The sequence below is a fragment of the Nicotiana attenuata genome, chromosome 1 (assembly GCF_001879085.1).
Source record: "Nicotiana attenuata strain UT chromosome 1, NIATTr2, whole genome shotgun sequence".
Classification (NCBI taxonomy): domain Eukaryota; kingdom Viridiplantae; phylum Streptophyta; class Magnoliopsida; order Solanales; family Solanaceae; genus Nicotiana; species Nicotiana attenuata.
The window spans coordinates 27862322-27934410 of NC_031989.1; the positions used below are offsets into that span (position 1 = coordinate 27862322).

General features: G+C 39.1%; 1 protein-coding gene across 2 annotated transcripts; it reads left to right on the top strand.

Annotated features, from left to right (window-relative positions):
• On the top strand, positions 23127-28190 carry LOC109223282 (probable inactive leucine-rich repeat receptor-like protein kinase At3g03770). 2 transcript variants are annotated; one of them, XM_019387534.1, is made up of 8 exons: positions 23127-23390; positions 23793-25223; positions 25635-25768; positions 26206-26446; positions 26572-26777; positions 26890-26927; positions 27373-27484; positions 27658-28190. In XM_019387534.1, the coding sequence occupies exons 2-8, from the start codon at positions 23888-23890 to the stop codon at positions 27922-27924; spliced, it is 2334 nt and encodes a 777-aa protein (XP_019243079.1). In that variant the 5' UTR covers positions 23127-23390; positions 23793-23887; the 3' UTR covers positions 27925-28190. The 2 variants fall into 2 exon arrangements, with proteins under 2 accessions (XP_019243079.1, XP_019243086.1); XM_019387541.1 differs by having other exon boundaries at positions 23834-25223.

The following is a 72089-nucleotide window of genomic DNA, read 5'->3' on the forward strand; positions in this document are numbered from 1 at the left end:
TAACCTTTAAAGGTTATCCTTCTGATATCCATTCTACTATCACCAGAATGCAATCTCTGAAATTCTCATGATGCCGACTATTATCAAATCACTCAGTCCTTAATTCATGCTTAGTTTATCTTGTTCATCAGCCCATACTGGTTCCTATTACTCTGGGGTTTAACTTTTCCTTCTGGTAGTCTCGTTGGAGTCACAAACTTATTTATTGAAATGAGGATATGACTTTATGGCCTATACTCTTTTGTTGTCTCAAGGCCTATCACCTCTTGTCTTTTCCTTTACTTGAATATAGATTCTGTAATACTGTCATCTTTTTGATCTACCGTTGTCATCCATGTATCACATCTTACTCATAATGCTTCATTAACTCTCTTCTTATTTCCCGCTAACATTTATATCTATTACTTTATTCCAAAAACTTGAATAAGACATTCTTTTGCTTTTAGCTCCCCTTGCTCCACCTACTGGCTCTTCGGGTTGCCTAATATTCTTTGTCTACTAGAGTGCACCATATGGGTGTCTCACAAGGAGATCTATTAGCACATTCACAATATCCTTCGGAATGTCAGCTAATGCTAACAATCCATCTACCATTTTGGGTTACTTTAACCCCAGCTGGATCCTGATATCCCGTCCTTCTCTTAAACTATATCTGTTGGCTCCCATGGAGCATAACTAAGATGGGTGTGACTAATTGTACATACCTCTGTTACTGTCGAAGGTAACTCAAAATGCTTATATCTCTTTTCCTGAATTGTAGATAATGATCATCTTCACAAACTGGGTACCTCGTTTCCTTCTTCACCTTGCTTCTTTTACTTGTTGAAACTTGTATTTATCTTCTGAATCTCTTATTGCGTTTCACCATATTGATCGATAGATATTCTTGCCTTAAGGCTCCTTATCAAAAAGTTTACACATCTTAGTATGCACATGGTCTACTGAAGAACTTACATTTACACACCATAAGCATGATGCAAAATCGAGTTCCCCTGCCTCAACTCTTTCACAGCTACATGAAAACTCTTACCAATCGTCTTTCTATATGTAGGCATCGTCGTATTATGAATAAGATAGAGTTTAGGAAATTAAGTTCTTACAACTGAGCTCTACCACACGATCTAGAGTAAGAAGAAAGAGTGACAGTCCTAAATGCCCTGTAACATCCTGCTTATAAGTGTGGTGCACCACACACCCATAAAAAAGACTCTACTAGACACGTCTTGTAGACTCCCTAGGACAGAACTGCACTGATACCACTTTTGCCACGACCCAAACTGATCGGCCGTGACGGGTACCCGGTTCCCTTACTCAACCGAGTACCAACGTAACATATCTTCCTTATTACATCAACATGGGTAAATTAAGGGCCAGAAGGGTCGCATGAGGCAACAAGAATAAAACATGAGAGAACACTCGACATAAGACGACTCAACCTGATATACTAACCTATACATATGACGTACGGGCCTATAAGGCCAAAATAATCACTCGTACACTGAACATAGGCCGACAAGGCTATACAATCTTTAATATAGATGACATATGTCTACAAGCCTCTAAGAGTACATAAACGTCATAAAGCCGGGACAGGGCCCCGACATACCAATCAATACATGTCTAAATCATACTAACCAAATAAGCAACTCTGGAGCAAATAGAGCGCACCAACATCTTCCGCTAAGATGATATCCTACTTGGAGGACTCTCAACCTGTCAATCAGGACCTGCGGGCATGAAACACAGTGTCCCCAAGAAAAAAGTGACGTCAGTACAAATAATGTACCAAGCATGTGAAGAATGAAAATCAGTAAACAATAAACATGAGAGAAACATGTAGCTCTGTAAATTATTTAATATTATGATGTCATGCATGTGCGTATAAATGTCATACCATGCATAGGTATATGCGTTCATAACATCACCAAGCCTCTGAGGGCATCACATGATATCATCTCGGCCACTGTGGGCAAATCATCAACGTATACCAGCTGATCAGGTGGTGGTGTGTATATAACGTCGTAACCTTTTCCCATATCCCATATACATATATATACATATATATACGCGTATATAATGCCATCTGGTCTTGGGTCAATGTACATGTATAAATGAATGCAATGCATGAGAAGTACATCAATAAATCTCTCGGAACGTCATAAGACCATTATGCCTTTGATTAATATCATGAAATAAACTTTATCAACTTACGTATTTTTTGAAACCCATGAACAGATGATAGAACAATTTGACACATTTGGAATCAAGAACATAAGCATCTCTAGCATTTCTATGAATAGAGTCATGCTCGTTTCGTTTGTATCGTATGGATCATGCCAAAAGGAAAGAAGGGATAGCCTTAACATACCTGAGCCGATTCTCTTGACAATCCTTCTAACATACGTCTTTTGTGATAAAACATGTAACGGCGGATCGAAGTAGGGAAAATCCGTACGATATTCTTGAGAAAGATTGCACCGTACTCCTTAAAATTACAAAATCTCACACTACATAGTATAAAATGGACTTCGTATGAAGTGTTTTGAAACCACTACGTTGCTATTGCAACCAAGAACCTTGCTGAAGCTTTCCTTCTTAATTTAGTATATGAGAGCAAAGTATTTTGGGTGAATTAGAAGGGTTATCTCAATCCTTTAGGTGTGTGTCCCACTAGGATGACTAAGCTTTGGCCTAAAGGCTCCTAACATGACACCTTGTTTTGTGATCTAAGAGTCACTTATTTGAGTAAATCTTGCTGCCATGTTGGTTCATCAAACTTTATCCACAAATTTCCAATTACATGTTAATTTTTCATTAAAAATTAATAATTAACCAATTATCCACATAATTAAGAATTATCTCAAATTACTTAAAATACTACTCACTTTTAATACTCTTTATACACCTTACTATCATGGCCATGTGGTACCTTATATGTCACTAGTCCATAAATACCGGGTATTTTAGCTCGGGCCGTATTTTATCCAAAAATATCAAACTTCGATGAAATTCATTTTCTTCGATGTGCTTACCCTCTCAGCTTCACGAATTTACTCATCACTTGTTTGAAATAGCATAATGCTTATAATCTCAAAATAATCTCATTCCCGAACTTACGTCGATTAACTTACGACAAAACTTTAACGTACGAAAATGCAGGACGTAATATCTCATTTCCGAGCTTTCATCAATTTACTTATGACGTACTTTTACGTACGAAAATATGGGGTGTAACAATAAGTAGCAAGCCTAACCACAGAGAAAGTAGTGGCAAGGTTAGCAAAGTACGATGCTCACTTTCCACATCCAATAACAACAATAATAATATACAGGGGAAAAGCAACTCAAATAATAACAGGTTCAACTCTAATACAATAGGAGGAGAAGTAGGCATGCTTTTCACGAATATTAGTCAAGGAATCACCTTTTTACAGAAATAACTTAGATGGAGATTTGTCAAGGTAAAATGTGATTGCAAGCTCTAAACATGAAGTAGAAACACCAAATACCAAATAGCGTGAGGAAAATACAACTCTATGTCTGTATGTCAAATCAACAATTTCATAGTCATATCATCATGTATGAACAAATTTCAGCACATTCATACTGCTTGGAGCAAGTACCCCTCAGTCATACTCTCAGCACTCTCACGGTGTCTGGCACGATGCTCCTGAATCATACTCTCAGCACCCTTGGTGCCTGGAGAATGCCCATGGATTATCACACACACACACACACACACACACACTCAGCATTATACGGATGTCTGATGTAAGTCACCAACCACATCTCATGTGTCTGCACCCACAGGTTAATACCTGACTCCGGAGAGATGGATCCTAGCCCAAGTCCTGATCGGATCTATCTCAATGATCAATATCACTCAGCCCAATATAAGGCCTGGCGCACGCGCCATCTCACTATCAATACCACTCAGCCAAACATAGGGCCTGGTGCATGCATCACTTCACTATCAATACTAACACAGCTCTATGGCCCAAGATCAGTCAACAATTAGCTCAAGTCTCCATATGCCAACATCTCACAAAAATATAATTTCATATACCACACGAAATATACCAACATGCCACAATTCATCTAAAACACGTGTCACACACAAAGACACCAAGAACATGTGAGATAACATATAAAAAGTGTACAGAGACGGAGATATCATGCAGATATAATATCATGACCGAAAAGTATGACTACGGTTAAGGCAAATAGCTCAACATAGAAAAAACAACCCTATGATGCCTCAACAAATAAGCAAATAGTCTAGATTTCTAGCATGAATAATAGCTCACGTAGTCATACAAATGGATAAAAAAATGATATCAAAGAAGCATGATAGCAAAACAAGGCATATAATAGCCTAAGGTCTACCCGGATCATGAATAACCATGGTGCATTTATATACGCTCATCACCTCGCATATACACCACCCCCAACATATAACAAATATCATAGCCAAGGGGAAAATACTCTCAATCCATGCCTAGGCAAAGATACTTACCTCATACGGGCTAGCTTCAACCTCGAATCGCGTCAATACCTCGCTCTAACTCTTCTATTGCGCAAATCTAAGCCAAATATCATCCAAAGAAGTCAACAATGTCATAGGAAGCGATCCAAATTCATAAAGCTTTGATCTTTAAAAAAATTCAAATTCTAACAAAAGTCAACACGCGCCTACATACCCAAAATCCAAAATCAATGCCAAAATTCGATAACCATAACCTACCGAATTCAAATATATAATTAATTTTCCAAAGCGAGTTGAAATCGGTACTCAAATTCCCAAAATACACTCTCTTAAAGTGTAGGCAAAACCTCCAAATTTTCTTCTTTTGATTCACCAATCAAATGCCAAAATCGAAGATAGAATCATGAATTATAATCAAATCCGAGTTAAGAACACTTACCAAATCCATGTGGGTACAACTTTCCTAAAAAATCGCTCCAATCTCAGAATATGATAAAATAAAGCTAACCCTCGAATATATCATTCTGACAGTGATACCGCATCTGCGGCTAAAATCGTAGCTCCTACAACATCGCATCTGCGAGCGCATGCTCGCATTTGCGAACCGCTCTGAGATTGCCCGACCACGCTTCAATGGGATAACATATGCAACTGCGATAGCGCAGGTGTGCAAGAAAACTCGCAGGAGCGCTACTACATATGTGCAACAAGCTCTGCACATGCGGACCAATCCTGGAAAAAAAAATCTTGCAACTATGAAAACTATAACAACCTCAGTGGAAAGACTTTTTGTCAGTTCAATTTTATATTACTTCAGTTTAATAATTAAGAAAAAACGTTTAAAAGGTTGAAGAGGCTCCTCGCATCTGCGACCAAATACTCTGCAGGTACGGCCTCACACCTGCGCTCCCTCTAATGTAGAAGCGACAACCCTTAGAATACTCAAGCCTCGCATAAGTGACTCTAACCTTGCAAAAGCAGATTTACAACCGCGATCAAAACGTTGCGGAGGTTCGAGACACCAGAATTGCTCAAAGACATCAAGATGCTCCAAATCCTCCCGAAACACACTCGAGCCCCACGTGACCCATCCAATCATACCAACAAGTCCAAATACATCATCCAAACTTATTGAAAGGCTCAAAACACTACAAATAACATCAAAAGGTTAAGATCATTTTCTTAACTTTCCAACCTTCAAACTTCATCGAGCTCGCCCGAATCACACTTGACATTCTGGATCACAACCAAACTTTTCACACAAGTTCTAATCAACTAAACGAACATATATAAGGCCTCAAAATTACAATAGGACTCTGATAATACCGAAGTCAACTCTCGGTCAAACCTATGAACTCCCCAATTCTTCAAAGTGCCAACTTTCGACAAATAGAGCTAAAACCTTCTTCGAACATCCGGATTCAAATCCCGAACATATGCCCCAGTCCAAAATTACCAGACGAACCTATTGAAATCATTAAATCCCGATCCAAGCTTGTTTACTCAAAAGTTAAACCTTGGTCAGCCCTTCCAACTTAAAGCTTCCGAATTGAGAATTATCCTTCCAAATCAACTCCGAACCTCCCGAAAATCAAAATCAACCACACATGCATGTTATAATGCATAATAGGGAGCTACTCAAACTGCCAAACAAAATGGTAAAGCTCGAAATGACCAGACGAATCAATATATTATGATTCATATAGCCGACCCCAATTTTGTACTTCGGCATAGTTGTTGTAGGGTGTGGCTTCCCTGTGCCTACGATTAATACTTCTATGGTCCCGACCAATTATCATCAATGTTGACCATAGGAGTGTATGATTTTCACACACTGTCATATCAAGATTTTCAGCTGAAATTGGAAGTAATGGTTCCAGCTTTCAAAAGAATAAGATTAACGTATCCTTGCAAGGTTATAAGCAAAATACAAGCCGATATTACTTTTAGAAATTAGATAATCCGTCGAAAGGGAAGAGAGAGAGAGAGAGTATATACATGGGCGAGAATTTGCCATGTAATTAAACCAAACTCAAGAAACAAAACAATTTTAATTGCTCCACGCGAACTTGCACACTCCACGAAAATATTATTTGGTAAATTGAATATTTATGTCTAATAAATTCTGGCCACCATTATAGTACCTTTTCATCTAATTTATTTCCTAACACCAATCCCATGGTTATATATGGTATGGTTCTCACTTCTCCCTAATGACCTTCTTAAGATTACATGGTCCAATGTCCTTGTTGTAAATGAGCACAAAAGTTTTGAGTACATGTCTTCCTTCAATACACATACTTCCTCTTGTCCACAATAAGTAATCAATTTGCTTTTGACACGTCCATTAAAAAATTACTAAATTCTATACAAAAATACCCAGTATGACTAAACTACCCTTAATTAAATATTTAATGTGAGGAGTAAGAAACTTTTTAGGGATATGTACACAAGGGTAATTTTGTAAAAATAAATTGATTTCTTTCTTGATTAGATGAATGGATACTTATTTTTGACCAAAATAAAAAAAAAATTGGTCACTTATTGTGAACCGGAGGAAGTATTGCATTAGAACAACACCTAAATAAATGCTAGAAGGAAAGGGAAAAAGGGAAAGTACCAAAGGCAAACTAACTATCTATAGAGGGCCACAAGCTAAGCTAAGAGGAGATGCTAAAGGCTTAAAGCTCAAAAAGCCAAAGCTGGCCTGAGCTAAGAAAGCGAAAGCTCACAGTGCATGGTACAACCTTCTGATTTACACTTTTTCTTTTTGTTAAAAAAATGAAATAAAAAATATAGGAAAAATTTCACATAAGAACAAGTGAGCTTCCTACTTTTTAATTTTATAGTCCATATTTCTATATACAACCAACTAGCCAAAAAATAATAGGCTAATACTCAACATTCAACTCCAATAGATTCTCGAAACTACTATTTAATTTTTAAAAAAGATTGCTCAAGCTTTTAAGTTAATTTTTGAATAAGTAACTGTGACTCAAATATTAGTTCAACAAACCAGTTCCATTTGGGTGGTGAATATTAGATTTTTAACAAGTTTAAATATGTGGGTTTAAATTTCGAATTTGATTTTGTGAGAACTTTAGAGTGGGTGTTATTTAGACTTGTTAGAAATAGTATAAGGAGGTTGTATATAAAATTTGAAGTCATTTAATGGAGATTTGGACTAGTTTTGAACAAGAATTGTAACTGAAAATCGTGGAAGAAGTTCGTCTACAGACGCTTGTATAAAGGTGTATAAAAGTGTATAATAGTGTATAAAATGTGTTTATACACTCATATACACTATTATACAAGATTATACATAATTATACAAAAAACTGACTTCGTCTTCAACCTTGCGTTTTTTCTGAAATTTAACTCAAATCTTGCTCAAATCTACTCCAAATCACTTCAAATTTAAATTTTGAACTCCTTTTGATATTTTCAATCAATTGGAACAACACCCAATCCAAACAACTAACAAACTCAAAAAATCATATTTTCGAAAGCAAAGCTTTGAATGGCCTTCTAGTGGACTTCTACTCTTCAATTTTCTAACATTGCAAACAGGGGGAGAATCAGAAAAAACCCGGCCCTTGAAGCATATGTAGAAGATGTGAGAAGAAGAGAGAGTGAAAGCAATGGTTGTGAGAACACAGATTTAACTCCATAGCTTTTAGAAGCAATGGTTGTAAGAACACAGATTTTGAATTTGCTAATGCTTTCAAAATATGTACAATATGGGCTAGGTAGGATAAAACTTAAAAACATAGGCCATTTTTTGTTATGGTGTGAAGTTATGTGTATTTTCTTGTAATTCTTTCAAAAATAAAAGAAAGGACCATGGTTAATCCATGTGTTTTATCTCTTTTCGTTTTCCAGTAGTGAAAGGAAGTTATCGTAGACCAAAATTTGAAAGCACATAATCATATTGAAATCTATTTTTTAATTGTTTTTTTATTACAAGGAAGGAGAAGGGAAAGGTGGACAAACCACAAATATCGTTGACCAAAATTTGGAAGCATGTATAGCAGCTATTGTGTTAAAATCTATTTTGTTTTCCAAAGTTTGAGATTATTTTTCTTCCAACTTAAGTTTCAAAGAGTATGTAAAAGTGAACAAAATAAATTAGAGTGAAATCTGTATAAATATTTTTTTTTCCTTTTGGTTCGTCATTTTTCTTTAAGTTAAGGACCATTTGTTCGTTAGCAAAAGGGATCATTTTTTTCATCCCAAAGCCAAATAATTCTGAACAAATGTTTTACGTTAAAGTTAAGGAAAATGCTTACTTGCCCTTAGAAAAGTGGAGTCACGGGGTTCATCTAATCTAATATTAAAACTAGTAAATGTTACATCTTATGGTCACTTGATAAAGTTGAGGGACCTCAAATTTAACCTTAGTTTTATTTTACTCCCTCATTTATTCCAATTTTAACCCTTCATATTATTGTTCTGTGGAAATTGGTAACCTTTTGACAAATCAATTTTTGGATCATTTTCGAGAGTTTAATTTGATGTAGAGAAACTATTTTGCTGAGACAAGATTGATTGAATAAGTGTAAGGATATTAGTAGAAGATGATGACTTCCAAGGAAATGACAGAAAACACTTTCTCCATTTCCATAGAAAACAATTCCGGGTTCAAGTTAACCAAATGTTGGAATTTCTTTTTCCTTAACCAAAGCATTCTTTAGGAAATTATTTTCTATCGTACCAGACACACGGTCCCAATTTGACTTTAAAAAGTTTTAAATTATATATGAAAATAATTGCGTTTGAATTTAATAATATATACTAAGTATGTTTTTTGGGTACACAAGAGTGAATTCTGATCAAATTACACAATCAAAAATAAATTTACTCCTTTGTACTTCGTTGGCTCCTCTATGCAAACCACAAATGAAAAAAAAGGAAAAACGATTAAATGAATAAATAAGTGAATTTAAAGTCTAAAGCAGGTTATGGTTCCTATGGGCACACAGTGGCAAGCACTAAAAGAGAATAAAGGGTTACCTTCTGCATCTTTCTTTTTGTCTATTGCTTTAACTTCAAAATCTTTTTATTTTCTTTTTCTTTTGGAGAAAACTTGGAAATTATTTAGTCTACAAGAGCCAAAAGTATGATTTTAGAAAATAATATCACATGTCTTTGTACATATGTTTTAACTATCTCGTATATATCCAAAACTTACTGACCCGACTAATCCAGATTAAGGGTGTTAAACGGGACGAGTTGACCCGGTTCCGGACCGGCCCAGACCGCTAAAACCCGGAACCGGCCCGGACCGGTAAGAGGGGGCTGGGCTGGGCTGGGCTGGGGGGTTGGTCCGGTTTAGTTCTTTGAAACGGATAACCGGCCCGGTTGAACCCGGAAGAGTGAACAGTAACTCTTACCGGGTTAATCGGCCCGGACCGGCCCGATTTAAACGGCTACTTTTTTTTTGTTTTTTTTTTTTTAATTTTCGAATTCTGTGGGCAAGAAATTGAAAAGAAAAAAAGAAGGGAAAAAATGGCAAGTAGCAGTACTTGTACATGTTCTTGTAGATTCATAGTTAATGCAAAATCAAATGTTATTAATCGATTTCCAACACCAAGAGGATTACAATTGATTTTTCCTAGAAACCCTAGATTAAAGCAAATACCCAGAATTTTTGTGGTAAGAGCATCAGCAGTTGATAGTTCATCCAACTTTGTTGAACGCATGGAAAAAGCCTGGTTGATTTCCAAGGTATTTTTTTTTTACCTATTTGTATTATGTGTTTTGTTTATCTGTTCATATTGTCAATTCAATTATGTGATCAGTCAACTATGTAAACAAGGGCATGGGCGAAGCTATATAGTCCTGATGGTGGTTCGTCGAAAATTACACTATGTATATAGGTGAAATATTGCATTTTAGAGGTATATATTTAAAACCCTTGGTGAATTTACTTGCTAAAAATGTAAACCTTTCAATTTGTAAGTTTGAATTATGAAATAAAAGTAGCACTTGCAAATTGCAATAAGTGCAATTTTTTTCCATCTTCCTTGTATTCTTTATGATAGTACTTTGTATTAATATAACTTACAATATTTATAAAAAATTCCAAAAAAAAAATTAAAAATACACTAAACCCGGTCCGGCCGGCCCCCTCAACCCGTAACCCTTACGGTTCAATTTTTACCCGGATGAACCCGAACCCGTTAAACCCGTTAAGAACCAACCCGAAACCGGCCCGGACCGTAACCCGTACGGGTCCAAAAAATAGAGGCCCGGCCTGGCCCGACCCACCTGTTAAACACCCATAATCCAGATTCATATTGTACAGGGTCTTTTTTTTTTTTTTTTTACAAAACACGAGTCCTAGACGTGAATAAATATATCTCTTGTGTCACCACGTCCCGCGGCGGTCTCATATCTCATAAATAGTATGGAAACAATAAAAAAAGAAGATACACGTTTAGGTCCCCATTTCATTCTTGTGTGTTATTTTCTTGTTATATTTTATTAAGCTGTGAGAGCGAGACTGGGGACATCTCTGATAAGACACAGAAATAACACCTAGAGATGTATAAAATCATAAGAAAACAACAGGATGGTGAACTCTACACAGTGAAATATTACTAAATTAATGAAATTATCCGTGTTAAAGTTATTGAGATAAATTAATATGATAATCATTTAGTGAGAAACATTACTTTCTTTTTCCGGGAGTGGCAATATTGTCCCTAATCGCATTTCGTTGTGATATTATGCTTTCCGTAATCATTTAACTAGTTCTTAGTGTAGTGTTGTAATAACCCGACCAGTCGTTTGTGTATTTGAGTTCTATTTGCCTTTTTAAAGCTTCTCATATGTGTATTTGTGGTCATGTGACTTACGGGGATGGTTGGTGCGGTTTCGGAGAGGCTTTGTATTGATTTAGAACATTTAGTTCCTAGCTTGGAGGCCTAGGTTGGAAGAGTTGACCAAAGTTTGACTTTTGTGAAAATAACACTGGAATGGTATTTTGATAGTCCCAATAGGTTCATATGGTGATTTTGGACTTAGGCATATACTCTGAATTGAATTCGGGGGTTCCTAGGTTGAATCGGCTCTCTTTGCCGAAAGTTGGCAATTGGGAGGTTTACAAATTTCCTAAGTTTGACTGTAGATTGACTTTGTGGCTATCGGGTTCGATTTTTAGTTTTTGGACTTGGAATAGGTCTATTTTTTCATTTGAAACTTGTGTACAAAGCTTGGTGTCATTCCGAGTTAGTTTGGTAGAAATCGGACGCTTGGTAGTGATTTTACCGATTCTTGAGTTTCATTGTGATTCTATGTATTTGGTATTTGATTCATGGTTCCAAATATTATTTTGATATTTTGAGCTCGCAAGCGAGTTCATATGATATACTTGTGTGGAAATTGTGTGTGGAGCCCGGGTGCTCAGAAGAGTTTCAGACCATTTTGGTTGATGTTCAAATTGCTGGCTTTGGGCAGGTGATGAAGGTTTCACAAATGCGAGCACCAATTTTTATTTGCGGTCACCATATTTTCGATGGATTGGTTGCAATTGCGATAGTGTGCTGGGAGTGGCAGGTTTCGCATTTGCAATGCCAGCCCCGCAATTGCAAAGAAGGGACCTGGGAAGGGGGGGTCGCATTTGTGGTCTTTTGATCGCATTTCCGATGAAGGAAGACATCGCATTTTTGATGTGCTAGTCGCATTTGCGACAATGCATAGGTTAGTCGCAAATGTGACATCTGCAGTTGGGCTAAAAATGGAATTTATGGACTTAGTCTCACTTTATCACATTTAGACCCCTAGACACGGTGGTAGGCAATTTTAGGAGAAGATTTTCATACAAAGCTATGGGTAAGTAATTTTGACTCAATTTTGATATTATAACATGATTATTTATGAATTTTAACATTAAAATAATGAGATATGAATGGAAATTTTTGGGATTTTTGACTATATTTGAAAAATAAAAATTTGAGATTTGAGAGTCGATTTGAACTCGGATTTGAAAATTAAACACATATTTGGACTCGTGGGATTATGAGTATTCGAGATCTACCCCTCATCTCGGGTTTTGACCGTACAGGCTGGGATTGACTTTTGTTGACTTTTTGAAAAATGTATAAGGATCTCAACTTCATTAATTGAAATTGAACTCTCTTGCATTATTTGATATTATTAAATAATGTTTGGCTAGACTTGAGCCGTGCAAAGGAGAATTTTAAACGAAATATATTTTTAGAGTATTGATTGGGGCTATTTCATGTAAGTATCTTGCCAAACTTTGTGTAGGGGAGTTACCCCTTAGGATTTGGCTTAAATTGCCTTTTTAGCTATGTGAAACGACGTGTACATGAGGTGACAAATGTGTACACGGGTGTATGTGTAGTTTGAGACCGGATTAAACCTTCGGCTATTAATATGTCTTGAATTGGGGTTGTTTTCTATATGAACATGCCATATTGTTGAATATTCCCCGCACCTTTATACTTTTGTCATGTCATTATATCTTATTGTGAGTCGTAGGCTATATCTTGATGTGACTTTGAGATATTGTTGCTTTAGTGATGTTGTGGCACACGTGGGCTTGTTGTGCGGTTTGATTGTTGTTGTGTGGAGTATAAGGGTAGCGAGATACGCATGCAGCAACATATGTGCATGCGGCAAGATAAGGGTGGATTATGCGTTTGTAGTTATATAAAGGGAAATATTTCATTGTGATGCTCACGCGTCGACAAAAGGGTGTCTTGTTGATGATGTTATGTGGTATTTTTGGGGTGATCCTTGATGTTACTCATGTGCTGGAACGAGTTGATATTTTGAACATATCTTTGTTTTACTTAAATGATTTCACTTTGTGTTTTGTGAGTTGTTGGTTGATTTTCCATGTTATCACACGCCCCACTCTCGGTTTATATTTGTTTTGTATATTCTCCATTGTCAGTTTTATATTGATATGTTGCACGGGTTGTTTGACTAGTGAGTGTTGTGACTTGAACCTCATCACACTTTCAGCGAGGTTAGTATTGATACTTACTGGGTACCGACTGGGGTTGTCACGATCGAAACTGGAGGGCCATGACTAGCACCCAGGCCATACCTGTCGAGCACCAACGTATATTTTATCTAACCTTTCTTATTATCTTTAAGGGCCGACCAGATCAACATAAATGGTAGACATGAATCATGAACAACCAACAATGACCGATAATGGCATGAACATACATAACATGAGCCAACAAGGCTGTCATGAAGCTATATATAAGGCGCGAGCGGACAAGCTGCCATGAGAGACTATACAACAAAAGTCAGACGACAAGGCAATCCAAACTATACATGAGTCGACACCTGCCTATGAGCGTCTAAAGGAACATAAGTGCTGCAATATTTCCGGAACTAGGCCTCGACATACCCATAATGTCTATAACAAAAGTGCATACCAAGACCACGGCAAGTTCGGAGAAGGGATCTCTCCAATAACCGCTGAACTGGGTAGCCTACTGTGGTGGGGGAGCTGCGTCTACTACCTTCAGCATGACATGTAGTGTCCACAAATAAAAGGGACGTCAGTATGAATAAAGTATCGAGCATGTAAGGCAGGAAAGCATAAATAAGAACAGTAATGTAAGAAGGGATAGAAAATATACAACCGCCTATGTGGGTCCCATAGAGAGCTGCTTGCGCAGTCTCCCGAAAACGCGAATATCTCTCTACTCCGGCATTGTATTGACCAAAATTTTAATGCGTTAGAAATCAGACTCATAGATCTTCAATTTGTGGGTATATCACCCCATAAATCCTAGTAAATCCGGAAAAAAGCTTAGTAACATTTGACCTAAAGTTTAAGTAAAATTATGAACGTAAGTTGCGACATCTTTTGTCGACCTTTGTTTCATAACTCGTTTGACTTCAAGACTTGTGATACGGATATTATATGATTCAAATACCTTAAAATACGAACTCCTGAGAATATTAAGTATCTCTAGTTTTACCCGAAAATACGGGTTACAACATCCCTGATTCGTTTAACTTCTAATACTTGTTAACCTCTCAGATACACCCTTGTATCATTTAAGAACAATAGGATTAAATTCTTATCATCTCAAAGATAATCTCTGCTTGAATTTATGTCAAATAACTTACGTCATAATCTAACTTACGCCAATATGGGTTGTAACACCCTCCTCCCCTTCGAAACATTCGTCCTCAAATGTAAGGGTTTGTGGGGAGTCTAACTTATCGTGGATTCCGACGGAGATTTTCGGCCGAGTTTAACCTATAAAATGGACACTAGCCAAACTTACAAGTATTTAAACCCAACTTATGGCCTCACAAGGCTATACAAAGCATTATGTATATGTACATTATATCACCATTTTTTAATAAGGAAGAGTATTCTCAAGCTATTCCTTACCTCATAGAGTCGTTTCAGCTTCCATTGCGTCCTGCGTTCCCCCGGCATCTTCGTTATCTTCAATATGGAATAGTTAAGGGTATTTAGACTTCATCTCCTCTTCTGCTTCCTATGTGATTTCTTCCGTATTCTTGTTCCTCCATAATACTTTGACGGAAGCTACATCCTTTGTTCTCAGCTTGTGGACTTGTCGATCTAATATAGCCACTACCACTTCTTCATATGATAGATCCTTCTTAACTTGTACATCTTTGATAGGGATGACCCGAGAAGGGTCTCCAATACATTTCCTCAACATAGATACATGGAATACCGGATAGACAACTTCCAATTCGGATGGCAATTCTAACTCATAGGCAACCTGTCCAATTCGTCGACGAATCTTGTACGGCCCGATATACCACGGACTTAGCTTACCCTTCTTCCAAAAACGCATAACACCCTTCATCGTTGAGATCCTCAGGAAAACCCAATCACCAACCTCAAACTCCAAATCACAACGTCGGACATCGAAATAAGACTTTTGCCTGCTTTGCGCCGTCCTCAGTCGTTCTTGTATCACTTTCACCTTCTCAATGGCTTGGTGAATCAAGTTTGGACCGTATAATTCGGTTTCACCGACTTCGAACCAACCAACTAGTGATCTACATCTCATCCTATACAGTGCCTCATACGGGGACATTTTAATAATAGAATGGTAGCTATTATTATAGGCGAATTCTATGAGGGGCAGATGGTCATCTCAATTCCCCTTGATATCTATAACACATGCTCGTAGCATATCTTTGAGTGTTTGAACGCTACATCCAGCCTATCCGTCAGTTTGCGGATGGAAAGCAGTGTTGAGATCCACTTTTGTGCCTAAACCCTTCTGAAAAGACCTCCAAAAGTTAGCCGTAAATTGCCTCGGTCTAATGTAATAGATACCAGCACACCATGAAGCCTAACAATCTCCTTGATATACAACCTCGCATAATCTTCAGCTGTGAGTTGTCTTAACTGGCAGAAAATGGGTAGATTTTGTAAGTCGATCAACGATAACCCAGATGGATTCAAACTTATGATAAGAGCGAGGTAATACAATAATGAAGTCCATATTGATCACCTCCCATTTCCAGGTCGGAATCTCTATATTCTGAATTAATCCATCAGGTTTCTGATGCTCGATCTTTACTTATTGACAATTAGGACACTGGGCAACAAATTCTGCAATAGACTTCTTCATGTTTATCCCACCAATACAGCTCTTTAACGTCATGATACATCTTTGTCGAGCCGAGATGGATAGAATATCGGGACTGATGAATCTCAATCATAATCTTCTCACGCAACCCTGCCAGATTAGGCACACATAATCGGCCCTGCAATCTCAGTGCCCCATCTCCTCCGATCTCGAAAGCCGTAATCTTACGCTGCTGAATGCCCTCTCTCAATCATACTAAGGTAGGATCTTCGTATTGTCGTGCTTTTATCTCGGCTACCAAAGATGATTCTGCTATATTCTGTACAGTAACACCTCCGTCATTAGAGTCTAACAATCTGATTCTCATAATGGCCAGGTGATGAAGCTCTTTAGTCAACCCTTGTCTACCTGCCTCAATGTGTACTAAGCTTCCCATTGACTTATGGCTGAGAGCGTCTGCCACAACATTGGCTTTACCGGGATGGTACAATTTCTCGACATTGTAGTCTTTCAGTAATTCAAGCCGCCTACACTGCCTCAAATTCAACTCCTACTGCTTGAATATGTATTGTAAACTCTTGTGATCTGTGTAGAAGTCAACATGGATGCCATATAAGTAGTCTCGTCATATCTTCAAAGCATATATTACTACAACCAATTCCAAATCATGAGTCGGGTCATTCTTTTCATGTTCCTTCAGTTGTCTCGATGCATAAGCAATCGCATTCCCACGTTGTATCAATACGCACCCCAAACCTATACCTGAGGCATCACAATATACCACATAACCTTTTGTTCCTTGGGAGAGTGAGCACTGGCACAGATGTCAATCGATTCTTTAGCTCTTGAAACTTACATTCACAAGCGTCAGACCACTGGAACTTGGTAGCTTTCTGTGTTAACTTAGTAATGGTTCTAATATAGAGGGAAACCCTTCTTCAAACAGCCTATAATATCCTGCTAGCCCCAGGAAGCTGCAAACTTCTGACGGTGTTGTAGGTCTCGGCCAATTCTTCACCGCATCGATCTTCTGAGTGTCGACGCTAATACCATTGTCTGATATCACATGGCCAAGGAATGCTACAGAGTTCAGCCAGAATTCCCATTTGGAGAGCTTAGCATGTAACTTACGATCCTGAAAGGTCTGTAATACTATCCGCAGGTGTCCCGCATGTTCCGCCTCTGAACGAGAATATACCAAAATGTCATCAATGAATATGATCACAAAAATGTCAAGGTAGGGTCTGAATACACTATTCATGAGATCCATACAAGCTGTTGGAACATTTTTTAGCCCGAACGATATCACCAGAACTCAAAGTGCCCATATCTTATTTGGAAGGCCGTCTTCGGAATATCCTTCTCCTTAACCCTCACCTGATGATACCTTGAACGTAAGTCAATCTTGGAGAAATACTTGGCACCCTGAAGTTAGTCAAACAGGTCGTCAACTCTTGGAAGTGGATACTTTTTCATTATAGTAACCTTATTCAAATGTCGATAATCGATACACATCCTTAACGACCTATTTTTCTTCCACACGAACAAGACTGGCGCACCCCACGGTGAAGTGCCAGGCCTAATGAAGCCCTTATCCAATAAGTCCTCCAACTGCGCCTTAACCTCTCACCACTCTGCCGGGGCCATCTTGTATGGAGGGATAGAGATTAGTTGAGTGTCAAGAAACACATCAATGCTAAAATCAATCTCCCTTTCAAGAGAAAGGCCTAGGAGTTCATATGGGAAAATGTCTAGAAATTCATTGACCACGGGGATTGATTGTAGAGTAGGCGGCTTCGCCTCCGCATACCTAACGTGAACGAGATGATAAATGTAACCTGTTGAGATCATCTTCCTTGCCTTAAGATAGGAAATAAACCTACCTTTTAGTGTAGCAATGTTCCCCTTCCATTCAATGACGGGTTCATCGGGAAACTAAAACCTAACCATCTTCGTACGACAATCAATGTTTGCATAGCATGAAGCCAACCAGTCCATTCCCATTATCTTATCGAAATCAACCATTTCTAACTCAAATATATTCGCCGAGGTTTGATGACTACAAATCATCACTGTGCAACCTCTATATACCCTTCTAGCAATCATAGAATCTCCTATTGAAGTGGATACCAGAAGTGGTTTACTTATCAATTCAAGTTCAACGCCAAACTTATTAGCCACAAAGGGTGTAACATATGATAATATAGATCCCGCATCAATCAGCGCATATACATCATAAGAAAATATAGACAATATACTGTAACAACATACAGAGATGACTCGAGATCCTGTCGACCTACTAGAGCATAGGTTCAATTTTGAGTATCGCTCGAACTCGGCACTGCACCTCTACCTCTACCACGACCTGTAGATTGCCGAAAACCCCGTGCTGGAGGTCGAATTGATGAGGAAGAATTAGACATAGATCCAGTTGGCTGAGCCATACCACCACCTCCTCTGTTAGGACAACCCTGCATCATATGGCCAGGCTGTCTGCAAGAATAGAACGTATCGGAACCTCGACGGCACAGTTCAAAGTGGGCCATGCCGTACTGATCATAATGGGGTGTTGGGGGTCTTGTCTGACTAGTATCCCTATGATATTGTGAGCCTGATGCCCGCGAACTCTGACCTCGACCAGAATAGATAGATCGATCATGCCGAGGCCTCTGAAACTGTGGAGGAGCACTAGCTACAGGTGGCGCCGAACTACTCGAAGACTGTGGGCTGATACTACCTCTGAAGTCACCATAATACCCTGCGAATCTTGCCCTTTTATGCTGGCCCATATCTTGCTCCCTATCTGCCCTTTGTTGGCGCTTAAGGTCCTCTAGTGTCTGGGCATAAGCCCGAATACGAGAAATATACATGCCTTCCACCAAGGAGGTTGTCGTGCAGTTATTCATCAGATGTGGTCCCAACCCATTCACGAACAGGTGCACCCTATCGCTCATCTCGGCCACCATACGGGGAGCATACCTTGCTAAAGAGTCAAACTGCATACTATACTCTCACACACTAATATTACCTTGTCGAAGGTTCAAGAACTTATCAGCTCTAGCTCGTCGTATCTCAATTGGCAAGTAGTGACGAAGAAAGGCCTCAGAAAATTCCTTCCACACAGTTGGAGAAGCATTCCGACCCCTGGATCTCTCCCAATTATAACACCAGAAAACCGCTAAATCTCATAACCGATAAGAAACCAACTCTACTTCCTCAATATCACTAGTGTGCATAACCCGGAGTATACGATTAACTCGATCAATAAAAGTCTGCGGTTCCTTTTGGGGTCTGATTCGGTAAACACTAGAGGGTATAGTTTAATAAAATCACGAACTTTCGCACTAATAGATTTATCAGCAGCACTAATATTCTGCCTCTGAGCGTGAGAACCTAACAATCTAGTCAACAACTGCACCACACTGCGCATATCATGGTTTGTAGTGCCAGAGGGAGGAATTGGAGGTGTTGGGTCCCGCCTAATACCCTCTAGAGGAGACGGAGTAGATGAGGTATGAGACGACATCTCGCTATGAGCCTCACTTTGGCCTGCTCTGGCTGGAGGCACCTGACTGGTACCCTCTCCCGCAGCTGTATCAAGCCTTCTACTAATCGTTTGCTTCCTAGTCGAAGGCATCGCTGAAAGAAAACAAGGTGAATATTAGAGATGAACACTTACAACTCAACTCTACGTACGATCTAGATTCTGGAAGAAGGTAATAACCCTATATGTCATGTAGCCTCCTAATTATAAATATGGCATGCTACACATCCATAATTAAGACTCTACTAGACATGGCTCATCGACAACACCTAGGACAAACTTGCTCTGATACCAAGTTTGTCATGACCCAAACTGGAGGGCCATGACTGGCACCCGAGCCATACCTGCCGAGCACCAACATATATTTTATCTAACTTTTCTTATTATCTATAAGGGCCGATGAGCTCAACATAAATGGTAGACATGAATCATGAACAACCAACAATAATAGATAATGGCATGAATATACATAACATGGGCCGACAAGGCTGTCATGAAGCTATATATATGGTTCGAGATGACAAGTTGCCATGAGAGACTATACAACAAAAATCAGCCAACAAGGCAATCCAAACTATACATGAGTCAACACCTATCTATGAGCCTCAAAAGGAACATAAGTGCTGCAATATTGTCAGAAAAGGGCCTCGACATACCCATAATGTCTATAAAACAAGTGCATACCAAGACCACGGCAAGTTCGGAGAAGGGATCTCGCCAATAACCGTTGAACTGGGTAGCTTACTGTGGTGGGGGAGCTGTGTCTACCTGTCTATCAAGACCTGCAGCATGACATGTAGCATCTACAAATAAAAGGGATGTCAGTACGAATAAAATACTGAGCATGTAAGGCAGGAAAACATAAATAAGAACAGTAATGTAAGCAGGGATGGAGAATATACAACCTATAATATTTGAGTGCCTCTAAGAGCGACTGACATGAAATGCATGATACATTATATATATATATATATATATATATATATACACACACACACACACACACACACACACACATATATACTTTTAAAAACATACGCCTCTATGGGTATCATCATCATCATATCGTACCCGGCCATAATAGGCTCGGTAAAAACATACTCGGCCATCATAAGCCTCGGTAGAATCGTACCCGGCCACGTGGATCTCGGTATACCCAACTGATCTGTTGTTGCAAAATACGTGTCGTACCCAGCTGACTATAGCATGGCTCGGTAAAGTAAAATAGATACATATATATAATGCATGTTGGACTCATAGGAATCACATTCTGAACCTTTCGGAGTGATGTAAGGTCGGTATCCTTCATACACGTTATTAGGACTAACTCTTCATCATGAATCTTATAAGAATCAGGAAGTACCAACAACATTGATAACATAAGAATAAGAGAAGCAACATCAACATCAATCGTTCCATGAGAAGGGAAACAATATAAGTACTGCTAGCTTCTAAGAGTGGAGTATCTTTGGAAGCTCGTTCATTACATTATGTACAATCGGATTCGTGCAAAAGAAGAAAAGGGATAGACTCACATACCTTGTATATACTGCTCAACATCAAGCTATGCAAATGTCATGACTCCATAGTCTACAATAAGAGAAATGATACTATCGTTATCGTTTAAGTGTCCTAACTATTAAATATCGACCGCAACCTATTATACGATGAAACATACAGCATCTCCCCTATTTATATGACTTTCCACAAGTTAAAACTATCACCAAACAGCCCAAAGAAATCAATACTAATCATATTAAGCCTCCTAAGAAAGTCCACCAACCAACAATATTACTAACAAGCCTTTCGATAGATATCTCACAAGTTCTAGCTTCAACGACTTTATCGCAATATGGATAATCATAAATACATGTAGAGTAAGAGGTTCCTTACCTTTAAGCAAATAGAAAAAAATCCAATTTGACCTTACTTCACCACGAAATATCCTTCCAATGTTGCCAGAAGAACAAGGAAGCGAAACTAGCAATCAATTCGGATTTTTCGGCACTAGAATCACTTTGGAAGACTTAAAATCACCTAGAGTTGATATTAAAAACTTGAGAGAGTATTTTACAGAACTTAAACCAGTTAAAACAACCTCCCACACGATCTAGAATCACACAAAGATTAGCAACAACAAGAAACTTACTAGCGCCACGGGATTCCCGACACTTGCTTTGTGTTGTTTGCCCTTTGTTTGGGTCTTGGACCATGAGAGAACCTTGAGAGAGAGTTTTTAGGTATCTAAGGTCTGAAGAGAGTGAAAAAGAATGAGTTAAAATGGGCTTAAGGCGTCTCATATATATTTCAACCACCTATGTGGGTCCTATAGAGAGCTGCTTGCGCAGTCTCACGTAACGCGAATATCTCTCTACTCCGACGTTGTATCGACAAACAGTTTAATGTGTTGGAAACCAGACTCATCGATTTTCATATTGGTGGGTATACCACCCCGTTAATCCAAATAAATTAGAACAAAAGCTTAGTAACATTTGACCTAAAGTTTAAGTAAAATTATGAACGTAAGTTGCGACAACTTTTGTCGACTTTTGTTTCATAACTCGTTTGACTTCAAGACTTATGATATAGATATTATATGATTCAAATATCTTAAAACATGACCTCCTGAGAATATTAAGCACCTCTAGTTTTACACGAAAATACGGGTTACAACATCCTTGATTCGTTTAACTTCTAATACTTGTTAACCACTCTGGTAGACCCTTGTATCATTTAAGACCAATAGGATTAACTTCTTATCATCTCAAAGATTATCTCTTCTCAGATTTACGTCTACTAACTTACGGCTACGCGAATATGGGTCGTAACAGTTGTCTCCTCATACTAAGCTTCTGCATATTTTTTTGTGCAGATCTAGGTACCTCGGATCGTTCTGGTCATTAGAGAGTTGAGCCAGAGTTGTTGGAGACTTCAAGGTATACATATTGTTCCGCTCGTAGGCCTCGAAGTCAGCCTCCTTTATTTCTTTTTCTACTATTTATGTGTACCAAATAGTGATGTAGACTTATTATGTATTCCTTGTAAAGGTTATGACTCGGTATTACCCGGTTTTGGGATTGACTATTGTATTCTCGTTTTGGCTATGTTATGGCATCTCTCAGCTTTTATTTAATATTTGAGTTGTTATATTCGGTTGATCTCGTCATGTGATAGGCTTACCTAGTCTTAGGTATTATGTGTCATCACGACCCTTACGGTGAAATTTTGGATCGTGACAAGTGTCCATTGTTTTGTTTTATCAAGTAAAAGACTTACTTTAAAATCGTATGGAACAATAGAAAATTAATTTCTATGTTATGGAACTTGCAATACGTATAATTACAAAGAATCAGAATTGAAAAACTACTTCCTTGTAGATTTGCCCCAATATTTATAAGATAATCATTTTTAAAAACATTGCTACGCCCTTAACCAAAAGAAGTTAAGTGTGGGCAAGAGGATGGCTTTTAACGAACTTTCTTGGTCTTTGAGCTCTGATTTTATTGGTAATTATAATACAACTGACATTTCTTTTCTGCTTTCATATCTTTAGTCAAGATTCAGGGTGTTTCCCTTCCATAAAGCTATCAATATTCTATTTTGCAATACTTTATTCTCGATAAAAATGAAAAGAACTAACTACATAAATATATTGGTCATTGTTTGAAGAAGATTAGTCGGTGTAAGCCTATGAATTTTTCTGTGATGAAAAGTTGGTGTTTACTTCATTTGAAGGTTACCATGGATCCTTGAAGTTCCTCAAAGTTCTTCTGTAAAACAGGTAAAGCCTCCATTACTATACGCTAAACGCAGAGATGGTTGTATTTATACTTTATGCAGTTATGTGTCTGATTATACAAGTAAATGCAAAATCATTGCAACATTCATTCATTATTTTCTTTTTCAATTTGGGATGATTATCTCACTATTTTCATGTCATATGTTGCACCTTATTCCTTAATGTTGCACTTTGGATCAATAGCTGAAGAAATATCTCTAAGTTTTCCCTCTTTATGCAGGGGGGGTTTGGGGGGGGGGGGGAATCTTTTCTTTTTTTGCCACTTACATTTTCATTCTACTTTCTGAAGTGACTTTGCAGGATTTGAGTTATTGTTACTATTAAGTTGCTTAATCTTAACATTGTAACCTCCTCCCTTTTTCTTTTCAAATTCTATGGATGCAGAGTTTGATTTGTTGGATTACTGAGTTGTGATGCAATTGCAGTGTTCTCCAGAAAATTCTCAGTGTTAAAAGAGTTGTTGAGCCAGTTTTGTGCTGATGGAAAAAGATTTGGGACTTGAAAAGCTTCTGGTTTTGTTTTTGGTAGTAATCTCGATCAGCTATTCAGAGCAATTACAATCTTCTCAAGTGAAAAGCCTTCTCAGAATTCGGCGTCTTTTGAACTATCCAACAGCTTTGAATAGTTGGAACAATGACACTGATTTCTGTAAGATTGAGCCAACTTCAGCTGTCACTGTTGTGTGCTATGAAGAAAGCATAACTCAGTTGCACATAATAGGGATAAAGGGAGCTTCCCCTTTACCCGGAAACTTCTCCGTTGGTTCATTTTTCACTGCCCTTGTCAAGCTTCCTAGCTTGAAGGTCCTTAGATTAGTTTCTCTTGGTTTATGGGGGCGCTTGCCTGGAAAACTTTCAAGACTGTCAGCACTAGAGATACTTGATTTAAGCTCAAATTACTTTCACAGTGGCATACCCAAAACAATTTCATCGTTAACGGACCTCCAAACCTTACTGCTCAATGGAAATAGGTTGACTGGCAGAATTCCGGATGGAATTGGTTTGCTTTCGGTTTTGGCAGTTTTGAGTCTGAAGAACAATTCATTAGATGGACCTTTGCCAGATACACTGCGAGATATGAAAAATCTTCGGATACTTTCACTTTCAAGGAATAATTTTAGTGGGGATATGCCTGATCTTAGCAGTTTAGGAAACCTTCAAGTTTTAGAATTAGAGGACAACTCTTTTGGACCGAGATTTCCTCAAGTTGGAAGCAAAATAGAAAGCATTGCACTGAGGAATAATAAGTTCACTGCAAGCATTCCAGAGAAAGTTCAGTCCTATCATCAGCTTGAACATTTTGATATTTCTTCAAACAGATTTGTGGGGCCATTTCCTCCATTCTTGCTATCTTTACCATCCATAACTTACCTGGATGTTGCAGGAAACAAGTTGACAGGAATGCTTTTTGAAGATAATCCATGCAACGCTGCATTAGACTTTGTTGATCTGTCTGCTAATCTGTTGACTGGAACATTACCTAGTTGCCTTCTCTCTAGTTCGAGGAATAGGATTGTGCATTTCTCTAATAACTGTTTGGCACCCGGAGACAAAACTCAACATCCATTTTCTTTTTGTCGAAACGAGGCTTTGGCTGTTGGCGTCTTACCTCATCATCAAAGACAAAAACCTGCTTCTAATGTGGTTCTTGCCTTGATAATTTGTGGTAGCATCATCGGCGGAGTCATACTAGTATGCCTGACCATCTTGATTGTCAAATCTTTTCTTGCAAAGAAGGCTGCCCAGAAAACCCAATCCAGATTCATTTCAGAAGATGCATCATCTTCATATACCTCAAAGTTGTATACAGATGCAAGTAAGGTTCCTCTCTTCTGTTTCTACCCATATTCTTTGTATTTCATATACTTTGAAACAAATTACACCTTCTTTCAACTTCCTGTATCGATCGGTGGGAGGTGTTAGTCCTTTACATTCTTTGTTACCAACACAGATAGAGAAGTTGGAAGCTAAAATATTCTCATTTTTAGCTAATTAGGAAATTATGAACGTTTTGGTCGAATCTTCTTAAGTTTATAGTCTTGAGAGATTCTGAATTACAGACCCTTTGCCCCAATAACCAAGTTCCTGTTCAAGCTTGAAGCTTAGGTATATTTGCACCCTGTCTCCTATATACATAAAGGAAGAAAAGAAAAATTCCCTCGCTCTCTTTGATTTCCTTTAATTCCTGAGTATAGCTAACTTGATTCCTCGGTATTTCTTGTATAAGGATACATTACTCAAGCAATGAAGCTAGGAGCACTCAGTCTTCCATCTTATCGGACCTTCTCGTTAGAAGAGCTTGAGGTGGCTACGAACAACTTTGATACAGCAACTTTTATGGGTGAAATGTCTAATGGCCAGGTATATATATATATATGTAGTGACTGATTACTTCCATCCTTCTTTCGTGCTGTAGCATTGAGGTCTTTGAGTGTTATACTAGAGAGTTGGTGCTGACTTGTAGTAGTTTCATCCATTCGTCCTTTGTCGTTTTGGCACAAAAGAATGAGTTTAACTCTTGATGTTTTTGACCCCGCCTCTTATTGCTTTAGAATTTTCAATAGATTCTGTTAATATCTTTATCCTAGTAAAATATTATTCCACACTTAGCTGCTGAGCTAGTTGCTGACCATGCAAAATGGTTTAGTAATTTGTATAGACATAAGCGTGTCAAATGGTAATGGCATATGGATATAAGTACTCTGTATGGATCATTCAAAATAAACCAAAAACCAACTAGAATTCCATGTATTCATACCCCTATCAGGGTTCACAAACTTACTCTGCTTTGGATTCAGATGTACAGAGGCCAGATGAGAGATGGTTCAAATGTTACGATTAGATGCCTGAAAATGAAAAGAAGCAACACTACTCAAAATTTTATGCATCACTTAGAGTTGATATCCAAGCTCAGATATTGTCATTTGGTCAGTGCTCTTGGACACTGCTTTGAGTGTTACTTGGATGATTCAAGTGTTAGCAGGATATTTCTCGTCTTTGAGTACGTACCTAATGGGACCCTAAGGAGCTGGATTTCTGGTAATTACTTAACAACCATCTACACTTCTATACTGTTGGATGTAATGTGATTAATGTAAATGCTTAGCTGGATTATATAGATTTGGAAATTTGATGCTCTTTGTTCCTCACTGTCCTATTTGCAGATAGACATGGAAGACGGAAACTAACTTGGACACAACGTATAGCAGCTGCAACTGGGGTAGCAAAGGGCCTACAGTTCTTGCATAATGGAATTGTCCCTGGTATCTTTTCAAATAACTTGAAAATAACAGATATCATGTTGGATCAGAACCTTGTTGCCAAAATCAGCAGCTACAATTTGCCTATTCTGTCGGAGAACGCAGGAAAGGTGTGATGACCAACTTCCCAAAGTTCTATGTTAATTCTTCCACTCACACTTACAAAAGAAGTTTATATATTGCCGCAATATTAACTTATGCCACTACTGTGCATATTTGCAGGAATACTGTCACACTTTTCCAGCTGGTTATAAGGAGAGGTGTGTACAAATTACTGTCAAATTGGAGCAGCATAGTTTAAACAACAAAATCACCTAAGTTTTGTGGTTTTCATGTCTATTATACAGTGGAACTGATTTCAGCTCTGGTTCAATTTTTCACATGAACCTCTTAGAAAGAATAACTTATGCACACAAAGTCGTAAACCAAGGAAGAAATATGGTATTCAAATAGCTAAAGCAGTTAATTTTGAAATCCTAGTGTTTCGGCATAGCCTTTAGACACTTAATTTGATTATAAAGCTTACCGCTTTGAAATCAATCTTTGACATTTCAAAACTTATTAATTTAGTTGCTTAGCTTAGTAATATAAATATTGACAGGCATTTCCACTTTGTTCAGAATATATTGTATTATTGAATGTAAATAAGCTGTAAGCACGGACATACTTACACTTTGTTTTACTCTTACCTATATTGATTTATAGGGAAAAATATGAAGAGAAGTTGGATGTGTATGACTTTGGAGTTATACTGCTGGAAATCATAACAGGAAGGCAGATAAATACCAGAAATGATATTCTAGTTCTACATAATAAGGTATGACTAACACTTGATCATCTGGCTCTTTTTCATTTCAGATTTTCATTTTGAACTACCAATGAGGGAATGAGGGACATTTCTCTGTTACTCATTGAAGATGATATGGCTTCATAAATAAAAAATGTAAGCCTTTTGGTGGTGCACTCATTTTGTCTTGTTATATTGTATAGTTGCAAGTAAGCATAATGGGCAATGAAGCATCAAGAAGGAATGTGGTTGATCCAGCAATAAGAAGTTCATGCTCGGATGAATCATTGAAGACGATGATAGAGATCTGCTGCAGGTGTTTGTACGAAGATCCAGTGGGCAGGCCTTCGATGGAGGATGTTCTCTGGAATTTGCAGTTTGCAGCTCAAGTTCAGGATGAATGGAGAGATGATTCTGACGCCTCTCCAATTTCGCCTCTACAACCTTCAGGCCAACTCGTCATTCAATAGGGATCATGTTAAATTTGTTTCGGAAACAGGGTGAAAAAGATTTTGGCAATAAAATTCTTCAACAAGTTGTATTTGTTAGATTTAACAATTATAAAACAAACACAACTTCAAAACTTGAAGAAATTTTTCGCCAACTTTTTTCCCCTCTGTTTTCACCCGTTCTTAGATTTTTCCTGACGTGCTTGTAACTATGATCTTTTACTAATTTCTTCTATCTGAATATACTCAACATTATCATTTGCAAATATTATAATTATTTATGGCCACGCGAGGTCTAAAATTGCTCTACCTTGAACTAGAAGGATCTACAATATAATTCGCAAATTCAACAGAACTCAGTAGCTTAAGCTCATACCTTATATATATGTGTTAAAAACGCACTACACAGAGAAATAATATGCTCTAAACACAGAATTTTTTTTTTGGTTGAAAAGATAAGCATATTATAGATAGTTAAACACGTACATAAGAGTTTGTAGGATGCATACATTGCATCAATTGAGGAGAACTAGAACTAGCTACTATGTCCCCCTTATGGAAAAGATGGACATATAGAGAACTTAGATTAGCTACTACATCACTATTACTGCTACTGTGAACTAGAACTAGCTACTATGTCCCCCTTATGGAAACGATGGACATATAGAGAACTTAGATTAGCTACTACATTACTATTACTACTAGATACATTACTACTACTGTCACTACTATTAATCAACATAGTGCTTGATTTAAGTAGTCTTCTTCTTAGCATTCCTTCCTGATCATGCTGGTAAAAAGGGGTAACAAAAGTAGGAGGACTTGCAAAAAGTACACAACTAGCCTCCACATGCACTGCTCCATATTTAGCTAGACAGTCTGCAACATAGTTTTGTTCTCTGAAGATACTTTGTATTTTTGGATCATCCAGCTGATAGAGTAATAACCTGCAATCATTGATTAAATTAGTATATTGTATAATAGGCGTAGTAATCATACCAAGTATTGCAGTTGCATCTGTTTCGATGATCAGTGGTGTGAGTTGGTGCTGAATAGCTATTCTTAGCCCTATGATAAGCGCCAGCAATTCTGTCTGAACACTGGAGCCATGTTGTGCTCTTCCTGCAAAACCTATAATCCATTTGCACTGTTGATTTCGAAAACACCCACCAATACCACATTTGTTTTGAGTGGTAGATGTCGAACCGTCAATGTTTAACTTAAAAAACTGGCCATCTGGTGGATGCCATTTTATATAGAGAGACAATAAAGAAGTATTTCTTTTTGTATGATTTGTGAGGTAATAAAATTCAGCAGCCTGTTTGTATAGCAGAGAAATACTGGATTTAAGATGTTGATGATCAAAGTAGTTTGTATTTCTTATAGACCATAACTGCCATAATGCAAAAGGCAAGATTATGGAAAATGGAATGTGGTTAAATGACGGCAAATGTTGCTTATGTATAAAATTGTGCCACCAAGATGTACGATTAGTAGGTGTTGGACCAACTATATGTGTAGTAGTTATATTAAGAGCAGCCCAAAGTGCAGTAGCATTATGACATTCCAGGAAAATATGGTTTATAGTCTCAGGGACCAAGTGACATTGTGAACACAAAGATGAATTTATAATTTGTAACTTATGTAAATATGCAGCTGTAGGAAGTCTTTTATGGCATATTAACCATAAAAAGAAAGAAAACTTGGGTGGTATTCTAAGTTTCCGAATCCATTTGTAGTTTATGAACTCATTTGTTATTGGTTGATTGAGTTCATTTGCTAGAGTATAATACATAGATTTAACAGAGAACAACCCATCCGGTGTAATTGCCCAATAAAGTTGGTCACAAGTGAAGGGCACCATTGGCATATAAATATCAGTGATTGTAAGTTGTAAAGAAGGAGGTAATACGAATGGAAATTGATGTAGGTGCCACTTGTGATGAAAATAGCAAGCAGACACTAGTTTGTTGTCCTCACCTTGGGGTAGGGGTCCATATATATAATTACGAAACAGAGAATTATGAGCTATCCATGGTTCAGTCCAGAAATGTACGTGTTGTCCATTAGTCAGGTTCCATTTATAACCTAAACGACAATTGGACCAACCCTTAAGAATGTTTAACCAAGTTTTTGAAACATTCTTTTTGATTAATTTAGATGGCCTTAGATAACTATGCAGTAATACTTGTGCCTACAGCTGAGTAGGGTTTTGAAAAAGCCTCCATGCAAGACTAGCATGCAAAGCTTGATTTTTGATACTAAGATTTTGGATGCCTAATCCCCCTTGCTCTAAAGGTTGTGTAACCATGGACCATTTAATCAGATGTAATTTTTTTCTTTGAGGAGTAGTACCCCATAGAAAATTCCGTCGGTATCTATTAAGGGAGGAACCTATCAACCTCATCAAACTCAGTCTTGAAATGCTAAGCTCTATGATCCAGTAAAACTTGATACAGAACAGAAATTGTCACAGAATTTATCCATAAGTAAATGACTTAATCATGAGGAATTTATTAGTGGGAGAAACTTGCTTAAATTCCCATACTAATGGAGGTCATTCATTCAAATGATCATTCCAAAAGGAGAAATCAATACAGAAGTTCAAGAAATGGATAGAAGAAAGTGATAAAATAAAACATGAAACTAATTGCTTTAAAAGGCATTCTGTTTCTGATTATACTCAGGAATTAATGCTTTCTGCTAGAAAGTCATGTTCTAGTGCTTAATTATGTGTATTTGTAATTCCTTCATGATTTGTCTGCTTGCAATATTGGACTTTAAATTAACTTATGTAGCTTCTAACTAATGAAAATGATACAAAACTTGGTTCTCTTTAAATGCATTGTGAGATCTCGAGGGCAGGGCAGGATATAAGCTATGGATTCGGTCGAACCTAGTGACTTTGGCCCGAACCTTGTATATATATTAAAATATCTCTTATATATATATATATATATATATATATATATATATATATATATATATTATCCACCAAGTTAAGTTTTGTCATCGCACATAGGTTACTCAAATCAAAAGGAGCAGCCTCTTCTCCTCCCAAGCGGAGCAAGAAATTAAATTGAAAGAAAAATGGTAAACGTTTAGTAAAAACTCTGACTGACTCAAGAATTTCCTCAGTAAGAGCAAACACAGCTCGACAATTAAACTTCCTGTGTAGCAAAGGCCTAGCATCCCATGATGGCGGAGAGAAACACAAGATAAGAAAATCCAAACGATAAATTCACCAAAGGGTAAAGCTAACAACAAGAAGAGCAAGGAGAGAAAGGGTTGCAGTCGCAGAGGAGTTTGAAGATTGCGAACTTTTTATATGTTCCTAGATTGGCAAAAAAGAATTAAAATAGGATGTGTCTCTGTCCTGACCTCTTAACCATATTCTTCTATGAAAAAACAATTTACTTCCAAGGCTGTAGAATTGAATTTTTAATAGCAAAAATCCAGTATATCATAAAACAAAAAATTAAACAGAAAAAAGGAGGAAAAGGCAAGGTGAATCGAATACCACACGGAAAGTGTTCTCCTGCGCTTACACGTGCGCTGAACTTTGATGAGTAAGCTGCATATGAGATGAGAATGCATCTACAGATACTTCTCCTTCTTTTCCATGGAATTTCATCTGGCTTTACTCTGCTCCATCATCTGTTCCCCTGACCTTCTTCTATCTCAGATACCTGTCGACTTCGTGGGTTTTTGTTTTGTCAATATCAGTATTTTTACCGAGGTCTGTATTCTCCTTCAGTTGTCGATTATCTTCGCAAGTTATTTTTTTCTCAATAACAATACTTCTGCTGAGATTTTCACTGTACTTCCTTTTCTTTTTCTTTGCTTTGCTTCTTCCTTTATCAGTGCTATTTAGTTAAAATTTTAATTACAAAGGGGGTAACCTTTCGTGAATGGGTATGGGTCTCTTTATTTGTGTCCATCTGACTAATTTCTGATGCTAATAATTTCATGTTTTCTTCATTAATGGTATCTTGAGTTTATATTGGTAGCAGTGGAAATTTTTTTAAAAATTGTTCGAACTTTATCTAAGTTGTTCCACCGATAAGAAGCTAAATTTTTTTACATTCTCGAGGAAATAGCACACCAGGAGAAAATTCATTAGAACAACTCTCAAATCAGGTTTTCCATTGTTTGGTTACCTTCTGGTAAAGTTAATAGTTTGCCCAGAATGATGAGTAAATTGATTGATGGTGTTAGCTATGGATTGACATGATGTAGGTGTAATTTTTGAGATCAAAATAATATCATCTGCGAAGAATAGATGTGATAATTGAGGTCCTCTTCTACCTATTGAAATTGGATGCCAAATGTTATAATCAACTTCAGAATTTATTTTTCTTGACAGCATCCCCAGACATAAAATAAAAATATAAGGTGATAGAGGATCCCCTTGTCTAATACCCCGTGTAGGTGTAAAATAATCAGTAGGTTACCATTAATTAGAATAGCTGTAGTAGTAGTTGTAATGCAAGACATTATTACTTGAACAAAAGTTGGAGGAAAATTTAGATTGTGTAATTTATTGTAAATGAAAGACCATTCCAGCTTATCAAAAGACTTTTCAAGATCCAACTTAAGAAGCATATTAGAAGTTTTACCCTTCATTCGATGGAACCTAGAGATAATTTCTTGTACGATAATAGCATTGTCAGCTGCTCGTCTAATTTTCTGGAAACTGGATTGAGTTGGATGGATAAGATGTTCCAGAACTGGTTTTAATCTATTAACAATAATTTTTGTTATAATCTTATAGATTGTATTGCAAAGGCTAATAGGTCAGAATTGCGGTATAGTGGATGCATTCTTATTTTTTTGGAATTAAGCAAATAAAGGTTGTATTTATAGTGGGATCAATTTGATGGTCCAAGAAAACCTTATGACAAAAATATTTGACAGAATTTCCTATGATATGCCAATATTTTTGTTAAAATAAAGGATGTAGACTATCTGGTCCAGGTGCCTTAAGAGGTTGAAAGGAATATATGGCAGTTAGAATTTCATAATCTTGTAATGGAGCTATTAAACAAGATTGCTCATTTGATGTTAATATATTAAAAGGATGTACAAAAGAGGAATTAGTAGATTTTGTTTTTTGAGTAGTAAAGAGATGATGGTAGTATTGAGTAATATCATCTCTAATTATTTGAGGGTCAGTAAGCCAATTTCCTCCTAAGACTTGAAGAGCAGTTATACGATTATGTCTTCGTCGATTTAAAGTTGTTAGGTGGAAAAATTTGGTGTTAGCATCACCATTATTTAACCAATTGATTCTTGATTTTAACTTCCAGAAGTCCTCCTCAAGCTGGAGAATGTGATTATTCTAAAGTTAAAGATTTTTCCAAATTTTGTAAAAATAGACTAGTTGGATAGTGAATAGATGCTTGAATCCCACCTAGTCTTGCCAATAATTTATTTTTACGCTTAAAAATGTTACCAAAAGTATTTTTATTCCATACTTGTATTGATTCCACAAATTGATTAATAGCAGGAATTAAGTGAAGCTTATCTAACCAAACTTGTTCAATTACTGCTGAGAAGGTAGGGTGGGCAGTCCATATTGTTTCTAGCCTAATTTTTTTTCCTAGGCATAGAACAGTGTTGTAACTCAATCTTAATGGGGCAATGATCAGAGTGAGTTCGTGGAAGGTGTGTTACCAAAGCATCAGGATAATTAGTTATCCAATCATAATTAGCTAACACACGATCAATACGTTCTAAAATATTAGCACTATTATGTCTACCATCTGTCCAAGTGTAACGACTACCCTTATATCCTAAGTCTGTTAAGTGGCAGTAATTAAAACAGTCTAATAATTTATTTGCTCGAGCATTATTTATAGGCAAACCACCAAATTTATCTACTGCATGTAATATTTCATTATAACCCCCCCCCCCCCAACAACCAAGGCCCCTTATAATTATCAGAGATACACCTAATGTTATCCCATAATGCTAGTCTAGTTGCTAGGTCATTACTTGCATAAATAGCACTAAATAAAAAAGTAAAAGGTAATGGAAGAACCTGAACATGGCAATGGATCTCTTGGGTAGATGTGGCCACCTGCTCCACATTTAGAATAGCTGCATTCCATAGAATAACAATCCCTCATGAGTGCCCCACAGCAGATACTTCAATCATACCTGTGAACTCAAAATTATCCTTCAGAATTTGGTGAGATTGGCAGTGTGTCTCCAGTAGAACCACCAATGTAGGTCTATTATAATCTAATAAGGACCTAAAATTCCTTCGAAACTCGACTGATTGAGCACCCCTACAGTTCCAAATGATGAAATTCATATGACTCAAATTGGATTCATTTTGACCATTACTGGACTCTCCTGGACGAAGCCTCAACGCGGGGAGAAATAACATTGCATATTTCCCCACCGCTGGATTTGTTGTTGGCCTAAGCGGAATGAGGTTGCAAGCAGATTTGGGGGGCACCTTATGAAGATTTTTCTTTCGAACTCTTCCTTCTGGACAAAGACCTTGATGCCATCCAGACATGTATGGATTGGGCGTGTTTCTCTGTTGTATACGATTGCTGCGTCTAATTCTGCCTGAAAATTCACCGCTTGAACCTCTTGTTCGAGTGGATTGGGATGCTGTGGAGATGGAGGGGGTGGTGGTGGTGGTGGTGATGGAGGGGTTACTGGTTCCAAGAGAGGTATGTTGGGTTGTGGATCCCAGTAAGGTTGTATCCAAGGGGTGTTTGGAGTGGGTGTTGGATAAAACTGCATTTGTAGGAGGTTTGGGTGGAGATGTGTTGGATCCCAAAATGGGGTTGGTAGAGGGAGAGGATGGTAAGGTGCAAGATGGGGTGCCTGCATCATGGACCAATGGTAACGAGCATATAGGTCCGTTCCTAGTTGCATTCCTTCAGCTACTATTTGCGCTAAATCCCATGGATGATTGATTAATATTGTCACCTCTTGGTGATTGACTTCCATGGTGAATGTTAATGCATGGTTGTGTAACCCCGCCTCTAGCCAAGATGAGAGGAGTTTTGGTGCATGTGGGGTTTGAGTCGTGTATATTATTGTATTGGGCTCCATTATCAAGTGTGGTGGAGGGTGGGAGGGAGAATTTGGGTTGTGTTGAAGATGCTGAGTATTCTGCCTTGTTTGGGAACGTGGTCGTCGTAGGTGACTGAGGAAGTTGAATAGAAACATTTTCTAAAATGGAAGAAGCTGGGAGTGGATTAGTCAAAGTGTTAGGAATTAAATTTGATTGAGGAAGTATAGACGGAGCTATATCTATGGTAGTAATGGACGGTTGAATAGATTGACATGAAGATGGTGTATTGGACTGGGTTTGAGTAGTGGAGGTCTCATCATTACCTATTTGCATGGAAACAGTAGAGGTAGTTGATGGTGGTATTCCGATAATTGAAGGAGGAGGTGTATTATTTGCTAGGTTTAGTAGATGGTTTTCGTGTGTCCGTGAAGATGGTGTGTTTGGGTGTTGGGGCAAGCTTTGCATGTGGGGTGGGATATCGTGTCCAGTTGCATGGATATTGATAGGATTTGGTAATGTAGGAATAATAGGGTTTGAATAAGTTTTTGATTGGACCGAGTTGGTTTGCACTTGAGTGGTCTTTGAGTATGGTATTTTATTATATAATATTGGAAGTGGTAATGGAATATCATAATCCGCTTTTTCATCTAGTAAAGTAACATATTTATTATTAATTAAGACGGGGTTATGGGAGGTGGTTAACTTAGAAGCAGTATTCTTAGTATTATTGAAATGTTCTAAGGTTAAATTAGTGAAAGGAAGGGTATTAGGATTAGTAACCCCAGGGTTACCTGATTGGCTTACTGCATTTGTCTCCACTGACTGTGTTGAGGGCAAGTAATTTGCTGTGGAAGGAGGCCTTTTGAGGATTGATTTTTTAGGAAATTGAACAACTTTCCATGCTTCAGTAGCTGATGTAGAGGTATTTGAAATGGGAGCAGCGTTATTCATGAAATGATCCTCTTGTGAATTTACTACGGAAGGATCAACTTGTATAAGATAATTACAAGTCTTTTGATTATGACCCATGCGACCACACTTAATACAAAGTAAATTTAAACCTTCATATAGGATAATTTGTTTGTGATTGCCAATGTATAAGTGTGTCTTTAATGGCTGATCCAGTAAAACTTCCACACATAATCTAGCATATTGTCCCCTAGTTATGGAAGAGGTGCATGTGTCCACTGATAGTAGCTTACCAATTTTTTGGCCTAGTTTTTGAAGGATTTGATAATCATAGAATTCTGTAGGTAATTCTGGTAATCGTAACCAAACAGCAGAGGTTGTTAATTTTGTCTTAGAAGCCTTAAATTTAGGTTCCCATTGACGAACGGATAGAAAATGATTTAGAACAAATCAAGGACCGCCTTGTAAGGCATGATTTTTGTTCTCCTCCTTTTGGAATTTTATAAGGAAAAAATCTGACCCTAAGTCAATTAGAGGGAGATTTTCAGTTGGTTTCCATAACGCATATATTTTTTGTCTAAGTATTTGATGTTCAATTTTCCGACCAAAAACCATAATAATCACTGCGTGTTGCCATGGTTGGTAAATCCTTTGTTTTTCTTCCAAAGATAATGGTATAAAAATGGCAGGGTCATTGGGTGCCTCAATCTCATCAATATTTTCCAAAGGAAAATTTGTTGATTGGTGAAGGATAGACGGTGGAGAAGAAATTTGATTGGAGTTTAAGGTTTGTAGGTATGATTTTTGTAGAGGAGTGGGAGAAGAGATATGTTCCTGCATATCAATATTCATACTGCTAGGTATGGTAGTATGTTGATTTGAAGAACTAGGTGATAATGATGTCGGAAAGGATTTTAGAATATCCGGTGATTTTGGTGAAATTGAGGTGGAAGAATTATATTGCTGGGAGGAGTTTGTGGAGAGCATAGTTTTTTTCAACAAACACAGAAAGTTAAATGAATAGTGTTCTTGACTTACTATTTACTTGTGTCTTTGTTTCCACTACTAGCTAAGGTGGAGAAAAGGCTGAACAAGTTGAGGAGGGACCTTTTATGGCAAAGGAACAGGGAGGAAAAAATACTGTAAAAATAGCACGGTATAGCCAGTTTTTGGACTGCCCATTCAAAAATAGCCAGCGTTTACCAAGTCAATGAAAAATAGCCACTATTTTGCTGCAATAGAGACCGGTCCAGCATAATATACTGGAGTTCAGTGCACCTGTGTATGAACTCCAGCATATTAAGCTGGATTGGTATACTTTGCTGGCTCCAGTATAATATACTGGAGACTGGAGCACCGGTGCTCCAAACTCCAGTATATTATACTGGACCAGTATACTTGCTGGAACTCCAGTATATTATGCTGGAGTTCTAGTGTATTTATGCTGGAACTCCATCATATTATGCTGGAGTTCCAGCATACTTATCCTGGAACTCCAGTATAATATGCTGGAGTTCAAGTAAACTTATGCTGGAACTCCAGCATAATATACTGGAGTATTTTTCGGGTTTTGAACAGTGTTTTCGGTCAGATTTATCTTTACATGAAAAGTGGCTAAATTTCGATTACTTTTGAAATTGGGCTATTTTTGAACGACCAGTTGTAAATCTGGCTATTTTTGAATTTCTCCCAAAAACACTTCACTTAGTGAAGTGGTCCACAGCTACAATTAACATAAAAAGGAAGTAGGCCCAGGAATTAGACCAGAAGAAACACAAGAATAGTTTGATGATGAAATGTGATAAGTCATGCGAGTATGGTTTTGATGATTTGTCAAACTTCATGAAAGAACCATATAGGAACCTGGTACAATCACTTCCCTTATGCTTATTATAACAGACGCAGTTATCTGGTTTAATTCTCAAGGAAATCAGATAAGGGAAGTGCAAAGGGAGCATATAGGATCAGATCCTCAGTAATCGCGCAAGTCAACTCTACACATGTTAAAGCTGTTGCACAGTACTTGCACAGCTGCAGTTTGCTAGAAACCGGAAATGCCCTTGTGTCTTCTTTCATGATCTCACATATATAAACAACATGATACAAGGTTTTGACCTAAAACTTGCAAACCCAAAAACACATCTTCTCCCAAGTGTGCAGCCGCCACTGTTTTCCTCGGGGGCATTGAAGAACAAAGCTGCTATAAACCAAGGACCGGATCCCATTGAATATGTCTTGAGTCATATAGTTTGTTGTATCTTTGTCTTTTATTATTACTTATTCCGACACGGCTTTTTAGAAGCATTTAGTAGGACATCATTTAACCATTATTTCTTTGGTTGTTTGACTAGAGTTAGTCGAGAATGTGGCTTTGTAATAGAGATATTACAAAGAGCTTAGAATAGAGTTATTGTAAGAGGTGGGGGATTAAGAGTTTAATTCCTGGATTGCAATAGGTTCCAATATGAAGTTTGCTCAGTTGGTGGAGTTAAAATCCTACTAGAGTAGGTCGTGGTTTTTAATCCCCTAAGAAAGGAGTCTTCTACGTAACTATTGTTTGTTCCTTACTTTCTGTCTATTTACTGTGGAAAAAAATAGAGAACCTGGTTCTCCATATTGTTTGGTGGACTCCTAGTTTCTATCAATTATTATCGGAGCGGGTTCTTTCTAAAAGGTTAACACCTAGAAATGATCTTTATCATGACTGCTCCACCAAGCTTCGAGGAAGGAAAATAACTTTATAGACCCCCAAGATTCAACAGTCAATACTATGGTTGGTGGAAAACAAGAATGCATGACTTCATCATGGCCGAGGACTCAGATTTATGGGACGTGATTTGTGATGGTCCTTTTGTTCCCATGAAAATTGTTGGTGAGGGAACAATTATGGTCCCAAAGACAAGAAAAGAATTCAAATATTCTGATAGAAAGGTTATTGAAAAGAACTTCAGGGAAAAGAAGATTCTTATTTGTGGCATTGGACCGGATGAATACAATCGCATCTCATCTTGTCAACCTACTAAGGAGATCTGAGAAGCTCTCCAAACTGCACATGAGGGAGGTAATCAATCCAAAATTGATATGCTTATTACCGAGTACGAGCTTTTCAAGATGAAGGAGGATGAGTTCATTAAAGATATGCACACACGTTTCACCTCTATTATCAATGAGCTTCTCTACCTTGGAAAAGTCATCCCAAGAAACAAGCTGGTCTGGAAAATACTCAGTGTTCTACCAGGTTCTCGGGAAAGTAAAGTGAATGTTATCACTGAAGCCAAGGATCTGCAGAAGCTGCCCATTGATGAACTCATTGGAAATCTCAAAATCTATTAGATGAAGAGAAAGAAATATCTAGAAAGAAGAGAGCCCAAGAAGGAGAAGAGTCTGGCTCTCAAGGCTGATCACAGTGAATCAAGTGGCGATGAGTCAGACATGGCCTACCTTACTCGAAGATTCCAAAAGATGTCAGAAGAAATGGAGGAATTCCCAAGAGAGGAAGTTCTAGCAGAAACTCCAAAGGAAATCATTGTTGTCATAAGTGCAGAAAGCCAGGACACTTCATTAAAGCCTTCACTCTTCATAAGCATGACAACTACAAACACAACGTTGACAAGAGGAGCCCAGTCCCTGATAGGAGGTTCGAGAGAAGAGACTCCATTGACAACATTGTGAAGCAAGCTTTGGCTGTATGGGGAGTTTACTCCGGTGAGTCTGAAGTTGAGGGTGAACAAGCAGACACATCCATGATGGCTAACGAAAGTGGATCTATAGAGTATTATTCTATATTTGCACTCATAACCAAAATACCTTGTTAAAATCAAAAAGAAAAATGGATGAACACCCATAAGGAAAAAGAAATGGCTAGTAAAGCTCAACTTAATCTTGAAACTGAGCTCAAAAAGGTCAAAATAAGCCTTGCTGCTGAGCTTGAAAAGAATAGACAACTTCAGTAGAACTTAAAAAGTGTTAAAAATTGATCTAGATAAGTCTCTTAAATAGACTTGGTCCTTTGATACAATCACATCTATGTATAAGAGTAATGTTGGAAACAGAAAAGGAATCGGGTTCCATAAGGCTAAAGCTCCCTATAATCCCCATAGCAAGTATGTTACCGTAACTGATAATTGGCTTTGCACTCATTGTGGTCAAACTGGTCAGTATAAGGACTTTTGTGAAGTTAAAATTCAATCTCAGCAGAAAAACAAAGTTTTGTTGAAAAGAAACCTATTGCTAAGAAACGCAGTTCTCTAAAAAGGAAATATGTGATGCCTGCATAGACAAAAATATGTTTGATTCACCCATTCTATCATTACAAGGGAACCAAAATTGGTTGGGGTTCCTAAGTCTAATCAATGATTTTATATGCAGGCTGAAGTGAGGGGAAGCAGTAAAAAATGGTACATGAACAGTGGACGCTCTAAACATATGACCGAAAAATGGATGATTTCCTCTCACTCAAGGCCTTGCAAGGTGGGAGTGTATCCTTTGGAAACGGCAAGAAAGGCTATATTCTTACTATTGGAAAGATTGAAAAAACACTCTCTCACTTAATTGAAAATGTGTATTATATGAATGGCTTGAAATACAACTTATTGAGTGTGTCCAAATCTGTGATAAAGGGAACAAAGTGAAATTCTTGTCAAAATTATTTACTGTCACCAATATTATAGCTAGTGAAATTGTGTTACTCGCAAAAACGTTCAAGAACATCTATGTTGCAGACTTCAACTCTTTGAATGGTGGTGATCCTATGTGTCTAAGTGTTGTTGATGATGATGCTGAGCTATGGAACAGACGAATAGGGCATGCACGTTTTTCTTCGCTGAACAAGCTGATCAAGAAGGACCTGGTTCGTGGGTTGCCTAAGTCAAAATTCAAGGATCATAAAGTGTGTGGTGCGTGTGTAAAAAGGAAGCATGTCAGGTCCTCGTTCAAACCAAAGAAGGAAGTCAGTACCTCAAGGCCACTGGATCTTCTTCATATGGATCTTTGTGGACCTATGAGGATACCTAGTAGAGGAGGAAATAAGTACATCTTTGTAATTATTGATGACTATTCTAGATTTACATGGACATTGCTTCCAAGGACCAGGGATTAAACCTTTCCAATGTTTGTTGCATTTATGAAGCAGATTCAAGTGAAGATGGGATTCAATGTTGTGAGAATGAGATCTAATCATGGCATTGAGTTTGACAATGCCAAGTTTGATGAATTTTGTGCTGAAAATGATATAAGTCACAATTTTTCTACTCCTAAAACACCTCAACAAAATGGTGTTGTGGAGAGAAAAAATAGGACTCTCGAGGATATGGGTAGAACAATGTTGATTGATAGTGATGTGTCAAAGAGTTTTTGGGCTGAAGCAGTCAACACTGTCTATTATTTGATTAACAGGTGCATGATCAAGTCCTTGCTTGATAAGAATCCCTACGAACTGCTTAATGGGAGAAAACCAAAGCTGACTTACCTAAGGGCATTTGGATGCAAATGTTTTATTCTCAACAACGGTAAGGAAGCATCAAGAAAATTTGATGCAAAAAGTGATGAGGGTATTTTTCTTAGTTACTCCTCTCAAATCAAGTCCTACAAAGTCTACAACAAAAGGACACAATGTGTAGAGAAAAGTGTGCATGTGATCTTTGATGAATCTCACGAATCAAGCAGGAAAGGGTCGCATGACAAGGATGATCAAGATGGAGATTTCTCAAAGGTTCCTGGAGAAGCCATAGATATGGCAAATGGAAAGGCTGATCTGAGCAGTCAAGTCAAGGAGAGTGATCAATAAGATGTAGCTGAACCTCCAGCCAAAACAGAAAACATGGTCCCTCTATCACCGCGACTGAAGCTGAGCATAGGTTGGATGATGCTGCATAAGGTACTCCTGATGGAGGACAAAGAAGTGGAATTCATACTTCTGTTGATGCCAATGATGGGCCAAGTACGGAGGAACCTGGTCCCTCGCATTTTGAAGTTCAAGTATCTAACTAAAAGCACAGAAGTTCACATACTCTTCAAAATATGATCACAACCTTGGACTCTATTATTCAAATTAGATCTAGGGCAAGAAATATTTTGCTGCTCAGCTTTCTTGTCCCAAAATTGAGCCTAAAACATCAAGTAAGCATCGAAAGATGCTGACTGGATTGCTGCTATGCAAGAAGATCTTCATCAATTTGAGAGAAACAAAGTGTGGCACCTGGTTCCCCGGTCCTCAGATAGAACTGTGATTGGAACCAAATGGGTGTTCAGAAATAAGCTTGATGAGTTTGGAAATATTACAAGAACCAAAGCTAGGCTAGTGGTCCAAGGTTACAATAAAGAAGAAGGGATTGACTATGATGAGACATTTTCTCTTGTTGCTCGAATGGAAGCCATTAGAATTCTGATAGATTTTACATCTCATATGGAATTCAAATTGCTCCAAATGGATGTTCAAAGTGCATTTCCGAATGGATATTTGAATAAGGGAGTATTTTTCAAGAAACCACCTTGGTTTGAATGACATGAACATCCTGAACATGTCTTTAAGCTTGACAAAGGTTTATATGGTTTGAAGCCAGCCCCTCGTGTATAGTATGAAAAATTGTCCAAGTTCCTTCGTGAGAATGGGTTCACTAGAGGGAAAATTGACAATACTATGTTTCTGAAGAAAAGGGGGAGAAATTTGTTGATTATACAAGTCTACGTTGATGATATCATATTTGGTGCATGATTCCTTTTGTGAGGAGTTTGCAAAACACATGGGAAGTGAATTTGAGATGAGTATGATGGGGGGATAAGCTTCTTCCTTAGGTTGCAAGTAAAGAAAACCTCAAAAGGGACCATGATAAGTCAATAGAAGTACATCAAGGAGCTGCTAAAAAGATTTGAGATGGAAAATTCAAAGACTATTGATATTCCCATTGCTACTTCTCACTTGGACATTGACGAACCTGACTCTCCTGTCAATGGAACTATGTATAGGGATATTATTGGATCTCTTCGGTATTTGACGGCTAGCAGATCTGACATTATTTTCAGTGTTGGGCTTTGTGCTAGATTTCAACCAAGCCCAAGAGAATCTCATTTGAAGGCTGCCAAGAGAATCTTGAGGTATCTCAAGGGAACACAGGACCTGGTCCTCTTCTCTCCCTCAGGAGATAATTTTGACCTAGTTGGATATGCTGATGCTGATTATGCTGGATATCTGGTGGATAGAAAGAGTACATCTAGAATGGCACATTTTCTGGGGTCATGCTTGATCTCATGGGGAACAAAGAAACATAACATTGTGGCTCTTTGTACTGCTAAAGCTGAGTATGTGGTTGTTGCCTCTTGTTGTGATCAACTACTATGGATCAAGCAACAACTAGAAGATTTTGGTGTGTTTACAGATTGTGTGTCATTGTTGTGTGATAACACAAGTGCTATAAACATGGCAAAGAACCCGATGCAACATAAGAGGACAAAGCACATTGATGTGCGACATTACTTCTTTAGGGACAATGTTGATAAGGGCTTATTTGTATGAAGTTCTGCAAAACAAAGGACCAGGTAAAAGATATCTTCACCAAAGCACTGAGCAGAGAACACTTTGAAAGAGATCGTCTGGAGCAGGGTTGATGAAGCTTAACTAAGAACCTGGTCCCTCGATGATTGGCTATGAATGGATGGAAAGGTACAATGCTAAAAAGTGTTTTATGGCGATATCTAACTCAACCCTATACTATTACAGGTAGACACGCATGTCAGATTCAGGACAAATAAGTGACAAATGATAATGCACATATCTAGAAGTTATTGCTTACATTTTCAAAAATGTCGAGGAACCTGGTTCCTATGACTCAAGCTAGTAGTTCCTTTTACACATATGAATTTTGAACTGCTAGGGTGACACATTATTATTTTGTTCACGCCTCTTCTGATTCCCTTAAAGACCAAACGATACAACCCTTCCAAATTGACCCCATAGCTCGTTTCCCCTCTCGCACCTATTTGTAATCGGTCCCCCATTTACTTATATATACCTAAAAGTCAGTCTCTTTCCTCACTTCAAACATCAAGCATAACCTCTTTTCTCTATCAAACGCTCTTCTTCTTGTCTTCTTGCTTCAAAATTGACCATCTATCAAAAAGAAACTCCATCTCCTAAAATGAATGAAGCGAACCCTACATCATCTCCATCTAAAGCCGCACCTTCATCTGGATCTGAGCCGAGCTCTTCACAGCCGCAATTTTTAACGAACCAAACCCCACAGTCATTTCTCCTAAACCATCTGATTCTGGTCCCTAGCAAAGCCGTAAAAATCAAACTCCCAAAATTTCTTCCCTATCTCCATCTTTATCTACTCCTACTGAAAGAGTGGATTCCGAACAAACAATGTCCACGTCTAAATTTCTTCAAACCACATAGGAAATTGTAGAAGGCAATGAAGGTGATGAGGTCTCGAGTCAGCGTATTGTGACAGAGGATGTGAGATTGAACAAAGAGTCAGGTTCCCATGTTGTTAAGGGCTCACATGCATCTGAAACTTCTGACTCAAGGTGTTGAAGTGATTGTTTAGAGTATCCCGTCTGTATCAGGTAATCTTCCATCTTTTCTACGGATACAGAGGTTTTGGGTGCGGAGGTTGAGAAAACTGTGAGTGATATAGATAAAAAGGGCTTTATTCCTCTTGAAAAGGAGCCTGATGTTGTGGAGAACGTGATTGAGGATTCATGACTGGTAGTGTTGGTAAAGAGACTCTAGGGGGAACTACTAAGTCAGGGGGAAATACAAGGTGTGAGGGGGAACTGATGAGTGCAGAGGAACAGGTACATGTCAGCACTACGGGGGAACATATAGAGGGACCCCGTCCCTCTGCCCAAGGGGAGTTTTCTGCTCCTATTTGGGATGAAACACAAGGTTCCACAAGATAGCCCCTGGATAGTGCTGGCTCACCCCCTTTTGATTTCCCTATTACTATTGCTTTGCAAATTGAGTATCCTGAAATGAGGCTTGTATCTGTGCAAAATTCTGCTAGGAGTGAGGAGACTGACTCTGATGATCAAGTAGTGTTAAGCTTGGCTTCTAGGGGGTAAAGGAAAAGCCAAAAAGAATATTGTTCTCAAATTCCCTTTCCACTAGACAGTAGCGCAAGGCTGAGCTTGATAATGCTCTGAAAATGAGTAACGAGAAAAAGAAGAAAAGAAAACTAGTGAAGAGCAGGTTTGATTAACGAGGAGGATGTGCCTCCTGCAAAGGTCGTTGAGGTAGATGATGAGGAGCCTACTGCAGAAACAACTCCCCTTATTAGGAAAAACTTAAAGAAAACCATTGGTGCTAAACGGCAGAAGCCAGTTTCTGAAAAAGAACTTGTGAGTGACAGGGATGATGAAGTAGAGCAGGAAGAAGCAGTGGAGAAAGAGATAGTGGAGAAGAAGAAGCCTTTAAGGAAGAGGCAGAGCACTAGCGAGGAACCTGGTTCCTCCCATAGGCCAAGGGTGGAATTATCTGAGTTGGAAAGACTAGCAAATCTCAAGAAACAATAGGTTCTGTGGGGTTGAGCCTTTGACCCTGAGATCACAGAACAACTAGGAATGCGCCAGCTTGTGGAAATTGTTGAATTCCAGAAGTAGACCGCCTCTTTGAAATCAAAAGTCCGAAGGTCCATGAAGAAGAGGTGAGAAGTTTCTATGTTGGACTATTTGTGGTGGATGGGAATACACTTTGCCTGAAATTTAATGGAAAAGATTTTGTTCTGGATGAGGAAATACTGGGAGAGATCCTTAACGTGCCAACAGCTAGGCTGAAAATAGTGGAGGGAACAGGTTCCCTTGATTTTAAGACGTTGACCATCATGAAACAAGCAGTTCTGTAGGGAGAAAGAGTATTCAAGAATCTCTTCTGCTAGAATACCAGCTGTTGTTTGAGATGGTAAACAAGGTACTGCTGCCTAGGGCTGAGAGAAGATCCATCACCTCCATTGCGGACCTGGTTCTCCTAGAAGCATTGGCATCCTTCTCATCTATTAGTCTATCTGGCATTATGATTGAACACATGCTGAAGGTAGCAGACTTCGAGGATGGTAATCATGGTCTCCGCTATGGGTTTCTCCTTACAAGAGTCCTTGAACACTTTGAGGTTCCATTAGGAAAAGCATTTGTGGGGACTAGAAAGAAGATGTTCACCATGAGGTAGCCAATGAAGAGATCAAGTGTCTGAAAGCTCAAAATGTCATTTTGGAGTCCAAGCGTACTTAGTCCAGCAAGGAACCTGGTTCCAGCAACTCTCGGGGAGAAGACATTTCCGTTTGCAGGCTGAGAATGGTGAGTTAAGGAAACAAGTTGAGAACCTGGAGGAGCAGCTAATCAATGATCAAAGGGCTTCTAATGAAAGAGTGGATTGTGTCATCAAGGATCTTCCTCCCTAATCCTTTCTATCCCCTATCTAGTGTCCTCTGCATTTGAACTCCTTCCTTCCTAATCTACTCATGTCCTCCCTTTTGTTATGACTAAATAATGAATGTGGTACTTTAGTTGTTTTAATAGTTAATATTTGTGTGTCTGGTACTGCTATTCCTTTGTTTTTCTACTTACAATTAATGGTAATGATTATCTATTTTGCGCAATGTTAATCTCTTGTGTTCTGGTTTTAGCCATGTTGTGTGCACACAAGTGGCATGAGTTAATGTTACTGGAGTTTTTTTGCGTATACCTATTTTATCTTCTATTCAATGATGCCACAAGGTGAATAAAATTGAAGGGAGGTAACAGGAAACAACTGGTTCTCAGGGGGGAAGGCGTTAGATTCGTAAGGGGAACATGTGGGAATCTGGTACTAAAAGGGAATATCAATTATGAGTTTGTCATCATCAAAAACCGGAAAATTGATAAGTTATGCGAGTATGGTTTTGATGATTTGTCAAACTTCATGGAAGAACCATATAGGAACCTGATACGATCAGTTCCCTTGTGCTTATTGTAACATACTCAGTTATCTAGTTTAATTCTCAAGAAAACCAGATAAGGGAACTGGAAAGGGAACATATATGATCAGGTCCTCAGGTCGTCAAGCGAGGCAACTCTACAGTTTTTAATGTTCTTGCATTGTACTTGCAACAGTACAACAACACAATTGTAGTTTGATAGAAATCGAAAATGCCCTTGTATCTTCTCTCATGATCTCACATATATAAACAACATGATACAAGGTTTTGGCCTAAGACTTGCAAACCCAAAAAACACATATTCTCCCAAGTGTGCAACCGCCTCTGTTTTCCTCAGGTGATTTGAAGAACAAAGATGCTACAAACCAAGGACGAGATCCCAACATTGAGTATGTCTTGAGTCCTTTAGTGTGTTGTGTCTTTATCTTTTGTTGTTTACTTGTAATCCTACAGGACTTTTTAGAAGCATTTAGTAGGACATCATTTAACCATTATTGCTTTGGTTGTTTGACTAGAGTTAGTCAAGAGTGCGGATTTGTAATAGAGTTACTAGAAAGAGCTTGTAATAGAGCTATTGTTAGAGGTGAGTGATTAAGAGTTTAATTCCTATATTTCAATAGGTTGTAAATTGAAGTTTGCTCAATTAGTGGAGTTGAAATCCAACTATGGTAGGTCGTAATTTTTAATTCTGTGATCAGGGTGTTTTTCGCCTAAATATAGTGTGTTCCTTACTTTCTATTTACTGTGGAAATAGACAGAGAACCTGATTCTCTATATTATTTAGTGGATTCCTACATTCAATCAAAATAGTTTTGGGGAAAGTTATATTGAATTAGGTGATTAGTGAGAAGTATGGTTTGGAGGGGTCGTGGATTACTAAACTGACCTCCTCGTATGAGGTTAGTGTACTGATAAGTGAGGATTTTAATCACTTATTAATACCTTCTTGCTTTAGTTTTTAGTCCAAAAGTAGTGATTTTTGTTCCCTAATCTAATAAAGTTCTGTAAAATGCAGGCATGTTGGAGTATTCGAGCTCAATGGATAAATCTAACTCAAAAAAGAGTGTTCCAGCTCAACAAGGCTAAGAGGAGTAATGCAAAGGAAAGTGTGGTGCCTCAAAACTCCGCAGATGGAGATGCAGTCCGCATAGATGTTGTTTGTGCAGCCACAAATGTAGCCTTGAAGCCATAGAGGAGTTCAGCAGGAGTGCAGTCCGCGCACCAGATTGTGCGACCGCAAAATCTGATCACACTGACAAAGCTTGAAAAGTTCAGAGAAGTTGCAGAAGACCAAGTATGAAGCGTCTTTAGAATGCGGTTCGCATCCAAAATGTGCTGCCATAGAAGCTGAAGTGCAGCCATAGAGATTATTATGTGGCCACAGAATCCCTCCTATTGCAAGAGCAAAAGAAGAAAGTGTGGTCCACATACCAAATTTTGCGGCCGCAGAACCTCTCGGAGGGCATTTTTGTCAGCAAATTTCTTGACACTTTAAATAGATGAGAAACACTTTTTGAGGGAAACATTTATATTTTGAGCAAATAAGCGGTTAGAGTTTACTATTTTGAGAAAGTTGTCATCAAAATTAGAGGAGACCCACTACTTTAATCTTTTAATTGTAGATTTATGTCTTTGATTACTTCTTCTATTTTATTTTCTATGTCTTCATGGATGAGTATCTACAGTTGTGACCCAACCTAGTGTGTAAAACTTATGGGTTGTTACTATTAATGCTTGTTTATGATTGAGTGTTTGTTATTTAGCCTTGTTTATACATTATATCTAGAATTAATGGTTGCAAATATTGATTCATGCCTATTTGACTTAGTTCTTACTTGAGAAAAAGGAACCTAGTCTAGAAAAACTTGGCTTACAAGAAATTGAGCTGGTTAAGTTTTGACTAGTTTGATTAAAGGATTTGAACTAGAGATAAAGATAATTCCACTTGGACACATATCAATTGCTTAGATTGCTACCCATTTGGTCTTGAGAAAGCCAATTTAGGCATAGCCACTCTATGACCGAGAGGTATTGAGAGGGTACTTGAGAGTTGAGGGTCATAACACACCCTGATCCACCAAGAAAGCATTAATTTACGACATCTATTAGGTTTACACCTAGGTGAAGGTTACATCCCTAGGTTTTTCCCTTAGTTGATTAAAACACCAAAAAAATTTTATTCTATATTTGCTACTATTTAGTTTAATTTCTTAGCTGTAAAATTAGATAGAAATTACCCACTATGTTTGAAAATTTAATTTAGCTATTTCACATTATCTTCTTGAGAATTTACTTTAGTCCGTTGTAAACAGCCTATGGAATTCGACCCCGATACGCGTTGGGTTTTATTAATGCAACGAGTGTTTCATACTTGTTATTTGAGTGTGAATTGGATGTGATCAATTTTTTGGCACCGTTGCTAGGGAGTCCTCTTAGGGGAATTCTGTATATTTACCGTAGGATCACACTAAAGAACAATCTAGGCCACCGAGGCAGTCTGATCTTCTAGATGTACCTTCTACATCCCACAACACTTCCTGGGGTTCAGAGAGTGATATTCATGAGTCCAATGCAACTGCTCCGGGCTCTGATTCTGATGATATTCTGGATGATGAGAGAGGGGGATCAGGTGCACAGGAAGGCATGGCACGATCAAAGAACAAAGTTGTCTGAGAAGATAGATTCATGAATTTACGAACATTTTCTGATTTCGAAATATGGTGGACAGAGAGGTCCTTGACTCATGAGTAGCAGTTCCTCCTTAAAGACTAAGAAAAATACAATGCCGCAGTCCTAGAGCAGTTTACCAAGAGAAAGGGGAGGATGCAGTTTACTGAGAAACTGGTGGATATAAAGGAGCATCTTGTCCGGGAATTCTATGCCATCACAGCTCATATTCTCAAAGGGACAAAGATCACCAAGGTGCGCAACTTAAAAGTGAAGTTTTATCAGCATACTCCGAATGCGTACTTGGGGTTTGATGATGTGAACCGAAGGAGTATCTGGAAAAGTTGGCTCCGAGAGAAGAGGCTAGGTTGTGGCTTGCGGAGATTCTTGCACCTGGACCTACTCCCCCTTGGATAGTTGCCGAGGTTCCAATCCTCTGAAACACTTTGAGGTTCGAGGCAAAAGGGTGGCAGACCTTTGTGTGCAGCAGACTTCACCCATGCCTGAATGAAAACAATTTGTCGTTGGCTAGAGTAGTGTTAATGGCTTCTATTATAGCTGGGTACCCGATCAATATGGGTGCCTTGATGTCGGCCAACATCTACCTTGTGGAACAGTAAGGTAACACCTGTTACCCTTACCCCAACACTATTACTGAGCATCTGACGAATGCCAAGGTGGAGTCCAGGCCATTTGACACCAAGGTCAAGCCGACAGGGCCATTTGAGTGGTACAAGCTGCAAGATCCGAGGGACCCAAAGAAGAGCATTCAGCCTTCTACTATAACTGGACAGTTTGATGAGCCAATAGTTGTAGCCCATGGTCCGTCTGATATTCCATCTACCTCAGTTGAGCCTTCTACTAGTGTCGCAGCTGCTAGCTCTGAGCCACCATCCTCGGCTCCTATTACAGCTCCTACTACAATGCCTACCGTAACTCCGAGTCCGGTGCCCATACCTACAGTCCCATTGTCTGCCTTGCGGGTCTCCCAGACACTTGCTAGCCTCACTAACTGGATGCAGGCAGCTATTTCAAAGTTGTCTGAGATCTCCAGTACAGTTGCGGGGTAGTCATCTTCAGTGGCACCCCTGGATTCCTCTAAGTTAGATAAGAAGCTCAATAAAGTACTACCAGAAGGTCATCATGGATCAATGGTACAACATGGTGCATTGATTGATCGGTTGACCAAGCAGGTGAAGAAAATGAGGAAGTCATAGGCCAGGAAGAAGTCAGTTGATGAGCTTCGAGCTGAGGTGACCCGGATGTTGAGGCCGGAGATTTTCCTTTTGACATGATATTAGACCCCGCCCAGCCTCACCCAGATCCATCTTCTCATGATACTCCCGTTGCTCAAACTGAGGAGTTGTGCCATGCCTCCGACATTGCTGAGGGGGTGCGTGATATGTTCACCTCTGAGGTTGTTCCCACACTTGATAATGATATTCAGTTTGGTGAGCCGACTGGGACTAATGATATTTGTGAGACAGTGATGACTGAGGACACCTAGGGAGTCTCTTTGCCCTCTTTTATCTTATCTTGTTAAGCATTAGGCGGAAATGCCTCATTTTATTCAGGGGGTGGAGAATATTTGATGATTTGATACTATTGACAACATTGGAATGTAATAATTAGATGATTCTACTTTTTGTTTATCTTTATTAGTCGTTACTTTTATTAGCTTGTTTAGTTGTTTATCTTTAATTGTGTTTGTCTTTGTAGCTTTTATTTTTTTTCTTATTAGTGTTGATAATAAACCTTTGGTTTTCGTCATGCCACGGTTCTTTCCAAAGCTGGTCTTTTGTATGAACTGGGTGACTCTTTTCGAGGATGGATAGTGTGACAACTTTCTTATGGGAATAATTCAGTTTCATGTTTAGGTAATAGTAGTAGTAAACAGTAATACATAAAAGCCCTAACTAAGTCATTCTCTAAAAAGAGTTCTTGATGCTTCATTTTTGCACCAACATCCTTAACTGCTTGCTTATGGTTGGAAATAAGGTTTTTGGAAGAAAATAGCTCTAGCTTAGTGACTTTGAGGTTCTTGAGTTGTCTTTGATAATCATTAGGTGGTTGAATGGACCACAGTGATCTTTAACTTGACTGTGATCGTTGTGGGCTTTAGACTCTATCTTCTTTTACGGTCTAGTTGCATGAGAGGTGAGGTGAATTTTTGTGGCTAGTCCAAGTACTTGAGTGAATAGTCTAGAACTTTCCCCAAATGTGTTTCAAGGCGAAATTCTAAGTTTGTTTGATTTGAAAGATGATTGTAGGCTTTCTTTGGGCCGTTTGAGCTTTCTAGTGCCACCCTATGATTGTCATCCGTACTCAATCCCTTTGAGCCTTTAGCCTTTCACTGTTGGTAACCATGCTATAAGCCTTTACCCGTTTTTATCATAATCTTCTCTTGGAACCCGAACCTTCCTTAAAACTCATATGTAATATGTAGCTCAAAGCCTAAGTTTGGGGGGAAGTTGAGGAATCTAAAAGAGGTATCAAGGCACTGAAAAGAGAGAAAAGAAATGATCACCATGAAAAAAGAAAGCAAGGAAAGAAAGAACAAAAAGAAAATCCAAAAATAAAAATAAAAAGGGAGATTGATGAAATTGAAGAAGAGGAAATTATCTCAAGTATGAGCATCAAGGGATAAAAAGAATGCAATGAACAATAAAGAGTAATGGCAAGTCTCTCTAGCCCCCAAGAAAAGAAATGCCTCACAAGGGTTTGGAAAATGTGAACCAAGAAATAAAAAGTGGAGTGCTTAAGGATGGATGTAACCACTTATCCCATATGGTATCCTATCCCAAACCAAATACCTTAATTACAACCGAAAGAAGTCCTACTTGATTTTGAACCAAGTGAGCTTACATTAGTGGATCTACATGAGGGGCAAGCCTATGGTACTTGATGCCTTACTTGTGTCCCTTTTTGAGAGAAGAGTGAATCCTTTATTGCTCAAGAACTTGAGTGTTAAATCTTGAAGTAAGCATAGCAAATGGAAGGCAAAGGAGGAAGAGTTTGGATTCCACCATGATATACATGATACAACAAGAGTCCTTGATGAGCAAAGCTAATTCTTGAAGCTCAAATGTCACACTAGAGTTATATGCAAGTCACATATATTTTGTCACCTTGTTGAAAATGCATAAGTCTTGTGGGTAATTATTGGTCCTAGATGAGTAAGAATGACTTAAAGTTGACTCTTTGAAATGACCTTTCACTTAGGGGAGGTGGGAACTAATCTATTTGCTTGAGGACGAGCAAAGACTTAAGTTTGGGGGAGTTGATAAGTGTGAATTTTAACCACTTATTAGTACCTTCTTTCTTTAGTTTTTAGTCCAAAATTAGTGATTTTTATTCCTGAATCTAATGAAGTTGCGTGAAATACAGGCATGTTGGAGGATTCGAGCTCAATAGAGAAATCTAATTCAAAAAGGAGTGTTCTAGTTCAACAAGTCAAAGAAGAGTAATGAAGGGAAAGTGCAGTCTGCATAACTTATTGTGCGGCCGTAGATGGAGATGTGGTCCACAGAAATGCAAGTGCGGCCACATATGTACCCTTGAAGCCTCATAGGAGTTCAGTAGAAGGGCGGTCCGCACACCAGATTGTACGGCTGCAAAAGCTGATCGCACTGACAAAGTTTGAAAAGTTTAGAGAAGCTTCAAAAGACCAAGTATGAAACCTCTTTAGAATGCGGTTCGCATCCAAAATGTGCGACCGCAGAAGCCGAAGTGCGGCCGCAGATATTATTATGCGGCCACAGAATCCCTCCCATTGTAAGAGCAAAAGAATAAAGTGCGGTCTGCACACCAAATTGTGCGCCCGTAGAACCTCCCGAATGGCATTTTTGTTAGCAAATTGCTGGACACTATAAATAGACGAGAAACACTTTTTGGGCGCAACTTTATATTTTGAGCAACTGTAGTGGTTAGAGTTTACTATTTTGAGAAAGTTGTGATCAAAATTAGAGAAGACCCACTACTTTAATCTTTTAATTGTAGTTTTATGTCTTGAATTACTTCTTCTATTTTATTTTCTATGTCTTCAAGCATGAGTAGATAGATTTTATCTAGGATTGTGACCCAACCCTTGTATGTAAAACTTATGGGTTGTTAATATTACTCCTTGTTTATGATTGGGTGTTTGTTATTTAGCCTTGTTTACACTTTATATCTAGAATTAATGGTTGCAAATATTGATTCATGCCCATTTTACTTAGTTCCCACTTGAGAAAGAGGAACCTAGTCTAGGAAAACATGGCTAACAAGAAATAGAGCTAGTTAAGTTTTTGACTAGTTTAATTTAAGGATTTGAACTAGAGATAGGGATATTCCCACTTGGACACATATGAATTGCTTAGATTGCTACCTACTTGGTCTTGAGAAAGCCAATTTAGGCATAGCCACTCCATGACCGATAGGTATTGAGTGGGTACTTGAGAATTGAGATTCATAACACACCTCGATCCACCAAGCAAGCATTAATTTACTACACCCATTAGGTTTACACCTAGGTGAAGGTTACATCCCTAGGATTTTCCCTTAATTGATAAAAACACCAAAAATATTTCATTCTCTACTTGCTACTATTTAGTTTAAATTCTTAGGTGTCAACTTAGATAAAAATTACCCACCGTGTTTGAAAGTCCAATTTATTTATTTCATGTTCCTTGAGTATTTACTTTAGCACCGATCTAATCTCCATGTGGAATTTGACTACGACTCGCGTTAGGTTTTATAATTACAACAACCATTTCATACTTGTTATTTGAGTGTGAATTGGACGCAATCAATTTTTGGCGATGTTCCCAGGGAGGCCTCCGAGGGGAATTCTGTATATCTACCGGAGGATCACACTAAAGAACAATCTAGGCCACCGAGAGAGTTTGATCCTCTAGATGTGCCTTCTACATCCCACAACACTTCCAGGGTTCGGAGAGTGATAGTCATGAGTCCAATACAGCTGCTCCGGGATCTGATTCTGATAATGCCCTGGATGATGGGAGAGGGGGATCATGTGCACATGAAGGCATGGCACAATCAAAGAAGTAAGTTGTCTGGGAAGATAGATTTTTGAATCTGCGAGCATTTTCTGATTTCTGAATGTGGTGGACGGAGAGGTCCTTGATTAATGAGCGGTAGTTCCTCCTTAATGACTTAGACAAATACAATCCCGTAGTCCTAGAGAAGTTTACCAAGAGAAAGCGGTGGATGCAGTAGACTGAGAAACTAGTGGATATAACGGAGCATCTTGTCAAGTATTTTTTTGCCAACATAATGCATATTCTCAAAGGGACAAAGATCACCAAGGTGCGCAACTTGAAAGTGAGTTTTATCAGCATACTCTGAATGCGTACTAAGGGTTAGATGATGTGGAACCAAAGGAGTATATGGAGAAGTTGGCTCTAAAAGAAGAGGCTCGGTCGTGGCTTGCAGAGATTCTTGCACCTGGACCTACTCCCCCTTGGATAGGTGCCGGGGTGCCAATCCTCCGGAACACTCTTAGGTTCGAGGCAAAAGGGTGGAAGACCTTTGTATGTAGCAGACTTGACCCATGCCTGAATGAAAATAATTTGTCGTTGGCAAGAGCAATGTTAGTGGTTTCTATTATAGCTGGTACCTGATCAATATGGGTGCCTTGATGTCGTCCAACATCTCCCTTATGGAACAACAGGGTAACACCTCTTTTTCTTACCCCAACACTATTACTGAGTATCTGACAGATGCCAAGGTGGAGTCCAAGCCATTTGACACCAAGGTCAAGCCGACAAGGCCATTTGAGTGGTACAAGCTGCAAGATCCGAGGAATCCAAAGAACTGCATCCAACTTTCTACTACTGCTGGACAGTCTGATGAGCCAGTAGTGGTAGCCCATGGTCTGTCTGACATTTCATTTACCTCAGCTGAGCCTTCTACTAGTACTGTAGTTGTTATCCCTGAGCCACCATACTCAGCTCCTATTACAACTCCTACTACAGTGCCTACCCTAGCTCTAAGTCCGGTACCCATACCTACAGGCCCGTTGTCTGCCTTGCGGGTCTCACAGACACTTGCAAGCCTCAACAACTGGATGCAGGCATCTACTTCAAAGCTGTCTGAGATCTTCAGTACAGTTGCAGAGTAGTCATCTTCAGTGGCACCCCTGTATTCCTCTAAGTTAGATAAGAAGCTCAGCAAAGTCATAGACAACTAGAAGGTTATCGTGGATACATTGGTACAACATGGTGTTGCGATTGAGAGGTTGACCAAGCAGGTGAAGAAAATGAGGAAGTCACAGGACAACAAGAAGTCGGTTGATGAGCTTCGAGCTGAGGTGACCCAGATAACTGAGGCCGAAAATTTGCCTTTTGACATGCTAGTAGGTCCCCTCCCCTTAGCTTCACCCAGCTTCATCTTCTCATTTTTCAATTGCCATAAATTTTGCAATTAACTTATGTTAATATTAAGACTTGGTTTAGTTTGTGTTACTTAACAATTTAGTTTCATTTGTCCAGATATGTGTGTGTGTGTGTGTATATATATATATATATATATATATATATATATATATATATATATATATATAGAGAGAGAGAGAGAGAGAGAGAGAGAGAGTACCTCTGCATTTGAGTGGCAAACAAGAGCATATTCTGATGCCTTGACACTATCTCCCATATATTCTGCTCCGACAGTTTGCAAGCAAAGATTATGAAATTGTTAACTATCGAGAAGGTTTCTAGGTAATCTTAAAAAATAATAAGAATTTAAATTTTTTGTTGCGGTCAAAATAAATTTTGTATGACTAAGATAGTTCTATTTCCTTTATATATGATCATGTGGTTGTTCGTGGAAAAGATTCATGCGAACTCTTACTAATGTTCGGGAAAAGATACTGATCATTAGAAAGTAGTAAATATTGAAAGTCTCAAGGGTGAGTCCACTTTGTCTTATTATGCCATTGTATGAGAATAAGGCATCGAGTTTGAGTTTTGGTGCAGTATGATGATAAGAGTTGGGTTCGAGTCCCAATGCATTATAGCCTTACACGGCTTTATATGAGTAAGGCATTGGATTTGAGTTTCAATGCACCATATTGATGATATAATAGTGACTAAAGATAATATATTTTTCATGAAAAAGCATGAAGCTTGTCCCACTTGATTTTCTCCATTCTTGAAGTGAATGTGATAGCGGTGCATAATAAGTCTAAATAAAGACAAGTGATTGGCTAATAAACGTGGGCGTGCCAAAGATCAAAATAATAATAGTCATCATTATGGTAACTATAAAAAGGAGAATAATAAGGGTTCTCAAAATAATCCTTCAAAGGTGAAAAATATGTATCAATATGTCACGTTCAGATGATTATGGTCCATTCCTTGAAAATTAGATTTGTGATAAGCATTGTAAATGCAGGATCATTATTGAAAGTGAATGTGAAACTTTATATGTAATACAAATTATGCATAAGAACGTGCTTATGCATGGTTGAATAAATACTACAACTCACCTCTAAGGGACGTTTGAGAGAAAGAAAAATATGAATATTACTTTGTTGTTACATGGATATGTCATTGGCCGCATACATGTGTTATGCCAAAAATATTTACCATGACTTATAAAAAGTATTAAAGGCAAAACTAAAGTAAGAAATAATTTTGCTTATGATATTTTTGACCATGACAATATTTATGATATGATTTTCTCTATGAATGAGACATTCACCATATGAATGGTGTGACAAAAGATCTTGTAGTACAAAATCAATTAAGAGATATGGAAGAACTAATTTATTACTACTCGCATGAATGAAATTGTTTATGACGTTGATATTATAGTAAGTCTCAAAAGAAACTTTTTGAGTTTCAAATGTATAAGACAAAGTGGTTGGCATATCGAGACTATAAATGAAAGTAAGATTGAATATCTTCATATTACTATACTCACACCGGATACATATAAAAGGTTCCCCGACTTTCTTTCTACAAAAGTATAAGCATGATGATGGAATCACATGTCATAGGTAAACTAGAGATTTACTGAAACAAATATTAGTTGGCATGACCGGTTGGCCATCCCGGTTCAATTATTATGCGAAAATTAACTGAGAATTCACATTGGTAAAGATTGAAGAAATAGAAGATTCTTCAAGAATTTTCTTGTGCTGCTTATTCTCATGATATACCAGTTAAGGTTTGGATTGAATCCCTTGATTTCTGGAACTAATATATAGGTCCAGTCACCTGTCAAGTGGACTGTTTACTAGTAGATGATTTTAATAGATGCATCTATTGTATGGTCACTTGAAAAATGTGAAGTTTGACGGATATTCCCAACACCTGAAAGTATAAAGCCAGTGAAGGTATAAATGTATTCTTGTGCGAAAAGTTAAATAAAAAAATCTAGTCGATATACATAAAGACGACTTGTGGCACAAAAAGATTTGTAAATATCCTGGCATTAATTATATGGAGACATGGTCTCCAGTGATGGATACAGTCACTTCGGGTTTTGGTCTGACGAAAGATTTGATATGCGTATAATGAAAATATTTTGAAGGATTTAAATTATTTTGAAGCATATTAAGGTTCCCAAGAAATTTACTAAATAAAGGTTCAACAAATCCTTATGTGGATTAGAGTAATCATGGCGTACATGATTTGTTTTTGTATCTAGTGATTGCTAGAACCATAAGTATAACAATATTCTAGTGAGATATAGTTTTACTCCTATATGGAGATATTAGAATATGATTAGTGTTATATTGCAAAAGGAATCCTTGATATAGTTTTGTTTACTCTAACAAATAGTGTCATGATTTTGTTGGTTATGCAAATGCAAGCATTTCTTGAAGTTCGTTCTTCAAAAAATTTATTTGCATGTGAGGGTACAGCTATTTTATTATTCTACAAGGCAGTTAATCATTGATACTTATCAAGTCATGCCAAGATAGTAGCAACTGATAAAGCATGTGACTTAACACAACATACATGTGACTTTTCTTTGAAGAGAAGATTCCAATAATATTGAAGATGATATTGTTTGCTTATCTCAATTGAAAGAAGGATATGTTTAAGGAAAACAGAATAAATATATTTCATGAAAGTTCTTTATCAAACCCAATCATCAACAGAATGGTGAAATTGATGTTCAACAAATTTGTTTTCTTGATAATTTGGTGGATCAATTCAATGAAGCATTACTAACCTTACCATTTGAGAAGTTGAGATGCAAAATTAGAATGCATCCTCTTCGAGAAATAAAGTGATGTTTCCATCAGGGGAAGGCAAATACGCGTTGTACTCTTTTTTCCTTAGCTACAGTTGTTTATCCTAAAAATTGGATAACAATTAAACTTATAATGTGGTTTTAAGGACACGTGATTTCACCTAATACCAATTGATGAATATGAAGATTAGCAATAGAAATTAGCAATAAGATAAAGCAAACCAGTGTTGAAACGCAATTTAGCCGTCGAGCTAGAATGCCCTCGAACTGGTCGGCACCAAAACAGTTAAGGAATATGCAAGTTGATGAACAAGAATATAAGCTAAATAGAAAGTGTTATATTTCTTTGATATGTGTGAACAATGTGTCATACAAATGATTAGAACCCCCCCTTTATATGGTAGAGGAATTCTACTTATGGTATAACTCTAATTACAGAAGAAAATCCCATGATTAGCTAATTAACCGTTCCAGATTTGATCCGTTCCTAGATTAACGCCATGATCTTCGACCAGTCACAAATATTTTGCCTTTCTGCTATTGTTCTATCTCCGATTTTGCTCGATCTGTATCATTTGGTCTCGATTTCCACTGGCCTCGATCTCGACCGGTACCTCGATTCCCGAATTCGGTACCTTGTCCTCGTACTTTGGTCTGATCCACTACGGGACCGACCTTTGATGCAACTCTCTGGTCTCAGTCAAAAAGTAAAATCGGGTGGGCCCGGTTTTAACCGTATACAGATAGTCCCCTCGTTTTTTGGAGTGTAATGACAAGAAATGAATTGAGCCTTCGATGATGTCATCCTCGTGACGTAAGCAACGAAAGTGACCAAAATGTCCCGTCAGTACAGTTCCCCAAGTCATTAATGAGTGTCAGGTGGTGGTCAGCCACTAGTGCCTCTGAACCGTCGTCGTGAATCCCATAACTAGGCCCTTTTCTCATTGATTTTTGTATACGGTAAAATCAGAGAGTTCAATTTTCCGTCATTATGGTGCCTCGTAAACATATTTCACAAGGTTCGAGACTAGGGTCGACGTTCACCCTTGAGGGCTATCGACGCTCAACCTCGAGGCAATGCAGACCAACGACTATGATGGAAAAGTGGGAAGTTCCCAAGGCGTGCATCTAGAGCCGACAAAGTTTGTCAGCCTAGTCTAAACCTGTATCAGGGCGTCAACTAGCTGTCCTATCTCCATATCTTTGTAATTAATGTATTTTGTACTATGTTGAGATGCTCCCTCATATATAAAGGGGATCCTTGTCATTTTGTAGACATCTGTTGCTCCATACTAAATACACAAGAACATTCTCTCTACTCTCTAACACATTCCCTTGATTTCATTGCTCCATTTATTGCTTATATTTATTGCTTCTATCTATTGTTCTTCATTTATTGCTTATTATTGGCCATAAAAAGCCGTCATTGATTTTATCATAACTGTTAGTCATTCATCGATTATTCTCGATAGCTCTCAGCCGAGCGTCAGAATCGACCCCGAGGCCCCCGAATCAACAAGCTCGAGGCCCCGATTGTTAACCTTTCGGTTTGGTTATCGCCTTGTTCTCAAGCTCTTATGTCTTTTCTAAGTCTTTCACATAGCATCAACTGCTTAACAACTAGCATAAAAATAGATCACGTATTTTTAGAATCCCATAATCAAATTTAATTATTATTACCATTTTCACGGTAAACAGTTTTACTTTCACTTTCTTCTAATCTCCAAGGCGTTTACATCTCTTAAGTTCTTCCTTTGTACAAAATCTTTAGGGTTTGTTGTTAATCCCCTCTCAAACAGCTAGTCCTATTATCTTCTTTTTTCTTCAAACTCACACCAAAATGGCAAAAACGTCAAAAATTGTTCCTCAAAAGGAAAATGACCCTCCTTTTGGCAGATTTTTATTCTGCTTCGATTCTTCATGAGCAAAGTTGAGGGGATACCATTCACCCTCGACCACCTCATCAGGTTATACATCCCCCATCTATATCGAGGCGGGTTAATAAAACTTCAACTTTGGGCTACCAAAGTGTTGTTCTCGAGCATAGATGAGGACAAGGATCGAGGATGGATAGGCCGGTTCGTTCAAGTGAAGGCTTCCGACCTAATTGCGGTCGAGAAGATGCCATTTCCCGAGAAATGGAATATGAAGCGTAAGTACAATCCCACTTTTAGCTTCCATTTACTGTTTTGTTTCTTTCGTTTCTTCTTATCGATATCCTTTTCCATGATGTAGCGGTCTCTTGGATGCCCCGTGTCACGACCCCAGTTCGCCCTCCGTGAACATGTCGTGACGGCACCTAGTCCCTATGACTAGGTAAGCCTAACAATGCGGAAGATAAACCATAGTTGCGGAAGAAAATAAATAAAACTGAACTGGTAAAATAAATGGTGTTTAAGGTGCCGCTCGGCACATACCACAACAATTCTCGAAGCAAACAAAACTCCCAAAACCCGAAAACTCACAAATCACAAGCTAAGGGATACATAAGAGGCTCTGACTCAAGAATATCTATACAAAGGAAAAATACTGATAGAACTATACTCATTACAGAAGATAGAAAGTGACTCTTCGGTCTGCGGACGTAGCAGATAAACCTCGAAGTCTCAATAGAAACGCCTCCTTCCCAGGCTGACAGAACTGAACGGGAGTACCTGTATCTGCACAACAAAAATGTGCAGAAGAGTAGCATGAGCACACCACAGCGGTGCCCAGTAAGTATCAAGACTAACCTCGGTGGAGTAGTGACGAGGAACAGTCAAGGCACCTACCGGTCAAATAAACAGTATAATCATAGGAATAATGGAACCGATATATAAATATGTAAAGTCTGCATAAATGACAAAAGAAATGCTACAATTCACAATAAGGAAAAAGGGCAACAATTAACAACGAGAATATAGTAAATGACGATACGAAATGACGACAGAATCACAATCCAAATCCTAAGGTCACAACACAGCAAGGGGAAAGCAAGTCAATAATTCATATCCTACAATGATGTCCACATAAGGTCTTATTTGACCCCTCTCAACAATTTTACCAAATTTCGGGCAAACCACAACTCACGAGAACCTAGCATCTGAAATCTAACACTTGGCATCCTAGGGCCACTCTCACGTGTGATAAACGAGGGCCTACCTCCACCCTTAGCAAAATCAGGAGGAATTCACCTCTATTAGGAGTGTTCAGCTACGTGTATGCTTGTGCAAGTGTTTCGAACAAAACTCTACCAGCTAGTAAACATGAAAAGGGGAACGGACCGCACGTACGATGTTTCCTCACAACTTCCAAGCGATAAAGCTCATACAGGTAAGCAATCCACCATCTCAATTTTAAACAATAGGAAACGCCTCCACAGGCCGTCACAATTCTTTACTATCAACCCCTGACATAGCCCACCTTATTCCGCCACGCGTGCAATTAATAATATAACAGGCACCGCCTTATTTCGCCACACGTGCATCACAATGCTCCCACCTTATTCCACCACATGCGCAACCCACATATAAGCATATAACACACCCCGCCTTATTACGCCGCATGTGCAAAAATATCAATAACAACAATAGCACGGCAAAGACCTCGTGCAACCCTTCAACAACAATCGCACAGCAGAAACCTCGTGCATCACAGTATCAACAACCGCACGGCAGAAACCTCATGCATCACAATATCGACAACCGCACGGCAGAAACCTCGTGCATCACAATATCGACAACCGCACGGCAGAAACCTCGTGCATCACAATATCAATAACCGCACGGCAGAAACCTCGTGTATCACAATATCTACAATCGCACGGCAGAAACCTCGTGCATCACAATATCAATACAACACTACAAATGACAATATCTACAGGAACAAAGCAAGAGAATCAACTCAAGAAATTCCGTTCACCAAAAGACGGTACAACTATCTCACAAGGAATAACCGTAACAGGAAAATACTAAGCGCAATAAGAACAACTCAACAAGGGAGAAATAATATAAAACGACAATTTCATAATACTAAGTTCAACAACAAGGAAGTTAACATGAATTAAGCAAATTACAATTTAAGGAAATGTCAATTAAACATAGGATATCTAACTTCTTTCCAATGAGGACCAATTAATTACATGAAAGATAGAAAATAGTGTTTCCAAATAAAGACAAGCAGTTAGGAGGGATAATGTGACTATAGAAGGGTAATGTCTATAGTGAAACAAGTAAAAGTGAATTAGGCAGCAAGAATAAGCCAAAAAGGGCAAATAAATTCCAAGTAAGACATGTAAAGGTGAAGCTAATGACAGGGAACTCAATCGCATCAAGAACAACTTCATATTCGGTGATTACAAGGATCTAGGAGCCTAAAAGGGACAACTTTCCACAAATAAATCCGAGCACGCACTCGTCACCTCGCGTAGAAGGAATACAATCAACAAAGAAGACTCAAATCCTAAGGGAAAGTCCCCCACACAAGGTTAGGCAAAATACTTACCTCGAACCGGCTAAAAACAACTAGCAACCACGTTCTTGCCACGAGTATCCGACTCCAAATGGCCCAAATCTATTCAATTCAATTACACATTGTAAATAACATCGCAAACAACTGGTTTTGCTAATCAATTCAAAGCTACGACGTGAAATTAGGTGAAATGACCAAAATGCCCTTCAGGCCAACGCCTCGGAACCGAATAATTTTCACATTTTCAGAACCCTCGTACTCTCACGAGTCTAACCATATAAAAATCTCCCAAATCGGAGGTCAAATGCTCACTCAAAACGCAATGGTTTAGCCTATGAAGTTTTTACCCAATTTCTTCCAATTTTGATCCCAAATTCGAATCTTTAATGATTGATTTAACTACAAAATGATGAACTATAACTAGAAGGGATTAAAGAAACGTTACCCAATAGTCTTCTCTTCAAAACCCTCTAAAAATCGCCCTTCCCCGAGCTAAATTTGTTTTTCTCTAACTTATGAAATCAAACCCTCGAAATTTCTATATCTGCACATGCATTTCTGCTTCTGCGTACAAGGGACCGCATCTGCGGTCCCGCTTCTGCGGACCAATTTACCACTTCTGCGGTTTTCATTAAATTCCAAACTTCCGCTTCTGCGGTCTTAAACCGCACCTGCGGTTGCCGCTTCTGCGGTTTCTCACAAAGGACCCAGGGCCGCATCTGAGATGCCTGAGCCGCTTCTGCGGCTCCGCTTCTGCGATGCCTAAGCTACTTTTGCGGCTCCGCTTTTGCGGACATGGCACCGCTTCTGCGGTTTCTGAGGGAAAAGGGGCAAGCCGCTTCTGCGGCCATTTATCCGAAGCCGCAGATGCGAAAATACAGAAGAGGAACACTTCAGCTACTGCATTCACTTCAAAATTCCTCCGTTAACCACCCGATATCATCCTGAGGCCCCCCGGGACCTCAACCAAAAGCACCAATAACACCTAATAACTCATCCAAACTTGTACCAATCCATAAAACACCCTAAACAACACCGGAAACCCGAATTAAACAAGGATTTGAGCCTAAGAACTTCAACTTTTATCAAAATACGCTTTCGATCAAAAACCTAACCAAAACACGTCCAAATGATCTGAAATTTTGCACACACATCCCAAATGACATGACGGAGCTACTGCAACTTCTGGAATCCCAATCCGACCCTCGGATAAAAAACTCACTATCGGACCGGAAACTTCAAAAATTCAAACTTCGGCATTTCAAGCCTAAATGAGCTACGGACTTCCAAAATACATTCCAAACATGCTCCCAACCCCAAAATCACCTAACGGAGCTAACGAAACCATCGTATTTCCATTCGGAGGTCGTCTTCACACTGTTCCGACTATGGACCACTTTTCCACACTTAAGCTCTCATTTACGGACTAAGTGTCCCAAAACTCTCCGAAACCCCACGCCAAACGTCCCGGCAAACCAAAATAGCAGAAATGAACTTAGTGGAAGCAGTTAATAGGGGATCGGGCGTAAATTCTAAAAACAACCGGTCGAGTCGTTACACCCCGTGAAATTCCTAACCTCGAGAGCTGGGTTCGGGACCTGGCTTGACTTCTTCGTACGCGGAGCGCTCATGGCGCGATTTAGCAAGGGGCCGATGAGAGGCCAAACATCATGGTAAGCCCCTTTTCACGTATTTGATGATTTTGGTCAAAATGTCTCTTTCATACTCACTTGATTTTCTTTCATACAGTCCTTGGAAAAGATGCCGTTATGAGGCCCCCGTCTAGTGAGGAGGAGACTTCGCCCCTGCCCCCGAAACTAGTGAATGATAAAAAGAGGAAAATGATCTCAACCTCTGAGGATCTAAAGCCCAAGAAAATCTGGCTCGTAAGCCAAAGAAAGACATCGTCGCCGTGCCTACGGAGGTAGTTCAGCGGCTAAGAGAGGAAGAAGAAGAAAATGAAGACGACGGCTCCGAACTGGTGGCCCGAGTGAAGAGGAACACCGAGGCCCCAAAGGCCGTTGAGTCAGTGAGGGTTGAAGATATTCCGCCTCGAATCGAGGGGGTCTTGGAAAAGGACCTGGGCAAAGTGCCCGAGTTGTCGGATGCTGAAGATGCCTCCCGCTGAAATGAGCAATCAATGGGTATGTCTGAAGGGGCCGGCTCCGAGGCCCTTCAAAACGAAGAGAATGCCCCAAGTGACTCACTTGGGGCGATAGTAATTGGAGACTCGTCGACTCTCCCTGTATTTTCTGAGTAGGCGCCGAACTATGAGGACTCTCGATGTAGAAGGAGCCCACGGAGTACCGACCTAAGTTAAGCATCAATTCTCTTCGATGGGGCTCAACAAGACCTGAGTCTGGTAAGTCTCAACTCCCCTCGTCGATATCACACTTGTGTCTATTTCTTCTTTTCTTGTCTAATTTCCTTTCTTCTTTCCGCATAGGCCTTGGCACTCCATCAGGAGGCATTTTCCAAATCCCGAGCAGAGTTGAGCCAATGTGAGGCCGATCTTCAAAGGCTCACGGAAGAGAGAAATTCCCTCAAACTTCTCAACAGGTAAAAAAAAGAGGAGATCAAGGACCTCTGAGCCGAATTGGCCACGGCTCACAAAGAACAGACCGACCTGATTAAGCAGGTAATGAAAATCTTAGAAGCTCATGGTATCAGTTTGGGGACGATGTCTAACACTTTAATCTTACAGGTTCAGCAGAAGGCCAAGAGGATCGAATAGCTCCGTGGGGAGGGTAACATGATAAAGGCGGAGACCTTGGGGTGGAAACAAAACATGGACCTCCTTGCCTCAGAGAAAGAGGCTGCTCAAACCCAATTGTAATCGGCCAAAAGTCAGATTCAAGGCATGAAGGAGAAAAGCTCAACTCGGGCCAAGAAAATAGAGGAGCTCGAGGCTCGGTTGGCCTTCGAAGTCACTAAAGCTAAATCTGAGGCAGAAAAAGAAAAGGCTGACGCGGAGGCGATCGTGGACGTTTGCCGATCTGATGTTGAAGCCGCTAAAGCCCAGCCAAGAGAATCTGTCGAGGCCGCTCAAACTCGAGATCTTTGGATTGCCGAGCTTGCCAAGCAATGTCGGAGGGAGACCCTCGACGAGATCTATGCTCGAGCTTTCGATCTTACTGACGGAATAAGGCTTGCCAAAGTCGAAGACGATGCTAAGGAATTGGCCCCCTCCGACGATGACGATGATGCTGGGAGCATGAGCGGGTCCGAGAGTGGGGAGGACCCCGGTGGAGGGGAAGATGCCCCCGAGAATAATTAGGAACCTTAGGATTTTTCTTTTTGATCTTTTGTGTAGGACCTTGATCGGTCCTTGTAAATATCTTTATATATAAAAAGACCTATTTTGATTCTGACTTGTTTTCATTTCAATTTCTACCCCTTGTGCTTCATTCATGCCTTATGAAAATTTTGTTCACAAATTCGAAGCTTAGGCAATTTGATCGAGGTCTGGTTAGTGTAGTCTTTACAATCAAGTGAGTGACTGCTCTAACTCGAAGTAGGATGACCCTTAGGTTTTAGCTGAGTGAGGATGACTTCTCGAACTCAAAAACGGCTCTTTAGGCTCTTGAATTAGGCCGATATGGCCTCAAAAGAATGGTTTTTTCCCTTTTCAGCTTAAAAGAGTTAATCATATAAAAATTTGTTATTACTTAGCATGAAATAAGGTTGTTCGAGAGTTCGAACAATCCGGTTCCCCTTAGGGTTTTCGAGGGTTGATGTTATCGAAACCCTTTATAATTTTTCCGAGGGTAGTCTTTTTAACCGGTTTTGTGAAGATATTAGAAGGCCTATTTTTATTACGGATGTTCGGATGTCTCCGAACCGTGTTAGTTTTGCCTTAGCCTTAAACTTGGGATTTGCCTATTGGTCTTGTTTTCCGGTTATATTTCGAACTTTTTTGAAGTGTCAATCCCCGAGTATGGTGGACGTGGCCTATAAAAAGGAGGGTTGCCTTTTTGAGGTCTTATGATCTTGAGACTTTAATAATTTGATTACATCGACTTTTTTGGACGGCAGTCCCCGAGTATGGGGTAAGTTATTTGAACTTCAGTTGTGATTGGCCCTTAAGCCTATTTCCACAATAGACCAAAACTATGAAAATGTAATGTAAAAATTTCTCCAAGGCATGAAATATTTGGTAAGCAAAAAATACTTTTCTCAATAGGTTATACATGCGTATATGTTTGTTTTTAGGGCTCGATTAATCTAGATGGGCATGGTTCATTTGACCGTTTGACCCTTACACAATTTTACCTATCGAGACCATGTTGACACAAAGTATCTTCCTTATAAAAAAGTTGACATCCGAGATTGATGCCCCCCAGTATTCGAGGTTGATTGTAAAGAAGCCTCGGATACTGTTGAATTTCTCTAAGTTAGCACGACAATGTTTACCTTATTAAAAACCTCACCGGAAAAAACCAATTTGGGACAAAAACCGGTCCAAGGGAAAAAGAGTGCAACGTGTGCTTCCAGACCTAAGGATTTTGTGATCAAGAATCCTTCGATGTCTTTGATTGAACACCTGCAATTGGTTAGTATTAAATATAAATGAAAATGGAGAAGGTCGTACCTTAGCAGTAATATCGTTTGAGGAGTGATATGTTCCAATTGTTTGGCAATTACTCGCCGTCCATCGTGCCAAATTTGTAGGATCCTTTTCCGACGATATCGAGGACCTGATACGGTCCCTCCCAGTTCGGTCAAAGTTTTCCTTCGTTTGGGTCTCGAGTATTGAGGGTGACATTTCTCAGAACCAAGTCCCCGAGTTTAAAGTGACGAAGATTGGCTCTTCGGTTGTAATACCTTTGGATCCGCTATTTCTGTACGGCCATTCGAACGAGTGCAGCTTCCCGTCTTTATCTAGAAATTCGAGGCTCGTATTCATAGCCTCATGATTTGACTCTTCTGTTTCATACCGAAACCTGAAGCTAGGTTCCCCAACTTCGACCGAGATCAGAGCTTCGGCACCATAGACTAAAGAAAACGGTATTGCCCCCGTACTGGATTTCGACATTGTTCGATGCGCCCAAAGGACCTCGGGCAATATTTCTCTCCATTTTCCTTCAGCTTCGTTCAATCTTTTCTTCAGATATTGGATGATGATCTTGTTTGTCGATTTGGCCAGTCCGTTCCCACTAGGATGATGCGGCGTTGACAGGATTCTTTTATTTTGTGGTCTCAAGAAACTTTGTCACTTTGCTGCCGACGAATTTCTTTCCATTGTCGCATACGATCCCAGATAAAGTCTATGACTTCTTTTTCTCTGACTTTCTCAAAGGCTTGTGCTTCAACCCACTTAGAGAAATAGTCATTCATAAACAAAATGAATTTAGCTTTACCTGGGGCCGATGGTAGAGGGCCGACGATATCCATTCCCCATTTCATGAATGGCCATAGGGATAGGACTGAGTGGAGTTGCTCTCCGGGTTGGTGGATCATCGGCACATACCTTTGACATTTGTCCCACTTTCGAACAAATTCTTTAGTATCATTTTCCATATTGGCCGAATAGTATCCTGCTCTAATGACTTTGTAAACCAATGGTTCGGCACCGGAATGATTTCTGCAAGTGCCCTCGTGAATTTCCCGTAGGACGTAGTCGGTATCTCCGGGACCCAAACATATTGCCAATGGTCCATCAAACATCCTTCTATACAATGTTCCGTCTTCGGCCAATATGAACCATGCAGCCTTCGTGCGCAGAGATCTCGATTCCTTAGGGTCCGATGGAAGCTTCCTGTTCTTTAGGTATTCGATATACTTATTCCTCCAATCCCAGGTTAGGCTTGTGGAGTTTATTTCGGCGTGGGCTTCTTCGATTACTGACTTCGAAAGTTAAATGACAGTCACCGAGCTAATCTCGTCATCTTCGACGGATGACCCCAAATTCGCAAGAGCGTCGGCCTCCCTATTTTGCTCTTGAGGTACGTGCTGCAGGGTCCATTCTTTGAATCAATGGCCACTTGTAGTTTGTCCAAGTACCTCTGCATTCGGTCTTCTCGAACCTCGAAAGTTTTGTTGACTTGGTTTACCACAAGCAAGGAGTCATATTTGGCCTCGATGACCTCTGCTCCCAAACTCTTAGCTAGCTCGAGACCTGCAATCATGGCCTCATACTCGGCCTCTTTGTTAGTTAACCTAGAAGTTTTGATAGATTGTCTAATTGTATTACCTGTGGGTGGCTTCAAAACGATGCCTAGTTCGGACCCTTTCACGTTCGAAGCATCGTCCGTGAAGAGGGTCCACACCCCCGATGATGTACCCAATTTTAATAATAGTTCCTTTTCGACCTCGGGTACGAGGGCTGGCGTAAAGTCGGCCACGAAGTCTTCCAAGATTTGAGACTTGATGGTCGTTCGGGGTTGATAGGCAATATCATGCCCACTGATCTCGACGGCCCATTTGGCCAATCGACCCGATAGTTCGGGCCTATGTAAAATGTTGTGAAGGAGATAGGTAGTCACCACACAAATTGGGTGACATTGAAAATATGATTTTAATTTCCTAGATTCGCTTATTAAAGCAAGAACTAATTTTTCTAAGTGTGGGTAGCGGGTCTCAGCCTCACCTAGGGTCCGACTAGCATAGTAAATAGGAAATTGCGTAGCTTGCTCTTCTCGAACTAATACCCCACTTACGACTATCTCTGAGACCGCTAAGTATAAGTAGAGTTGCCCGTCCGCTTTCGGGGTGTGAAGCAATGGCGGGCTCGACAGGTATCGGTTGAGTTCCTCCAAGGCTTGTTGATATTTCGGGGTCCATGCAAAATTTCTCTTCTTCTTAAGCAGTGAGAAGAACAGGTTGCTCCTATCTGAGGACCTCGAAATAAATCGACCTAGGGCGGCTATGCGCCCTGTCAACCTCTGTACAACCTTGACATTATCAACAACGGTGATGTCTTCGATTGCTTTGATTTTATCGGGGTTGATTTTGATCCCCCGATTTAATACCATAAAGCTGAGGAACTTGCTTGAACCAACCTCGAATGCACATTTCTCCGGGTTGAACTTCATGTTGTACTCTCTGAGTATGTCGAAGGCCTCCTGCAAATGTTTTAAATGTTCCTCTGCTCGTAGGGATTTAACTAGCATATCATCAATATAAACCTCTATTGATTTACCTATTTGTTCTTCGAACATTCGATTTACTAGGCATTGATAAGTAGCACCGGCATTTTTTAGTCCAAACAGCATTACGTTATAACAATAGGTGCCATACTTAGTGATGAACGAAGTCTTTTCCTGATCCTCCGAGTTCATTTGTATTTGATTGTAACCGGAGTAGGCATCGAGAAAGCTAAGGATCTCGTGGCTGGTTGTGGCATCGATCATGCGATCGATATTCGACAAAAGAAAGGAGTCTTTAGGTCATGCTTTGTTTAAATCCTTATAGTCTACACACATCCTATGTTTGTTCCCTTTTTTAGGGACTACGACTACTTTTGCTAGCCATTCGGGATATATTACCTCCCGAATGGACCTTATTTTGAGAAGTTTGGTTATCTCGTTCTTGATGAATGCATGCTTAACCTCGGACTAGGCCTTCTCTTTTTCTTTACCGGCCGGAACTTTGGGTCCAAGCTCAATCGATGGGTAGTGATCTCCGGTGGGATCCCTGTCATATCAAGGTGGGACAGGGAAAAACAATCCATAATATCGATAAGTAACTTAATGCGTTTTCCCCGAGCTCGGGGGTTAACGCCGTGCCCAGGTATAATTTTCGATCAGGCAGATGTTCGATCACTATGATTTGTTCCAACTCTTAGACCGTTGACTTCGTCGCATCAGAATCATCGGGGATTATGAAGGTTCGAGGTATCATATAATCAACATCCTCGAAAGTTTCCTACTCTTCCGATAGGGCCGAGGCCGGTGACTGTGGTTGCTATTTGACTTCTTACTTTCCCTTTGACTCCGATCCCTTTGTTAATGAAAGCGTCGATACCGGTTCTACTTCGTCGATTGCAAACATTTCTTTGGCGGCAGGTTATTCACCAAACACCATTTTGATTTCTTCTGATGTTGGGAACTTCAGGACTTGATGAAGCATCGAGGGCACTGCCCTCATGTTTTGGATCCAAGGCCTTTTGAGTGACGCGTTGTACCTCATGTCACCTTCGATCACATGGAAATTTGTTTCTTAGATGGTCCCGGCCACATTTACTGGCAAAATGTTTTCCCATTTGGTGGTTTCACTTGCCATGTTGAAGTCGTTAAGTACTCGAGTTGCGGGCACGATTTGATCTTGGAGGCTGAGTTGCTCTACGACCCTTGATCGAATAATATTTGTTGAGCTACCTGCATCAATCAACACACATTTAACTTGAATTTTATTCATAAAGATAGATATTACCAGTGCGACATTGTGAGGTTGTTCGATCCCTTCTGCATCCTTATCATTGAAAGACAAGGTTCCTTCTGGTAAGTATCCCCGAGTCCGTTTTTCCCTTTTGATTGTCACCTTGGTGCGCTTAAATACTGGTCTTTGAGGAATATCGACCCCACCAACGATCATATGAATCACGTGTTATGGTTCTTCCTATTTGTTTTTCCTGTTTCCATCCCTGTCTCTGAAGTGATTTTTAGCTCGGTCACTCAAGAATTCTCGAAGGGACCCTCGCTGAATAAACGAGTTACCTCCTACCTCAGCTGTCTGTAGTCTTCAATTTGTGACCATGGGTACCATGGTATTTTCATATTTGATTAGGGTTCCTTTGATCTGGATCGGTCTGGGGCATCTAGTATCCTTGATTCGTCCAATGGCTAATACAACACCCGATGCATCGATGCTGAAGTTGTATTCTGATAGCCGTGGTGCCTTTGTGGGCTCGACATGTTTATCCAAGCCACTTTTACTCATGAGCCCTCGGGAGCTCTGTCCTCGATCATTTCAAACGAGATTACGTCCTGGGATGCTGATTCTAGGATCTTCGTTGTATGGTTGGTACCGTTCTCTGTTCGATCGGGGTTCTCTGTTCCATCGGGGTTCTC

Excerpts from the sequence above, each read along its gene's own strand:
- LOC109223282 (XM_019387534.1), top strand. The coding sequence starts at position 23,888 with ATGGAAAAAGATTTGGGACTTGAAAAGCTTCTGGTTTTGTTTTTGGTA. Across the intron at positions 26,778-26,889 it reads TGTCGGAGAACGCAGGAAAG|GAATACTGTCACACTTTTCC; the intron begins GTGTGATGACCA and ends GCATATTTGCAG. Across the intron at positions 26,928-27,372 it reads CCAGCTGGTTATAAGGAGAG|GGAAAAATATGAAGAGAAGT; the intron begins GTGTGTACAAAT and ends ATTGATTTATAG.